Source organism: Sebastes fasciatus, chromosome 24, assembly GCF_043250625.1.
Source record: "Sebastes fasciatus isolate fSebFas1 chromosome 24, fSebFas1.pri, whole genome shotgun sequence".
Taxonomy (NCBI): Eukaryota; Metazoa; Chordata; class Actinopteri; order Perciformes; family Sebastidae; genus Sebastes; species Sebastes fasciatus.
The window spans coordinates 13,362,392-13,434,480 of NC_133818.1; the positions used below are offsets into that span (position 1 = coordinate 13,362,392).

At 42.8% G+C, this 72,089-nt stretch overlaps 3 protein-coding genes and 1 long non-coding RNA gene across 4 annotated transcripts in view; all 4 read left to right on the top strand.

The window, feature by feature from the left end:
* Positions 1-6,827: 6,827 nt before the first annotated feature.
* On the top strand, positions 6,828-48,834 carry klf7a (Kruppel like factor 7a). Its single transcript, XM_074627121.1, has 4 exons — positions 6,828-7,203; positions 31,632-32,253; positions 40,395-40,518; positions 45,880-48,834. Exons 1-4 carry the CDS (start codon positions 7,000-7,002, stop codon positions 45,929-45,931), a joined length of 1,002 nt encoding a protein of 333 aa, XP_074483222.1. The 5' UTR covers positions 6,828-6,999; the 3' UTR covers positions 45,932-48,834.
* Positions 48,835-61,586: 12,752 nt separating this feature from the next.
* LOC141763024 (putative methyltransferase DDB_G0268948) lies at positions 61,587-65,672 on the top strand. Its single transcript, XM_074627264.1, has 6 exons — positions 61,587-61,761; positions 62,005-62,165; positions 63,094-63,310; positions 63,436-63,539; positions 63,809-63,946; positions 64,415-65,672. The coding sequence occupies exons 1-6, from the start codon at positions 61,654-61,656 to the stop codon at positions 64,500-64,502; spliced, it is 816 nt and encodes a 271-aa protein (XP_074483365.1). The 5' UTR covers positions 61,587-61,653; the 3' UTR covers positions 64,503-65,672.
* A 376-nt stretch (positions 65,673-66,048) lies between these two features.
* On the top strand, positions 66,049-69,077 carry LOC141763028 (uncharacterized). The gene is made up of 2 exons (XR_012592968.1): positions 66,049-66,260; positions 69,029-69,077. It is a non-coding gene; the product is annotated as an uncharacterized LOC141763028 (long non-coding RNA).
* A 222-nt stretch (positions 69,078-69,299) lies between these two features.
* LOC141763337 (uncharacterized) overlaps positions 69,300-72,089 on the top strand; it is a 5,837-nt gene continuing 3,047 nt past the window's right edge. Inside the window, exons 1-2 of the mRNA XM_074627906.1 lie at positions 69,300-69,515; positions 71,958-72,089. The exon at positions 71,958-72,089 is cut by the window's right edge and continues 29 nt beyond it. Coding sequence (XP_074484007.1) covers positions 69,300-69,515; positions 71,958-72,089 — 348 coding nt within the window. The remainder of the gene's footprint in view (positions 69,516-71,957) is intronic.

Below are 72,089 nucleotides of genomic sequence, written 5' to 3' on the forward strand. Positions count from 1 at the left end.
AAAGCTTATCTATGACTGAAAACAAGTTCCAAAAAGAAAAACACATTTCAGCGGCTCCATTCGCTCATCCTACCTTATCATTTTCTGAGTGAATTCGCTCGCTAATTGGACGCTTGACACGGGGCATTGTCCTTTGGCATAATGTGACAAGCTCTTACAAAACACCCCTTTCAGTGGCCTTCAGAAGAGAGGGCCAGACGGAGACGGAACTAAATGGAACAGTTTTCAGCCGACACTGACGTTACCTAACAGGCGGGGTGGGGAGATAGAGGGTGCGACTCTGGCACAACTGACAGGGATTAGGCCCTATTTGTTTCACTTTTTGACTACTCCTCCCCGCCTGCTTGCGAAGGAGAGTGTGTGCAAATGGGTATTTCCGTCTCCCACTCATCGTCGCCTAATTGGCACTTAACAGCTGCCCCTCATGGCCTCCCTCGCTGGCTGCGTTTCCGCTCAGCTCTTCCCGGCGTAGGAAGCAGCAGCGCCGCATCAAACATCACCCAGCTGAGAGGGCACTTTCTCCTGCACCCTTCACCCCCCCCCCCCTACCCCTACCCCTCCTTCTCCATTCCCCTTCCCTTGCAGCTATCTCGCGCGGGGAAGCAGTTTGCACCCCAGACAGCCCCGAGCGCTCATTATCGCTTCTCTCAGTCGGCCTGTCGCTCTGAAATCCACCCCTCCTCGCCCCCACTCGTCGCCCACCTCCACCTCCATCTTCCCCCCCGGCTCTTCCCCCTATGGATGAAGAAGACGTCAGGATATTGAAGATGTTTCTGCATCCGGGCTCCGAGCCAAAAAGAGACGACGCATACGGCAGACATATGGCCACGTTTTCAAAATCTTATCTTTATTTAACCAGGCCCATCAATCACGAGCAAATTCCCCTTTTTCCTCGCTGATGGCAAAAAAGGCCCCGCTGGAGGACAGATGTTGGAGGAACACTTGTATATCCTTATTTCCTCCGAACATAAAGGTTATCATAAAGCAATTTGAACTGGAGGGGAAAATGTGCCATATTGGTGCAAAATGTTATGTTCAAACACATCAGAGCATGCGGATGTCATATTACGCCAAATGAGGCAAAATGAAGCAAAGCAAAGCAGCGACACTCAAGGTTCCCTCTGTTGCAGGAGACTAATGGGTAGAGGCTGCAAACATCAGGTGCTGCTTTCAATGCAAATTGACTTGTTTTGGGGGGGGTCTCTTTGAACAGATTCTGCATTCACATGTAGAATCTGTTATTCTGGTTTCTGTTTGTAGTATTGACCGATCACGTTTGGTTTAATGCAGGTAAACAGTCCGCGTGGAGAGCAAAAGAGGCGGATCGCATTGGCCGAAATGTAATCGTGGAACCCATTGGCTGTGGTCTTATGATGATTTCGCTTTTATTGGTTTGCAAGCTCGTAAACTGGCCACTAGTGAAACAACTCGGACTGTAAACGATGAGCAGCACATGGAAAAGGAAGTTTTGGCCCAGATATCCGCTGGAACCCCAGGATTATACCCGCTTGACCCCAGAGGCTTATACGTCCTCAGACCGATGGCTGATGGGTTCTGAGATTGGGTTTTTGGTTTGGAAACAGGTGAAATAGTCCCAGAATTTTCCATTTTTACGAAGAAAACCAAGGTTTTAAAACTTAAAGCTTCAGTAGGCAACAAGTTTTTGGCATCATTTCGCTAAAATTCCATAATAAACCTTTCAACATGTTGTAATTCAAGTGTTCTGAGAGACTTCTGCACCTCCTCATGGCTCTGTTTTCAGGCTTTAAACAATCACAGGTCATTTCAGAGAGAGAGAGCGTTCCTATTGGCTGTGCTCCGGCCATGTGGGCGGTGTTTGGTATTTCCTCAAGAGATCTCAGGTCACAAACTTTCACATTTTACAGCTAAACAGTGCACTACAAGATGATTCTGGAAACATTTGAGGCGAGAAATAGGCATTAACGTAACAGAATATTGATTCATATTTGATCAGCGCTGCCTAGTTTGACCGTTTGGTCGAAGTTCGCGAGTGATTGACAGCTGCTCAGAGACGGCAAGACTCCAGATCAGCTCTGATTGGCTGTTTTCCTCCGTTCTGTGAAATCTTGCAGATGACATTAGGAGCACCGGAAGACAGGGTTAGGGTTAGGCACATGATTTTTTTTTCAGATTACCTGTCTCATGCACTATACTGTCTTTTTTTTAATCATATTTGCTCCATTCCTCCCCACTGCTGCTTTAAAAGAAATTACATTTTTTGGCAGCAAAAAATGCTGAAAACCTCCCTTCATACGCAGCAGAAGTTCCAAAGGAAAAAATGCTACCGAAAGTTAAGCGAACGTTACAATAAAATGCCAATATGAAGTTTTAACCCCAGCCAATGTCAGCTATAGCCACATTAGCATTCCCACATGGGGTTTGGCTGTGAGTTGGAATAGAAATGGGCTGGTTCAGTAAGCAGGGGGAGTCCAGGTCCCATTCGTCTTGTCCTGTTTAAATACACTGGTTAACTCCTGCCAACAGGGAAGCCATTCAGCAAAAGGCCAAGGGCATCTGTCATGTGTTCAGCACATTGATATTGTCCCCTTCCATCTCCCTCTCTTGCCCTCTTTTTCCTCTATCATTTCCCCTCCCTTTGTTTATCTCTGCTTCTCACCGTCGCTCTCTCCATTTCCCCCCCTCCTGTCTTCCTCTCCCACTACCTCTCCTCCCCTTCTGATGAAAGGAGTGAATATGCAGGGAACTGACATGATTAGCAGCCTCATATCCCCATGATGGATGGCGCCTGCTCCATTATTAATATAGTAAAAGCACCAACTGCCAGGTAAGAGCAATGTCAGCATCCACAATATAACGCTGTGTGCCCACGGATAATGGTGAGCACTTATTTTTTATCTATGATATGCATGGGCTTCTGGCCGAGGAAGGGGAGGTTGGAGGAGGAGGAGTGGGTTGGTGGGGTGGTACACGGATGGGCACTAAGACGAGGCTTTCAGTTTGGCTAATTCCTGGTGATGGCAGCGGTGGCACACTGTAAAACAAACTAACTTCAAATAAGTGTGCATATAATAACATTTCTTCCGGTGCCGCTTCGTCTTTTAAGACGGGCTGATAAAATAAAAAGGACGGTCAATTTAAATAGGAAGATGAAAAAGTAAAGTACCCATAATGTCGCTACATAGGAACATATAAAGAGTCTTAAACTCTGAAATAAAGTTCATAGAGACCTTCATAATATTTAGTGGTGTATAGGCATACTTTATAGTTCATCTTTTATCTCTTACAGTATTATTCAGTTAGAACATGACATTGGGTGAAGGCGGGGTACACCCTGAACAGGTCTCCAGACTATCACAGTACTGACACATAGAGGCAGACAAGCATTCACGCTCACATTCACACCTATGGGACATTTAGAGTCAACAATTAACCTGCATGTCTTTGGACTGTGGGAGGAAACCTGAGCACCCGGAGCAAACCCATGCTAACACGGGGAGAAACATGCTCCACACACTGTCTTTTAGGACTCTGGAAGTAGAAAATGTGGACGGGCGGTGTGGTTGCACTGGGACACTTTGGACTCTTCACCTTAATATAATTAAAATCCTGGTTAGAAAACGAATTTTCCATCATTTTCCCTGTAGTTTGGATGTGCATTAAGTCACAGATTACAGCTTGAAGTACTGTTTTGGGTGTAAAGTACGCCAGCAGTGGTTCTCCATGAAGGTAAGATTGTCAACCCATTCTCAACTCGTCACACACTGCCGCTTCGTCACACCCCTTGGTGTAACTTTGTTTGGTTTAGGAAAAGAACTACATGGTTGGGCTTTAACGTAAAGTGAAAAATGAGAGTGAACGTTGTGAACATGGGACACGAACCGATAGCTGATTATAACGTGAAAGTGAAACTTAACGTAAGGGACTCGAACAGCCAACGCAGTCTCACGGCAGTTTGTGAAATAGTCACGAAATTTAGTTTATTTGATTCGTGTACATAGACTCTAATTTTTTTTTCGTGATGCTCAGCTCGACTTTCAACAACACGTGACACAAGTGTCAATTTCCGCTCTAGTCTTTTCAAAATATAACTACTTAGTTAGGATTAGGAAAAGATCGACTTGGTTAGGATTAGGCAACAAAACTACTCAGTTAGGCTTAGGAAAATGTTGCGTTTGGGTTCAAATAACACTGGAAGTGCCCTAACTTGAGTACAGAAGTTACGTGACAAAAGCTACTTAGTTAGCTTTAGTAAAGAATGTGGTTTGGGTTTCAATAACTCTGTAAGTGGCGTAATTTAAGTACGTTAAGTTACGTGACAAAAAAAATCAACTTTGACTTGTGGTTTCACACGTTTGTGACCCGGCAGCCACGTTGAGATCTGTTGAGGAAATACTAAGCACCGCCCACCACCCGGAGCACAGCCAATATGAACGCTCTCTCTCTCTGCAATGACCTGTGATTGGTTAAAGTCTAGATTTCTTTAAAGCCTGAAAACAGAGCCATGAGGAGGTGCAGAAGTCTAGTTTTCTCTCAGAACACTTCAATTACAATATGCTGAAAGGTTATTATGGGACTTTTGTCCAATGATGCCTAAAATATACTGCCACTTTAAGTTCAGTGCGTAAGTTAAATTGCTACGTCAAAAACAAACCCAATCAGGGAGAAATATATGTTTCCCTCGAAACTGAATTGACAGTGAAGTTTTGTTGTATGGGAATGTAAGAGACCAGCCACATAAACAATACATACAAATAATTTATCTGTTAAATATTTGACACTCTAGTCAGCCATGTGGAGACACAGCCAGTGCTAGATTGTTGTTGTCTTTGTCGTCAGCTGACCGACCTCTACCGCGCACATGGCAACCGTTGATGTTTGCATGTCTCTGTCATTTGTTTTCCCTCTGTCATACCTCTCTGTAGTCCATCCATCCCTGCTGAAAACACCGACAGCGAGTGTGGATTACAGGGAAGAAGCGAGGGATGGATGGAGATGGAGGGTGGCAGAAAGAGAGGAACGGTATCAGAGAGGAATAACAGACTTAAAGAGCAACAGGAAAAAAAAAAAAATAGAAAGACAGAGAGAGGCAGGGACGAGACGGTAAAGAGAGACAGAGTGAGTTGTGTCAAACGGATAAATGTCAGCGGGAGGCTTCATCGTCCGTCTGAGCTGAGCTCTCCCTCCCAAAATGCCATGTGTAAATCGCGTATAGCCGGGGCCCTCGGCCAGCCTTCCCCCTAGCACTGTAATGAGATTACAGACCTCTACAACACTCCGACACGGAGAACACTATTGAGCCTGCGTGGAGGAGGAAGTGTACAATTTGCGGTGGCTTACACGGGGCGGGCGAATAAGCGGCACGCCGACCAAACAAGACGTATCGAGGAAGATTTGGCCACTTATCTATCATTCACACACACACACACACACACACACACACACACACACACACGGTGGACTTTTATTCACCCCGCTTTTACTAACAGCATAAAAGAAGGCTTATTTTTATCCCGTCACACTATAAGATGAACATTTCATGACTTTTAACCTCAACTTCTGAGGAAGCCTCTGTTGGATTGTTGTAAAAATATAGAATAAATTACTCTCGTATTTTTATATTATTATGTTTTATTTTGTTTTTTGGGGGGTTTTTTTGTTTGTTTTGTTTTTTTAACTCTACTTTTTCCTTTTTGTCATTATTAATATTGTTATTTCTTTTCTTGGTTTTGTTTCGGTTTTGAATGTCGAGGTTGTTTTCTTTAGTGCACTTGATGGGTTGGTCTGTAAGCTCATCTACTTAACAGTTGGTTTATAGACTGTTTTAATTACAAACAGTGGATTGCATATATGAAAACAGCCTTGAAAAAAGGAAAAAATAAAGTATAATATATATATATATATATATATATATATATAGAGAGAGAGAGAGAGAGAGAATAAACACACTAAATCTTTATTATGGACACAATAGTCTCCACAGGAACACTGCAACAGCATTATATGAGATTAAAATATCATTAAGTTGACTATAAACTCATTATTAAAGGTCCCATATTGTAAAAAGTGAGATTTTCATGTCTTTTATATTATAAAGCAGGTTTAAGTGCTATATAAATACTGTTAAACTATCAAAACGCTCAATATACGGAGAAATACACACAGTCCGTATTCAGAAATTGTGCGTTTGATACAAGCTGTTAGGATTTCTGTCCATTTGTGGTGTCACAAATATACAATATTTACACCATTACACGGTTTTAAACATTCTAAATGTGTCCCAGTTGGTTTCCTGTTGCAGTATATGTGAATGTCATCAGCTGACAGGAAGTAAACATGGACCCAAGCTGTTGCCTATAGCAACGCAATTCTGTTGCAATTCCATTGAAATGCACTAAAAAACAGAGCGTTTCAGACAGAGGGTAAAGACAGGTATATTCAAACAGACAGTATGAGAAAAATAAAGTTGTTTTTTTACCATTACAGCATGTAAACATGTTCTAGTAGAAACACAAAATAGAAGTAAGAACCTGAAAATGAGCACGATATGGGACCTTTAAATGCCTCATCCTGCATCTCATTATGATTTAATATTTACAGCAATACTGTTTCCACTCCTGATTTGCGCGCACATGATGTTTACACCACGGCTTCTCCTCTCAGACTAGCCTTTCAGACCTTCTTCCAAATCTAATATACCCATCCATAAATAGCTCACCTATCGAGCCCACATTCGGCTTTGAGCGACGTGGCGCCGGAGCCAATCAACGCCCGAGCACTCCACCCAAATCCCGCCTCTCCGCGTTGATTGACAAACCAAAAACACCGCCCCTTCGTTTACCAAAGCCCCTCCCCTTCCTTTGGCTCCCTATCAGTGTCTAGTTTGGCACCACGGATGCGCATGGAGCCTCCATCAGTCTCTTTTTACGCACCGTGTCCGATAATGCGCGCAGGTACAGGGACTCCAAATCGCCCCATTTTCTGAGCACATTTTCACCTCTTCCACATGGACTAATATGGATGCGGAGGTGTGAGACAGCCGAGCAAAAGGAGGCGCGTTTTCTTGTGGATTCCTTCTTGTGTTTTTTCTCCCATCATCACCGAGGAGCAGTATATATCAGCATGGATGTCTTAGCGAACCACAGCATCTTTCAGGAACTTCAGCTCGTCCATGACACCGGCTACTTCTCCGCCATGCCTTCGCTGGAGGAGAACTGGCAGCAGGTAACTTTAACACCTTCATTCACAAGATGCAGGCGTCAACTTTCCTCCCTATCCATCCACCAAAAAAGCGCTCCTTTCCATCACTCATGTATGTGACAAATCTAGCCAGAGATGCGCAAAGTGGATAAGATGCTGGCTGCGTAATAAAGCTGTCAAATGCCATTCGGGAAGATGAATCCCATAATAGGGAGCGAATTGGTCGTGAATAATACATCTGCATCCCTCAGATTACTGAGTTGTAATGCACAAAAGTCCCCTCACTTATTCATAATAGATACCAGAACATGTCTGGCTTTGGAGCAGCTTGACATGCAGAAGAGAGGAAGAGAAAAGCTGTCACCTGCCCATTTCTACACTTCTTCCTCCATCACTGGATGGATGTGGAGAGATAAGCATGCTGGCCACATGGTGATGGATGCGTGTGTGGGAGGGTGGGGGGGCATTACTGCTCTTATATGCCTCACAGTGCAAAAAAAAAACCTCAGTGGAAAGACTTTTGTGCAATTTAACTGTTAAAAATGTGACTTATACTTGTAGAAAATGCTGTTTTTTACCTGTAAAATTGCATAAAATCTTCACTTTTTTAAAAAATAATCATAGTCTAATCTCCCATTTTTGCATTTTAGTTGCACCTTTCATGCATATTTTACTAAACTATCCTTCATTTTTCCATATCCAAGTCTATAAATAACCATATCCAAGTCTATAACCCACCTGCATTGCTGCTGCTGGTGATGATGCTTCCCATGCTGCTCTTATATTCCTCACAAATCTTAGTGGGAAGAGTTTTGTGCATGTGCTGTGGATTTTTCCAGACAATTTAACAGTTCAAAATGTGACTTATGCTGTCTTTTAATTGTAAAATTGCGTAAAACCTTCCCTTTTTAAAAAAAAATAGTCTAATCTCACCATTTCTAGTTGCACCTTTCATGCATGTTTTTACTAAAACAACCCTTCATTTTCCTAGTCTATAAATAAGCAGCCCACCTGCATTGCTGCTGCTGCTGCTGCTGGTGATCATGCTTTCCATTACTGCTCTTATATTCCTCACAACCCCCTTAGTGGAAAGAGTTTTGTGCAATTTAACTGTTAATAATGTGACTTATACTTGTAGAAAATGCTGTCTTTTAACTGTAAAATTGCATAAAATCTTCACTTTTAATAAAAAAAATAATCATAGTCTAACCTCACCATTTCTAGTTGCACCTTTAATGCATGTTTTTACTAAAACAACCCTTCATTTTCCATATATCTAAGTCTATAAATAAGCAGCCCACCTGCATTGCTGCTGCTGCTGGTGATGATGCTTTACCATGCTGCTCTTATATTCCTCGCAACCCCTTAGTGGAAAGAGTTTTGTGCGTGTGCTGTGGATTTTTCAGACAATTTAACTCATAAAAATGTGACTTATACTTGTAGAAAATGCTGTCTTTTAACTGTAGTCTAATCTCACCATTTCTAGTTGCACCTTTCATGCATGTTTTTACTGAACACCCCTTCATTTTCCTAGTCTATAAATAAGCAGCCCACCTGCACTGCTGCTGCTGCTGCTGCTGCTGGTGATGATGCTTTCCATGCTGCACTTGACTGACCGAGCAAAAAAAAAAAAAATCATTGCATGGAAATTTGATGCCGGTATTGTTCATGCAATAGGAGCTCCAGCTTTTTCCCCACTTCTCTGCTCCATGAGGAGGAGGGAGGAGGAGAGAGAGAGAGAAACCGGTGCGTGACCGTGGATCCATTCGTTGTGGCCAAGCAGCCTAATTGGCATCCTACTGTTAAGCCACCGACGCATCTTTTCATAACAAGCCTCCCAACTCTGCAGCTTCTCTGTCAGTGGATTTTTTTTTTTTTAAATTGCACGGGCCTGCGTGCACCATATGCATGTAGCCCATCTTCCCTGTTTCTCACCCCACAGCATGCATATCAAAATCGATACCCCAATGCAAATGGAAGGGAAGACAGCTGCCGTGTGTGTAGGCTGGGGAGACTGGAAATGTCTCTCACTGGGGATGTCTGCAGCTCATTCTCCCTGTGACAGAACGTCCATTTTGGAATTGAAGATCAAGTTTTGTACTTTCATTTCTTTTAACCAGCCTCTCATTCAACCTCTTTTATATCTTGCATGGGGAAAAAATGCCATTTATCTGATTTTAGAGATCTATTGAGCTCTGGCTTCGGTATACGGGATAAACTGTCAAAAATGAAATGTCACAGCTTTCCTTTTTCCTGATTGCAATCTGTAAATATGCATCACCTGAGACGTAAGCTGACACGCTTTCTTGCACCTTTTAGTCACTTTTGCTACTTAAAAAGTGCAGATTTTGTTTCATTTTTACAGCATAAAGATGTTTTTTTTTAATCATGATGCTGATTCCAAATAGGATCATAATTAAAGAAAAAAAAGGGGGTTTAAAAAACACTTTTTCTCCAATTTTCTGGTGTAAAAAATTATCGAAAATATTGCTAAATAATAACAAATAATGACCAAGTCAATACTTTATTTCATTTGTAAACAGATGCACCCTCACAGTGTATGTGCCCTGTTCAGATTGCATGAAAAAGTCAACTTTTTAAACTCAGATTTTATGCATATGGTGTTTTTTTCATTGACTGTTTTCCTAAAATTAGGTTAAAAAAATCGCAATAAATCGCCTTGTTTACAGTATCGCAATACATCGTGATATATTGAATCGTAAACCCCTGTATCGTGATTTGTATCGCCAGATTCCTGCCAACACACAGCCCAACAATTTCCAGGCTTTTTACTCAAAAGCATTCAGCGTCTCGTGTCCCCTAACGAATCCTCGGAGTACCCTTATTTGGGACAAGAAGGATTATGTCTCGCCCCACACTTTGAAAGCCCCCCTCTCCTCTCGCACAGCACAGAGATGTTCTTGGCACAGCCGTCCTCGCAGCTCATTGTAGCAACATGAAGACGCCTCCTGAATACATGAATTATGAGTCGTGGCTCGCCTTAAAAGCTCTTGCCTCCAGCCGCGGTTTGAGCAATCCCCCCTCTGTGTCCCGGGCACAATTTAGAATTTGATGCTTTTATGGGGGGCGCGATGGCGAGATAGGAGGCCGTTGTAGTCGGACCCTAAATGGCTCCCTGAGATGCCGTGGCAAGAATGATGACTGTGTCCCCTGTTGGTGTCTGTGAGGCATGATTCAGGCGCTTATAGGGGGGGTGGGGAGCAGAAAAGGAGGAGAGTGTTTTGGAGGTCTGCAGATGGCACATTCGAGGCTGCTATTTGTTCCATTATTGAACCAAATAGTGCCAAAGTGAACTGTGCTGTCTCGCTTCCAAATCCCAGTACAGTTGGTTGTTCAGAGTTGGAACAAACAGCAGGGCTGAGCTGGATTTGGAACAAGCATGGCTGGTCATAATTCACTCTTTTTATATGTGGAACACAGTATTTTCCCCTCCTCAAAAGCGCAAGCGTACACACGTGCATCTTTATTCTGACATAAATTGCCCGTTTATGTTGGCTGCAATTTTTTCCAGAGCTTGTTATGCTCTTTTTTGTAAACTGGCATTTTTCGCCTCGTTCCTGTCGTTTATCGGCATATTCTGGGAAGACAAAACATCTGGATTCGGGCTGATATGATGTGTCCTCATCCACACGGCACTTGACCCTGATGGATAGGACGTAACGGGACACTACAAATCTGTCATTGACCTCAGGACACACTCCATACCATCGTATATTATCCCTCAGGGGGCTCACACACACACACACACACACACACACACATGTAGACTGAGTGCCTGATGAAGCGAAACGTCTGTATGTTGCAGCATGGTGCATTCTGGGTGTTTCTTCTATATGTGGACACACATGGCTTCTAAATGCAAGCTCAGATGCATCCACTTACGACTCGATAACACGCACAGCAGCAGCAGCAGCAGCAGCAGCAGCAGCAGCAGCAGCACCGTCTGGGGGTGGGAGGAGGAGGGGTGGCGAGCGTACTGTAGAGGTGGAGGAAGTTGCAGAGCACGCACATTCTCCACCGCTGCAGGGTTTCGCATTTCACAGTCCGGTGGGCTCGAACCCCCCCCCCCACGAATAGATAGACAGTCGGAGAAGAAGAGGGCACTGATGAAGTAGGGGTGTTTGTATTTTTTGGGCGAGGCCTCTCAGGTACGCCGGCGTGGTTAACACGGCGACCCCTTGACCTCTAGATGGATCGCGATGAGGATAGAAAGAAGCGACAAAAAGATCCGCAAGATATGCATTAATACGCCGCCGTGTCCCGCGTATACACGCACGCCACATGTGTCTCGGTGTGTTATGTAATCCTCAGTAGGCCACAGCTGCTTTCTCACACACAGCATGCTGGGGGAGCGCAGCCAAACTGGCCCCCTCCTTCCTTCCTTCTTCTTCCATCCCTTGTTCCTCCATCCTTTCTTTTTACTCTCCTGCGTTCCTTCTTATAGAATTAGCATGGTATGGATTTTGCTGTTGTGTAAGCTCATGACACAGCGTCTGCCAGGTAACACTCGAGTTTTTAGACGTCTGATTTCCAGGTAAAACCAACAACACACCCCGTTTCCTCTTTCCTCCGTGACCTTTTTTTTTTACTCGCTGCTGTTTGATGTAATTTTATGCAAATTAAAATTAAATCAATCCTGTAACGGGCACAGTTCAGTATTCCGCGAGCAGGAGGGAGGAAGGACAAACTGGGACTTAATCTTATTTGTCTCAAAGGAGCTCCTGGTGGTGTCTTTCGTTCCGCGCCCGTGGCTTTTATTAAAATGTCACATCAGCTGCAAGATGTGGAATTTCCTGAAATCGAGTTTGGACGCTCTCCAAAAGAAACATGTAGTTAATTCGCTTTTAATTTCACTGACGTCCGGTCCGGTTTATGCAAAGCATTTAGAAATGTGATGGAAGGTAGACAATTGGCGTTGCAGCATCACCAAGATGGGAGTCTAGAGGGCTGTTCCGAAATACAATTTTTTGGGCTTCGAAGCTTCGGAACGACAAACAGCGATATCCGTTTGAGCAGGGCTGCACAATATATCGTTTTTCATCGCCATCGCGATGTCAAATTGTGATAAACATATCGTGAAAGACTGCAATATTACACTCTTTTGAGTTAGTTGAAAGAGAGTATCAGTGGAAAACGGCACTTTAAAATGTAACTTTCATTCTGTTCTTTATTGGCGCCTTTTGTGTTCAGTTAAATTTTTAATTAGTTTGACAAAAGAATGTTGGAAATAATTTCCTTTTATTTTTTATATTCAACAAGCCATTTTATGTATTTTAGCAGAATACTGAAAGCAGCAGAACTGCACTTTAATATCTGTTTATTAATTTCACGTAATATATCATATTCTCCTCATATCGTATAGCCCTATGTCTGAGAATAACTAATAATAATTCATGTTAAAATATGAAGAATGTGGGATTATTCCTCATTTCATGGGCTATTTGGGGATTTATACATTATTATTACATACTTAAATATAAAAAAACAAACAAACAAAGCATTCGAATGCTGATTTGGAGGTCGATTACCATGGCAACGGTCAAAGCATTCGGGTCAGCCCTATGGGAGTCATTCCTAATTCCTAGTCGTGTCTTATAGCTGCAGTTAAAGCTGCAATGGAGCAAATATGATTCAAAAAAGTAATTTTTTTAACATATATGAATCAATATTCTGTTACTGTAATGCCTATTTCTCTCCTCAAATGTTTTGCAGAATCATCTGTTTAGCTGTAGAATGAGAACATTTGTGGCCATGTTGAGATCAGTTGAAGACATACCAAGCACCGCCCACACAGCCGGAGCACAGCCAATAGGAACGCTCTCTCTCTCTCTGAAATGACCTGTGATTGGCCAAAGTCTCCCGTCACGGGCTAGATTTTCTAAAACCTGAAAACAGAGCCATGAGGAGGTGCAGAAGTCTCTCTCAGAACACTTGAATTATGCTGAACGGTTATTATGGAATTTTTGCCCAATGATGCCAAATATATCCTGCCTACTGCTGCTTTAATTCCCAGACATCCTTTGGAAGTAGTCAGACGAGGCCCGCGCCGCCTTGTGACGCTCGGAATACAAAATTGATTTCCCGCCGCGTTGTTTTGCTCGCCTCTAACCCGACAGCAGTCAGAAGATCTTGAAGACGGACGCCACGTAAGAATCTATTTGACGCGGCGGAGGCCTGTCGCCCCCGTGACGCACCGAGGCATGAAAGGAAGCCTTTGTGCAGCATCTTCTAAGTGCCACAAGGTTATTACTCAATGCATCGATTTGAGGAAAAGATGCTGTTTACTGGGAGGGAGGAGGAGGAGGAGGGGGAAAAGGAGACTGTAATAAAAGAGCTATGAGTTCATCTAATTAGTATAAACAGATAAATGAGCTGGAACAGCAAAAAAAAAACAATTTGGCTCCTGAGCAGCAGCAGTTGTGTTAACAAGACAGTGCTCGGAGCTGCAGACAGTATTTTGCTTTTGTGATTTTTTGAGTTTATTCTCTAGAGATTCCTGCATGCATGCATCCTCACATGCTTTGTTGTTACTCTCAGGATATTCTCTCGAGATCAGGACGTGTTTAGCGTGCACACACACCGCCGCATGCAGGTGTTCTGTGTATACGCTGTGTAATGAGATGTGCGAGCGACCCCCTGACCCAGTAACATCCATTCTGCCATAAGAGCGCTCGCTGAACTCTGCCACCTCCGTCTCATCACTCAGGCGGCTGAGAGGCGATTGCCGGCGATAGGTGCCTTCTACTGCTTTATGGGCGTTGATGAAAAGGTTGGGAGCGCTGATGAAAGAGCGGAGGAAGCATTCATTTGTCTGATGCTCTGGTGACTGGCCCGTCAGAGAGAGAGAGAGAGAGAGGTGGTGTAGAAGGGGGAGAGAAGAAGAAAAAGGCAGCGAAGGGGTGGAGAGGAGAGAGGGTGGTGAACAAGCACATCTTTATGTATGGCTTCCGTCTGCAAAACGCTCTGCCACCCCAGGTTTGATTAACAGTGGGAAGAGGAGACAGTCATTTTTTTCGCCTCACACCAGCACGCATGGCTTGGCAATGACTTTCACATCATTTGAGGCGAAATCGGGAAGCCGTTACAGCACCTTACAGTGATCCGACATGCTTCGCTGCCGCCATCCGGCTTGGCAACCGCGGGCGGAGGAAAAGAGAAAAGGAAGAGGAGTCTCAGGCACTCGTTTTATGCTTTTTGGAATCACCACCGACCCTCTCTTTTTCTTTATCTCATGACTCTCTCTGCTCTGTCTCGAATTCCAAGAAGTCACAGCATGCCTTGTTTGATTCGCCCTGCTCTGCTCTAACCCCCCCTTATTTAAAGTCAGTTTGCAAAAACTCCAGGAGAGTTATGCAATCAAAATTTGGCACAATGCTGAATAAAAAAGGCTCATTTGCATACAGAGTGTCACAAATAAACGGCACCAAGCTGCTCACAGCAAAAGCAAATTGTGAGCCCCTCGCGTTTTTTTGAGGAGAGCCACGCTATTAATATCAGCTGTGCGTTTGTGTGGCGGTGGACAGGAGAGAGACTCATTGTCAGAAGGCTGTGCCTGGATGAATCTGGACATTTGCAGTGTACAGCAGAAACAAGAAGCAGCAGTAAAAAAAAAAAAAAACTCAAGATACAACACAGTGCAAAAAGCAAAACAAAAGTTGACAGACATTTAAAATATGAGCAATTTAAAAAGAAGGAAATAAAAAAAAAGTACCAATATAAACAAGGGGGGTATTAAAAATTGGAACAATATATACAGTATTAACAATAAACAGACTATTAACACAATTGCACAGGTGGAAATATGATATTGCACAGTGATTGGAATGAGATTGCACCTGAAAGTATTGCAGTCGGTGTACAGTATAATGCAGTTATTGTCAGTTTTGTTGGTTTGTATGTGGTCTACTGGGAGCAGTGCTGGTTGTGGAGTCTGACAGCTGCAGGAAGAACTCATAATAATAATAATAAAATAGAACTAAGGATACAGCCATTATATTTCGCTGCGGGGAAATATAAAATATAATAAAATATAATGCCAAATAGGTGCTTTTGCTTTTTTTGCTTTGCATCGTCTTATCTGTCAACTCTCTCTCAATCTCCTGTGTGTGTGATATATATGACTCCTGCTACTCTGAGCTGAGACGTATGGAGCAGATGCATTCACTGTCAGTTTGTAGCATCCGTTGTCCGACTATGTATTGATAACACGCCGCTGATACGTGTTTGTGTTCACAAGCGTTAAGTTTCACTTTTGAAACAATCTTTCCCCCCCCAAACTTAACTAAGTGGTTTTGTTGCCTAAACCTAAACAAACGTTTCATGCAGTTTTATGATGTTAGAACGTGTTGAAGTTTTGCTTTCACTTTTTACAGCGTAGTAGGCGTAGTAGGCCCACTACTAGCCACATCTATGATGCTGATAACGACTGATAACGCACCTTTAATGGCCTGATAACAGTGGAATTAGGTGGTAAATGAGGACATGTGTTCTGATATTACCGTGAATACAGTATCTGACTGTGTTTTATTATGGGAATTATCGAAGAGCGCCGGCTGCAATAACAATAAGATGAATTATCAATGTCTCTAACGCTGTTGACACTGCTTGTTGTATCGGCTTAATGTCGTCAGAGTGACACTTCAGTGATATGTATTTCAAGTGAAATAATTGCCATGAATCACTGCCTCAAGTATTTAAAGGCTTCTTGTTGCCGTGGTTACTTCCTCCTTATCTTCCTACTTACACGACAATGTGTTTAATCTTCCAGCCTGCTCACATATTTGAACATCTTTGATAATGACACATCCACACCGTGTCCAGGCATTTTATAGCCATCACTGTCTGACTGTGACATACCGAGCGTTACATCCCATCTTACTGCCTACCTGTTGCTAGGCAGCCTTGGCAAGCAGGAGGACCAGCTTTGGCCTATTTGTTTGTTTAGCTGTCATTCTGGGAGGCTAATCCCACCCCGAGGGACTCGTAGCCATCCAGAAACCAGAGATCCAGCCATGTGGACCGGCTCCCTCCAAAGACCGAGTGAGCGAGAGGAAGAGACGGAAGGTGGAGAGAGAGACAAGGGCAATTTGCCCTGAGTAAACACCGCTGCTTGTTGTTGTCATCCGAAGCCAGTCATCAATCACGGCCCTAAGCTCTTGGTGGTGACAGCCGCAAGGACGCTGCACGCTCTGAAACCGGTCGGATAGTTTATGAAGCGAGACAGTCGTCGGTGGAGATCACAGCTGATGCCGGCCTTGTTGACTATTTCAGGATCGTCCGGCAAAGATGTAACAATGCCAGTTGTCGAGTTTGTCTTTGTTAGTGTCTGTGCGGTCACGTGCGTGCGCGCTTTGCATGCCGGACTCAACACTCAGCTGGGGTTGTCCAACATGCAAAGCCATGCTGGTGTTTTTTCACCTGCTATGGCTCGCCGCTCCAAAGCTCTCCGCCTGGTTGGCCAGTGTGTCAGTATCTCCCTCCATCCGTCTTTGTGGACTCCAGATTCCTCATCCTGCTTTTCTTCTTTCATCACTCCTTCCTCTGGCTCTCAGACACCATTCATAGCTATACTTGTGAAAAGGAATGCACTGTATTTTGTATGTATCCCACAAAATCGATTTGTATTAAGTATAAAGAGCAACAAACGGCACAGAGGCAGGAGTTCGGGGTGGATGGGTGGGTCAAAAAACACTACATTTTCAGCCAGGAGGCAGGTGTTCAGAAGTCAACATTGATTTATTTGTCAAGTAACTTCCGTACTTAAGTTACGTCACTTCCGGTGTTATTTATACCCAAACCACAATCTTTTCGTAAACTTGACAAAGTAGTTTTGTCACATAGCTTCCGTACTTAAGTTATGCTGCTCCTGTAGTTATTTAAACCCAAACCACAACCTTTTTCCTAAACCTAACCAAATAGTTTTTGTCACGTAACTTCCGTACTTCAATTACGTCACGTCCGGTGTTATTTTAATCCAAACTATGATCTTTTCCTAAACCTAACCAAGTTGTATCCTCTGAAGATGGAAGTTTATTTTGAAAAGACTGGAGCAGAAATTGACACATATTGCTGGACATTCGTAGGAAAACGCACAAAAAACAAGTTCATAAGATATCATACCAGCCGTTGTATGAGGATACGTTGCTTTCCTACATTCAATCTCTGAGTTTCTATTTCCTCCTATTCTTTTTTTTTTTTTTAGCTTTAATCTTGATCTCATAGTGCATGTGTTTGTAACCAGGGGTCAGGACTCAAATAAAGGATAAAGGATGTTTTCCATTGTCAGCAGCTGATGCTAAATTCACTGGAAGATTAAACTGGGTCCCAAATTACCCTAAAGACGCCGGTATCTCCAGCCAACTGGGTACATCATGTAGTTTCAGTCATTCCAAACCCCCGCGGGGGCTGAGTTGTCTGAATAAGATACGACTTGTATCCTCCAAACCAGGCAGATTCAGCTTGAATTGGGATTAGCCTATATGTCAAAGCCTGAAAGCACAATTTTTCACCAAGAAAAATATTATTTTGACGTGCAGCCTTGGAGGAAAAAAAAGGCTGTATAAGTGTCAAAGTAGACAGACAGAGAGGGCGAGACGATTTTGCACCCTGCTTAACTCCTCGAACGGCCGGGGAAGTGCCCTTCTGTGATTTAATGAGACCTGCAGGAAGAGCCATTCATCAGCATGACAGCGTACCTCTGTTTCCCATTGTTCTGTTCTGGTATGTGAGGGGAGCAGTGTGTGTTTTAGCCTTAATGATGGGCTGGCAACCCTTTGATTAGATGGATCTCCTGGTGCTAATTAAGATTTGGGCTGCCAAAAGACATCTGTGTTTAAGCCTTCCTCCCTCTATCTCCGCCTGTATGTACAGTTCACGGGATGTGTTTTACACTGTTGGTGTTTTTTTGGTCTAAACTGGTGGAATCTGTGGGCTGACATAAGTGCAGGGCCTTGAAAAAAAGGCGATTGGTCATTTCAAAGAATTCTGGATGTTTGTTTTGCCTCCGCGCCGGTTACAGCCGTGGTTTTTGTTGGGTTGTCAGTCCGTCCAGACCATTCTTGTGTTGAAACCTGGAGGAAATTTCTTCAAATTTGGTACAAACGTCCACTTGGACTCAAGGATGAACTGATGAGAATTTGGTGGTCAAAGGTCACTGTGATCTCACTTCCGTCCCATTTTCGTGAACGCGATATCTCAGGAAAACCTGGAGCAAATTTTCTTCAAATTTGGCACAAACACTTGGACTCGAACTTGAACTGATGAGAATTTGGTGGTCAAAGGTCACATGTTTATGGCCATAACACAAATAAACGTCTTATGGTATAAAATGATGAAGTGATGACATTTTGGACAGACATTGATGTAAACTGCCACTTGACTGGTTGGCGGCGGCATTCAGCCGCAAGGCAGTAATTCAAATTTTTGTCCCTGTAAAGTGGATTTTCTGGAGATAAAAGATGCAATAAAATCTTCTCATCATGTCTTTTTCAATCTAAGAAATTAGTTCATAAAACAAGTGCCATATAGATCAGTTTGTTTGACCGGTTGCTACACTAAAATCAAGAAAATTTTAACTTGACTCTTAGAAGATACCTGAAACAAGCATTTGTTTTGGAAAATAATAGTAAAATATTCCCTTTAAAATTTAGACTTTAAGGACACATTGAAAGACACAAACGACTTCATAGTCAAATTTTTGTATTTGGCGTATGACTGCAGAGTAGGGCTGTCTAACGAATCGATTAGTTGATTTAATCGACAGATTAAAGAGTTTCTCCACAAAGAATCTTTAAATCTGGTGTTTACTAGAGATATGCTAATGAGTTTCTTGGAAACAAGTCATTCAGACACTGCATCATGTTAAAGCAGAGTCCTTAATAAATGATATTATTCAATGCTAAATCAATAAACTATCCATATGGGGGAGCCGTGATACAAACACCAGTTTATGACTGGAACACATTTAAGAGCCCCTGCTGTAGATGTTTTCCCATCTCTTAACTAAACTGATGGTGTCACATAAATGTTTCACTACCCTTATTCCCCCTTGCGTAGTTTCAGGGAATTTGATAACTTATGATAACAAGGAAAGGCAGTCCCCCGTCCTCCCGTCCTCCCCTTCCTCAACATCGCTCCCCGCTCGTCCTCCGCGTGGCTAGACGGCACATCCTCCCCCGTGCTCTCTCCGGTTTTACTGCTATTCAGTCTTTTGCCCCAGATATTATTTCATTGTAAAATGATGCCAATTAGTAAAGCCAGTCGCCGGTGGCTGTGGTCTGGCTCCGTCTTCGTTCCGGCGGGGAAAGTTATTTGGGTCGGCAGCTATTTTCAGCCTGTGATGTTGCCAGGAATACTTCAGGGAGCAGCCACTGTTTTATAAGAGAGCACATCAATAATTTTCATTGGTGTGTGTGTGTGTGTGTGTGTGTGAGAGAGCGAGACAGAGAGAGAGAGAGCTTCAGACACAGTTTATTGGGTTTATGTGTGTGTGTTTATACCTGTGTGTGCATCAGAAAGTGATATGAATATTCAGCCCGAGCAGCTGCTGTGTATACTGTTGCAAACTGTAACTGTCACGACCTCCTATTAATTTGAGACGCGTTTAATTCGCCAGCCTTTTAAACTTTAACCTCAAATCTTAACGCAGCATTTCTTCTTTAGCCCGGATGCTCTACTTGGACAAGCACACACACACACACACATGGAGCGAAAAGGCCAAAGTCAATGAGTTCCTAACACCTTCCGTAGTGCGTCTAACTGCCCTCCTCCCGTCTCCGCTGAGCCGCCGCGCATTGTCGGGATGAAATTGAGGTGAAAAGTCCTCGCGCTCTCCCGCTGAAAAGCCAGCCGCTCAGGCACAGGGTGGGTGAGCAGGTTCAGCCTCCGCCCATGCTCGTCCAAACTAAACTCTCTCTCTCTCCTCTATCTCTTGGAGGAGAGCCCGCGGTGGCGGTGGCGGCGGCGGCGGCGGTGGCGAGGAGACGTCTTTCAATATTTTAAGCGGCTTGGGCTAATCTTTGTCGCTCAGGTTTGTTTTGAAGGCGTCGCCGTGGGAATAAAGACGGTGAAAGACAGCGCCCCACCTCCTGTTTTGCACGACTCGGATGCACACGCTCTTGCGTAACAAAAAAAAACACACACTCTCTCTCCGGCGGCGGCGACCCTGAGCTAATCCACCTTGGCCTTTTCACGAGACTGTGCCACTGACCTGCTTTTGCTGCTTGTTTCCTTTTGCACACTAACCCTTAAGGTTCAGTGCTGTAATGAGTGACAAAATGTTACACAACAACAAAAAAACAAACAGAGGTGGCTTCCTATTCAGCTGTAGAAAAAGCATGTAACTGTTTTGGGCCGTTATCAGTGCGGGCACGGCGCCACAGTTTGTGGACGTGATCGGGGTACCGAGCGGGCCCCGCCACTGTATGAGGAGGAAGCGGAGTTTTTCCGCTTCACTGTTCCCTTTATCTCTCCCCCCCCTCTCTGTTATTCTCCTCCCCTCTTTCTCTTTTTCGCTGCTCGCCGCTCTTTTGTTTCTCCGTTTGCCTTTTTCCAGCCAAGGCCCCATTCTCTTGCCCCGTCATTGTGTGCGGTAATGAAGATTAGCCAGCCCGCCGCACACAATGGGGTCCCCGCATCCGGAGCGCAGACTCCCCAAATCCTGCTGCAAGCTGCTAACCTCGCTGTAAAACCACTGTTGTCGCCGACCCCCTCCATCACCCCCCCTCCGTCACCCACACATATACATATTCTGTCACGCAAACATGTCCACTCTGCACTCTCTCCGCGTTGAAAGCAAATGATTAGATTAGGATGGTTTTGACAGCTGAGAGGGAGCGCTTTGGCGACTCATACGCCGATAAACAGCAGCTCACCCAAATCCAGTTAAAGAGAGACAGAGTTCCCCTCCCCGGCGAGTGCAACACGGCTCCACTCGTCGGGATTATACCCCCACCCTCCTCTTCCTCCCGTCCTCCATGCCCCTGCTATTCTCCTCTCCCCTCCAATCTCATCCTCCCCTTCTCCATCGTTCATCTTCTTCAGTCTCAAGATGCTTCTTCTGTTCTCCCTTCTTTTCTCCCCCCCTCTATCCCATTTCACCCTCACCTTCTCCGATCCTCGACTTAATACCAGAACAAAGGCGTTTTTCCACACTTTGTCACAAGCTGTTTAGATGGAGCAGCAGAGGTCTTTATAGCGCACTTGTTGTATCCTGAGCCTCTTAATAACGCCCGTATCGCGCTCAAGGTCGGCAGATCTTCGCAACTTCAATCTGTTTTTGCTTGTCAAGCTACTTTGCCGCATGTTGTCCGCGTGGAAAGATGAATTATTCAGCAGTTTTTTTTTTATGTAAATTGAAAGTATTTCTTTAACCCTTTAGGGGGAGATAGCAGGTCAACAGTAGATGTCACATAGACGTGGTGTATGTCATCTGAAAGCTGGGAACATGGAGATTCATTTGAGATGGGTTAGGGTTAGGGTCAGAAATAAACATGAATTAATTAATTAAAATGAATTGTCAAAGTGTATAAAGGTTTAGAACATTATGATAGAAGTATATGATGTCCATCCCCATGCTCTGTCATGTCTCATAAGTTGTTGCAGTAATTTTAGGGTTGATACCATTTGTTACACAGATTTGGTGCTTAATTTAACCATTTTTTACCACTCAAGAATTAATAAAAATTATTAATAATCCCTCTAGAATACCACATTAAGACACCAAGACCTTGAGGAATACCATAGAAAAAGCCATGCTGTGTTTTGGGATCGAAAACTTTTGACATTTGGAGATTTCTGCAAGAATTGCATTTTTCAGCGATTGGATGGCGAGCGCTTCTGTTGTGTAAACTGCTCAGAAACCCCCCATATGGTTAATCTACCATCCTCTGAATGCTCTATGTCTCTAGTTTGTGGCTGTAAAGTTTCATGAGGCTGTGATTATCTTAAAGGTCACCACAGGTCATTTATACAGGGAGGCCGAATTTAAAAAAAATGGTCTCACTACAATTAAATGACTACTATGGGAACTAACATCATCACACATGAATACAGTTGGGTTCATTGGATCCACAAGAGTCTCAACTTTACAGTGATACCCAATGTATGTAATTCCAAGACTGTTTAGGGACCCCAGTATGCAGAAATATTCAAATACAGCATTTTAGAATAGGCGAAAATAACACATTTATACTGCATGAAAAAACTGCATGTGATTATCATAAAGTAGGCATGTCTGTAAAGGGGAGACTCGTGGGTACCCATAGAACCCATTTTCATTCACATATCTTGAGGTCAGAGGTCAAGGGACCCCTTTGAAAATAGCCATGCCAGTTTTCCCTTCACTCTAGCTCTAAAACTGAACCTACTAGAGCCTCTGAAAGACAGTAAAGTCAGTCGGGATCGAGTCTCAGAGTGTTGGATCTCATATTACAGAGGGGAGGGTGAGGGGGGGGGTTCTTCATATTGGCGTCCATGCTGTGTTATGGGAAGACAGAGGGGAGGTCCCTCATGCCCGGGATGATGCGGATGCGTGGTTTCTGTTGTGTCTGCTCCGAGAGGAAGCAATGGGAAATGTCTTTCTGCTCCATTAAGCAGAGGTCACAGGTTTGCGCTCCATCATTGTGGCTTTCCCGCTAGATGAAAGGTGCTTTGAAGATCACACACAAACACACAGACACGTGTCGCGTAAACCGGCTTAGCGGGGGGAGATGTCTTACCTCGAAATGAGCAAAACCGATCCGGCAAAAGAAAAGGCTCAAATCCCATGTCCGAGAGCAATAAAAAAAAAAACGGCATCTTGAATCATCAGCTTAAATGTAAATCTAAGCCCAACAAAACGAAACTGAAATTGCAGCCCCTTAAGTGTCTATTAGCGCATCCATCCAAACAAAAATTGACTGTGTGCGAAGGAGGTGTCAGGTTTACAACCATATGTGCATTATTCCCTCAAACTCCGTCAGCAAATTGTGATTTAACAACTGCCAGTGTGTGTTATCAGCCCGCAGCCCGGCGCTGTGTAAAAACCGCCTCGAGGCGCTGCGTTGCCAGGCTTTGACGGAGAGGCTGACGGCGGCCCCTGATTATTACTGCGAGGCTAATGTCGTCTGATAAGGCCGCGTGTGTAATTAAGCTGTTTCCGTGGCGTGTTATCTGGAGCTAGGTAAGGCTCGGCTGCCTGGAGAGATGGAGCCGTTAGTCAGCGAGGAGGACTCATATCTTCCCCTCTCTTCCTCTTCCCCCCCCTCTAATCTGCTATTATTTTGCTTATGCACCTGTAGGTGGGAAGATGCTGACCCCTCACACTCTCTTCAAACTCCTCATCTGCGGCCTGTTTCTTCATCTTCCACCTGTTTTCCAAATCTTTTTTTATTGTTTGTTTTTTTTGCAGATATGGCAAAGGGCATCTTATCAAATGTAGAACATAACTCAGTGTCCATGACATGAAATAATAACAGAAAAAGGACCACCCCATGTTGGTCTTGGTCTCACAAAAGGGAAAGAAAATTAATTAATTTATTAATTAATTAAAATTTAAATACAAATTAAATAAAAAAAATAGTAGAAAAATAAAATAATAAAAGAGTGAAAAAAAAATGCTATGAAGTCAAATAATGGATTAAGCTTAAAAAGAAGAAAAAAACGGAAATAAAGAGGGTCGTAGGAAAGGAGTAGTGAGGATCCACCCGATTCGACTGTTATCAGGCCATTAAATAGGCGTTATCAGTCGCTATAAGCACCATAGATGTGGGTCAGTAAGGGCCTACTACGCCTACTATGTCGTGAAAGTGAAACTTAAAAGCAACACGTTCTAACATGTAAAATGTTTTGAACACAAGCAAATGGCTACTTTAGGTTTAGGCAATAAGACTACAACTTCTTCAGGTTAAGCGGTCGCTAGAGGTCGCTGTCGTGTTCCTTTAAACCTTCTTTCAGTCATCAACCATGTGAATAGATGATAAAACCTACTAGTGGGTGTAGTAGGCCCCTACTGACCCACATCTATGGGGCTGATAGCAACTGAAAATGCCTATTTAATAGCCTGACAACAGTGTAATCGTCTGGATGATCCCTCTCTCCTCTCTCTCCCTGCCTCGCAAGCTCCGCTCAGGAAACACAGTCAGTATCAGGAGTAATAGTAAGGTCGTTGATAAAAACTAGATTCTTCATCATCTTCCACCTGTCTGTCTCGCAGATAAATTAGCTCTCCCCTCCAGCTCTTTCTCTTTGTGTCTCCGTCTTCCCTTTGCTTCGTGGCTCCGGAGCCCCGTCAGGAGCTCCAACATCCCCCCGGCCAAACACAGCACCCCCTGCCGCTCCCTCCGTTGAGAATAGGGTGAAGCGAGGGCGCTCCCTTATTCAGATCAGTGTCGAGGAAAATGAAGCGTTATCTCCCCCCCAAACCGCTCCCCTCCTCCTGGCCCCGTAGGCAGGTTCCACCGCTACGCCGATGACGCCACGCTGCTCTCCAAGGAAATCTGGGGGCCGGTAGTGAGTGCACGGGAAGGAGCTAAAAAACCCTAAAGGGCAGCTCAGAGGGGAGCCTTTTTGAGGTTTTGTGCGTGGGGGGGGTGGAGTGTAAGTATTGCTCAGTGAAGCTATAGATTACCGTCCCTGTCAGCTGCGACTGCCACCGCTGATGAGCTCCCGCGCGGTATCATTTCGTATCGATTAGGCACTGCGACGCAAACACACAAAGGCTGTTGGCGAGATGGCCGGTGCCTCGGGCTACTGGTCATTTAGCTGTCACCTCAAAGTGATGGCTCGGCCCCGGCTCACCAGATCAATGGGAGACACAGGCCCTATAACACACACATGTGCACACTCGCATAGACACACTCTGTGGAAGACTGCGCTCTGAATTAAGTGCCTGCCCAAACTTTTCCCTTCGATAAAAGTGCCAAGTGTGGTGCTGAATTACAAATAGCAATAACAAAGACGGCTGTAAACAGAGTCGGTAAAGTTAAACAGCGAGTCGTAAAAATGAAATCAAAAGAATAAAATGAAAAGGGTAAGACCATTTGGTTACCTGGTTCATTGCAGGCCAGATAAAACTGATTAATCTCTCAGAAGGATTTTTATCAGATGTGGAATCAATGCCCTCTTATTTTCTGTGACGATTTCAACAAAAGCATGCAACAAGCAAGAAACAGTGAATCAGTTTGAATGTGAGACAACAAAAGACGCTGCAGCAGAGAAGCCGGCGTTAATTCATCCATGACGTGAGCGTTACTCACTTTTAAAATTAATAATCAAACCCCCGCTAGATACAAAACATGGCCGAACCAAGCAATCAAAATGTCACGTCGGTGTTGAAGAGGAATCTTTTTCCAATTTGTGAAAAAATGACAATCAAAAACTCATTCTGTGCAAAAAACACAGTGTGGTGAAAGCAATCGAAAGTCAACAGCACAAATGAATTCAGACGAATAAACGACGTGAAAATGCAAAAATAATCGCCTGCGAATATTATATGTCTAGGGCCTTTATTGTGAAAGGGAAGAACGGTAGAAGGGGATCTGGTCTGCGCTGCGTTTGTCAAGGTTAAATGATAAATGGGATTGCATTAATTAGTATGCATTAAGTAATTGGTTAAGTATCTTGCCCAAGGACACTTCGGAACTGGAGGAGGCGGGGATCGAACCACTGACCTTCCGATTGGTGGGCCACCCAAGGTTGAAAGGAGTAATATAGTTTGCCGTCTTGTTTCAGAATACGAAACCTCTGTGTTGTTGTTTCATAAATAAAGGCGCAACTCAGCCTGTTCCGCACAACGTGATTGGTCGATGACTTTATCCGCGTTGCGAAAAGCTCCGAAAAAACGACCTCCAAAAAAAATTATGCCACTTTTTTTTATATTTTTAAGCGCAAATAAATTACATGAAAAAATGCCAAAAATTTAAGCCGGAACCTGCAGCCGGTTAGCTTAGCTTAGCATAAAGAGAGGAAACAGGGGGAAACACCTAGCCTGGCTCTATAATATCGTACTGTCAGATAATCCTGCATGATGCAGCCCTGCAAGGAAGGGTGCTGCAGGGAATCATGGGTCATCTTTGAAAAGATGTGACAGCCACCCCCCCGTCCCCTCCCACACAATAGGCCCCCCCCCAGCTCAGGACCCCCTTATAGTGCTGCCCTTTTCAACCCTGCCAGCATCAGCGCTGGATATTATTCATAGCACCTTGTCTCTATCACGGCATCTGTAAAAACTGAACACGATTATCCTAAAATTAATGAGCCGTATCCACCCCATTACATTTATCTGTTTAGTGGTGTTTTGGGCCTTCCTTTGGGGCATTATGCATGCTCTTCTGTTCATATTTATAACCCAGGCTTTTTATTAGCGACGTAGCGGGGCGCTAACAGTCGGGAGGCAGCCGGCGCTTTGATGGTGATGGCAGGCGGCTCGCGAGCGGGCCAAATGTGAAGGGAGGAGAGGGGATCAGCTGCCAGGCCAAGGGCCCTGTGGAAGAGGAGGGGAAGACGAGACGGAGGGGAGGAGAAGAGACTTAAAAGTCAGAGAAAGTTAGTGAATCACTCGTTCGCAGCTCTCAGCCCGCTTGAGAAGCGTGATCAGCGAATATTTGTCACACCTGGTGTATTTTAAGCCTCAGAGGTGTGTTCCGCATGTGCGATCCGGGGTGTTTTCTGCAAATACAAAAGTGCATTTGTCGATGGGTCTTCCTATTTATTGGCTTTTTTTCAGTTTAAATAAAACTCGGGGGAAAAAAAGTTTGGAAATTTGTGTTTGGTATTGTATTTTACATGGGTTGGAAAGCCTGTTTATTTACCTTCACAATGATGTCCAACTTTTTCCCCAGTTTTATATATTTAGAGGACAAGAACTGTGCCGTGACCTGACCCTAACCCCAACCCCTAACTCTATGTTCTTCCTGTTTGAGTGAAAACACTTCTTTGGCTGCTGAGTCTTGTGTTTTTTACATTGATTCTTCCACAAATATGTTTATTTATGAGTAGAGAAATAGAGGAAAAAAGTCCTGTTCCCATGCACAATCTGTACTAAACGCTGCTGAACTGTGCACTTTCTAAATGTTTTCATGGCAAATGGAAGTAAAAGCAGACCTTCATTTCCACTTATATGCTTCTGACTGACAACTTCATTCCCTATAATTGTCCTAATAAAAGTGCAGCCATCCGGTACATTCATATAATATAGAATATTTAAAAAAACGACACAAAAAGCATGTATTTTTTGAACATTCTTGAAGCTTGACAGTGACTGAAGCCACAGCTGAAACCTGTGAAGCTAATTAGCCGTGCAATTAAGCGTTGCTGCTTGGAAATGACTCCGGGAATGGGCAGGAAAACTAGAAGAAAAGTCAATGTAAGTCAAGTAATCATTTAATTTATTATAGAAAAAGCTTTTTCTTTTTTTTTTACTTTTGGTCAAACCAGTCAAGCAATGTGGAGATCATTACTTGGAGCCCTGTAGTGACAATACATTCTGATGCAAGCTAAAACACTAATCTTAGGCCTTGTCTACACTTATATCTTTAAATGTAGCTTTCTCTATGTGTCTTCTTTCTTTCGTCCACACCCAAACGGCGTTTTAGGTCACTGAAAACTGAGCTTTTGTGAAACTGAGTTGATGTGCGGACTGGGAAAACAGAGATTCGGGCTTGTAACGTGTATACGCGGCGTTATCTCCTTTGTGAGGCGTCACTAATGAGGCGACATGAACGGGCGGACGTGGCCAAATCCATATTTACACATAAATGTACAGGTACTATTGAGCACTCCTGATGTTGGTGATGGCTGTCTTGTTCCAACGAGATGCTTGACATGCGACCACCCTGCCGCCACCAAAGCCATTTGGAGGTGGAAGTGGAGGTGACGCTGCTGGAACAGCCGTTGGATTGTCTCAGCTAATCCTGGCTCGCGTGAAGGAATCATCCCCGAAGCTTTTTTCAGGAAACCTGGCTTTATGCAGAGCCAGTTGATGTTGGCTCTCCAGATCGGCGTTTGTCCAAACGGAGCCGCGGCGGCGGCTGCTGCCCGTGAGCGCTCCTTTATCCTGTGCGATGCTTTTTGGCTCCTGATTCCTTGCCTACACACAAGTTGCACTTTCAGGCCACGTTTATGCATGTGCGTAGGTGTTCGCACAAACACACACAAGAGCCGCATAATTACGCACAGAGTAGCATAATTATGCTGCTCACACATACCTCGTGCATACACACACACAAACTAGCATAATTACATGCATTAAGTGCGTACACCCACACTGCTTCCACGCCACACACACTCGCAGAGGAGCCGCTGATCAACTGCATGACCTTCTCCCTTACAATGTTAATGTCACCACCTGGGGGAGGAGTGTGGAGGAAGGGAGGGAGGTTGAGGTGGGGAAGGCATGATGGAGTGATGGGAGAGGGGGAAAGACAGATGGAAAGAAAGCTGCACCCCCCCCCCCTCTCTCACCTGCAGCCTCTTTCATCCCTCTTACCTTGTCAAACATGTGCACACACTTATAAGTACAGTATGCATCCTTGCACATCACCGTGGGTCGCAACCTAACATTCAGCGTGCATGAACCCCTTTTCTGCGTGCGAGGCCTGTGGCTTGCCCGCTGACTGGATCCTGTTATGCCAAATGTCACACTTCCAAAAAGGATTCACCCCCCACGGAGAAAACGAAGTCAACACCTTCCCCTTCGCTCTCTCTCCTCCTCTCCTCTCCTCTCCTGCCTCCTTCACCTCGTCCCTCCATCACTCCCGTCTTCACCTTCCACTCAGCCCCCCCCCGTCTCTCACTTTATCCGTTTCTATCCTCTTTTCCGCTCCCTTGAACTATCTCTACCACGCACACGCTCACCTTGGTTTGCCGTCCTCAGCGTTTTTTTGCTGAATAAAGTCCCCTTTAACCGGCTGGTTTTAGCGGATAATTAGTCCTCACCTTGGGAGAGGAGGACGACAATGAGAAGAAAAGGAAGGAGAAAAGGGCGATTTGGGGGAATCGATAGGGGGGTGATGGCGACGGCGAGAATGAGTGAGAAGGGGAGCGATGTGGGCAGGTGGAGGGGGTGAAAGATTTCGCTTTTTTATGCACCAGCGGTTCCCAACCTAGGGTCTGGTTGTCAAAATTAGATTTGCTCATGTATAACTAAAATCATAGTAACACACTTACTGGCTAATTTATACAAAAGTCTGCATATAAAACTATTTAAAAAGATTTTTTTTGCTAAAATCTAACAAAGTATTCAGCTTCAATCCATATTTGTTGGCGTTTAGCCTATCAAAAACAACATTTGCTCTACATCTATTAACCACAATAATATAAAAACATCATTTTGGCTCTAACGCTATTACAGTAAATTAATTAAGTGAAAAAAAAATATTATGTATCTGCATTCACTTTACATCGATATTTGTTGGCGCTTAGCCTATCAAAAACAACATTTGCTCTACATGTATTAACCACAATAATATAAAAAATGTACTTTGGCTCTAACGCTATTACAGTAAATTAATTAAGTGAAAAAAAATCATATTATGTATCTGCATTCACTTTACATCGATATTTGTTGGCGTTTAGCCTATCAAAAACAACATTTGCTCTACATGTATTAACCACAATAATATAAAAAATGTACTTTGGCTCTAACGCTATTACAGTAAATTAATTAAGTGAAAAAAAATCATATTATGTATCTGCATTCACTTTACATCGATATTTGTTGGCGCTTAGCCTATCAAAAACAACATTTGCTCTACATCTATTAACAGCAATAATATAAAAACATTATTTTGGCTCTAACGCTATTACAGCAAATGAATTAAGTGAAAAAAAAGATCATATTATGTATCTGCATTCACTTCACATCCATATTTGTTGGCGTTTAGTCTTTCAAACATTTTCACTGTGGTCAAATACCTATTTTCTCTATATCTATTAACCACAATAAAATAAAAAATCTATTTTGGCTCTAATGCTATTGCAGTAAATTAATTAAGTGGGAAAATCATATTATGTATCTGCATTCACTTGGCGAATCCGTCTAGACGTCATCACTCTATTGTTGTTGATGAAAGTGACGCGTTATATTCATTAAAGAAAGCTGATTTAATAAACTCATTTAATACACTGACTCACTTTATTCAAATTGAAGATAATGTTGGAGGATTTGTAATTTGATTTAGGGTGATGATGTCGGGGCGGATGGCACCACCTCGCGAGTCGGCGCGTGCCGTTCCCTTCATGATGTCTCGACGCCTTCGATATCTAATTGAAAGAAAGTGAAAGTGAGACCTCTCACAAAGCGCATGAAAGATTTTTTTAAAGCCATCACAGGAAAAGAAAAAATTAAAACATGTAGGCGTGCAGCGGAGCGAGGAGGCGCATTCTCTTCACCGTAGATGTGGTCTCGAGCAGCTTTTTAATTTGATGTCAGTATGCAAATACTGTAAACAGTCAAACTCCAAAATCCCTTTTTGTTCCTGGAAGACTTAGAGGAGAAATTACACTCCCTTAGCAACAGACACCCCCCCCCTCCAAAAGGAAAAAAAAAAGTTTTATTTTTAGAAGGTGCAAACAAGGAAAGGGTGGGAGGGAAGGGGTGTAAGATTGTAAATGTCTCTGATGTGTTCAGTCTGTACAACCTTATTCCTGATAATGGAACTAGCTACTCTGTCTGTCAGTGCCTATTTACACACAAATGAAGTGGCGAGGAGCGCGGCGCCCAGTGGAGCTGCTAGCCTCCATCTCAGCTGTCAAAACGGGTTAACGGCTACAAGCGCAACACGGGATCAAACTGGCGCCGTCCATTCACACGTAATAGCTCCATCCTTGGACGTGGAGCGTCTCTTCTCCCCCCCCCCTTTCAGAACCTCGCCAGCTCGCTGTAAAGTAATAGACTTCTCGGGATGCCAGTTCACACAAATCGGGGATGTAGCCTTTTATTTGCCCTCCGAGGAGAGAGGTGTTTGGAGTAATAGGGATGAAGCAGACCATAACTACAGCTGAATAAATCTTCCTATCTTGGCTCAGTGGAAAGCCCGGTGCACACATGGCTTGTCAAAGCTCCATAAAATGTTGTTTGATAGGAGTTCTGTTCACTTTAGGACTTCTCCTCCCCGCCATCCACTCGGCTCCGCTTCCGTTCCGCGCCGCAGCGGTTGCAATCAATCAGTGTGTAATCAGCCGTCGGAGCCGAAGCTGCCAGGTAATCCGGGGCTGTCTTGGGTGGCTATCTGTGCATGTGCGCATGTGACAGCTGGCAGAGCTGCTAAGTTGCCTGTCTGGGTGAGTGGATGGCACCATGCAGATTTTCTCCCCCCGCGGTGTGTGAAGGCGTATCGCCATCGGATGATCTGATGGCTGTTGAAATTGTCAAGAGGGATTTGAGAGGTTGGATGGGTATTTTTAGTGCCCAAATGTGTGAACTCACCTGGAGTCTCCCTCTTTCTCTCTTATAGACCTGCCTAGAATTGGAGCGCTATCTGCAGACGGAGCCCAAGCGTCTGTCAGAGCTCTTCGACCAAGACCTGGATGGCCTCCTAACTCCGGCCTACCTTAAAGAGGACGGCGAGGAAGAGCTGACAGACGCCCTGCACCCAAACCTGCCCGTCCTCCCGGAGCCCACGAGCCCACCGCCCGTCATCCTCTGCCCGACGCGGAAGAATTTCCCCTCCACCGGCGCGATGAAAAGAGACCTCAAACTCAAGGGGCTGGAAAACGTAGAAGGCGCGGAAGGCGTCCACCAGGCGCAGCTGAGCGCCGTCACCTCCCTGACGCCGCCGTCGTCGCCGGAGCTGGGCCGGCACCTCGTCAAATCCAACCAGACACTGACGGCGTCGGCCGACGGGACGCTCACCCTGAAGCTGGTGGCCAGGAAGGTGGGGCTCAGCGCGGCGCGGCTGGTGGCGGCGCACGCGCTCCCCGTACGCATGAAGGACGAAGAGGAGGGGGCGGCGTGCGTCATCGGCGTCGGGGAGCTACCGGAGAACAAGAAGAGGATCCACCGTTGTCAATTCAACGGCTGCAGGAAGGTGTACACCAAGAGCTCCCACCTAAAGGCCCATCAGAGGACACACACAGGTGAGATAGATTATTTGTTTAGATGTAGTTGTAGAAAAAGCAGCAGGAGATGGAATATTGTGCAGCTGTTTTGGGTTTGCAATCACAATAAGAGTTTGTCCATCAAATCAATCAATCATTTGAATTAGTGCTGTCAAAGTTAACGCGATAATAATGAGTTAACGCAAACTCATTTTTTCTCAAGTCATAGTCAAGTCAGCACACTGACACACTGACAGCTGTTGTTGCCTGTTGGGCTGCAGTTTGTTACGATTTGGGCACATTTTTTATGCTAAATGCAGTACCTGTGAGGGTTTCTGGACAATATTTGTCATTGTTTTGTGTTGTTAATTGATTTCCAATAATACATTTATACATACATTTGCATAAAGCAGCATATTTGCTCACTCCCATGTTGATAAGAATATTAAATACTTGACAAATCTGCCTTTAAGGTACATTTTGAACAGATAAAAAAAAAAAAACTTGCGATTAATCACGATTAACTATGGACAATCATGTGATTAATCAGAATTCCATTTTGTAATCGACTGACAGCCCTATTTTTAATGTTTCAGTTTTGCACAAGGGAGTAAAATGCACAGGCTTTTTTCAGTGTGCGTTTAGCTTCAAGATTGGTTGTGCAGAAGCACACAAGGTTACATAATCTGTGTATGAGCATATTACTTGGTGCACTTTCCAGGTATAATGCCAGTAAGTGACCCTGTGAGACTTTGAGCCAGGCAGCTCCGCGGACGCCTCTGTTACCAGAGGTAGCCACTTGACACCACCTGCAGGTGATAAAAACTGATTGACACTCATTGTTGGTGACAGGCTAAAAAGAGTCAATCCTGCAGCTAAATGGCTGTTGCACACCGAAAGGAGACGCAGGCAGAATGTCGAGCACTGAACACAGAAACTCAAACCCGCTTTCCATCAATTTGGGCGTGCAGTTGTTTCCACGAAATCTCAGCCACTCAATCACACGTGCATATTATTGGTGCTTCTTTGAGGGGAGATAAACTGTTTGCACTTTTCTACGAGAGACATAACATGAGGGCGATGCATTTACATCTATCTATCATCTGCATTCATTAAGGGGTGTAAGAAAATATTGTTAAGTTTTGTGATATCAATTCTCAAAAACACAGAATTGATTTTAAATGAACAGTTTACACGCAAAGATGAACTCAGTCAATACTTTATTTGATTTGCAAAGAGATGCACCCTCTGAAAGTAGTGCTATGATGTTGAATGTTACAGGGACTGTGATAAATGCAGATCTCACTGATCTGATTGCATGAAAAAGTCAACTTTATGCATATGATGGGTTGTTCTTTATGACAGTTTTCTTAAAATTAGATTTTAAAAAATCGCGATATATATTGAATCGTAACCCCCGTACCGCGATACGTATCACATCGCCAGATTCTTGCCAACACACAGACCTAACATTTATTCATGCTTCCGACCAGCCAGCCAGCTTTTCTGAATTCCTAGATAACCCTGACTTGAAATAATTGAGGAAAATCCCCCTTGCTTCACATTCTTGGAACAAGTACAAAAATCCGCATAAGGTGATAAGAAAGTAAAGAAAAAGAAAACGCAACGTAATCACAGAACAGGCTTAAACCCTGGTCCCCCCTTGTTGCTTTATAAAAATATCACCATATGAGATAAAAAAAAAAAAAAAGTGATGATTTAAAGAAACTTCTCTTATCCTGCTCGAAGCACTTACTGAGCCAAACCAGGACAGGTCCTCCTTGTCAAGGTTCTTCTCAAGAAGGAAAAGGGGGTGGGGGTTCAGGAGCTATAACTCTAACGCTCTTCCATCTCAATCCCAAACCACTCAGACCCCTGTCGCGGAGCTGTCCTCCGTCTGAGTAACTGCACAGTGATGGATGGATTGACCTGGATAGGCTGCCATTTCCCCGGTTTATTTCAGGCCCTGCCGTCCTCTATGCGTTCTGTACTGTAAGTCTAGGTCAGTGGTTTCTCCACCTGAGGTTGGAGGGGGGATCCTTTTAAGACCAGGAAAATATGTCTCAAATATTCTAATCTTCAGATACCATCTGTGTGCTTAATCCAATAATGAAAGGAGATGGAAAATTGTTTTTGGCGTCAGCCGTCATTAATTAGCAGGGTCGGAGGTACCCTTTTTTAGCCTTCAGGTCTCGTTCACACCAAACACATCAGGAGTGTTTATTTGAACTCTCGAGTGTTTTGTTTGGGGAAGGTGAGAACAATGTGTTTCCAATTCTGGTGGAAATAATTGGGCTGAAAATGGAGGTCTCACCCCTCCCTTTAAGAGAGGCGTTCAGGGGCATAATGAGATGAATGTGACATCTGGATTCATGCCAGTATATAGCTGTTTCTTTACATGTTTTAACCCTTAAAGCAAAGAGCGTCCATGCTAAATGAAGTTACTCTAATTAAATCTGCGCCATCTAAATCCCTAAAGGTTGACGGATCACCAATCCAGAAGCCAACTTGTTTTACAAGCCCCGGCTCGCTTTGTGTGTTTCTGGGGGTGTGAATATAAATAAACTCGACTATGTGTTGAGTATGAAGAAAAAACACGCTTGCATGTGTGATCACACCACCACAGGTTTAGTCATCAGCCCGACTGGAACAAAGGGCACAGACACGCGATCATTGATTTCCCCAGTGTGGTGTGTTTACAGCCCCTTGTGCTTCAACACCATGCCAACTGGGCCAGCAATGGGAGACCAGTGCCACTGATGCTGTCCAGTTACAATATCCATACAAGCTAAGGGATGGACAAGAAAGGCTGAACAAATGAATCAGAGATTTGGAGATCAACTCAAGTGGCCCATATTTGGATAAGTCCTCATATTGCATATTTAGTCTGAGCAACAGCTTAAAAGACTTGATATAAAACAAATGATTTGAAATTGATACACTTTCTCTGTTCCTCAGTTTTAAACACATGGTTAACATTGTAAATTGAAATAAAACAAAAAAAATGCAACAAGCTACTTGGTTAGGTTTAATAAAAAACATCATGGTTTGGCTTAAAATTACTTCATTTGTTACGTTATCAAGCTACGGCTGTACATTTAAATAAGTGAACTTTTAGTTTCACGCAGGACACAAACAGCAGTCTCCTGGGTGAGAGTCATACGCGGACATCCGCAGACTATCATTACAAACGTTTTTTGTGATACGTTAAAAACATCAAAATATGTCCCCATTGAAACGTAATTCACAATGCAGTTTCGTTGCATGGGAATGTAATTTTTAGTAGAAAGGGTTGGGTATTTGGGTCCCGTGTGAAACCGAAAATCTTGTTGACTTATTTTAATGTACGTCAGTGACGCTTGTGACGTGGTTTCCGTATATATGTAACGTTGTTTACGTACGTATTTCACATAGCTTATGTACTTATTTTAAGCCAAACAATGAGTTTCTTTCTAACAGTAACCAAGTAGTTGTGTTGCCTAAACATAACCACAAACACTTCACAATATTGTTGTCTAAACATAACCGTGACTGTTTCACAACATTATCTGCAGTTTTGTTGCCTAAACATAACCGAGACTGGTTTTTTTACAAGTTATTTGTAGTTTTGTTGCCTAAACATAACCCAGAATGCTTCACAACATTATCCATAGTTTTGATGCTTAAACATAACCACGACTGTTTCACAACATTATCCGTAGTTTAGTTTCCTAAACATAACCACAAACACTTCACAACTTTATCTGTAGTTGTGTTGCCTAAACATAACCGCGACATTTTCACATTTACACTGTTAAATGACGCAAAAAGCTTAAAATGTGAATCATGACTCGTGGAAAGCCCTTAAAAGTGGCGTGCTATTTCTATGCCTTCCCACAAGATTCCGTTGGTACATCCCAGTACACTGGCCTACCTGCAACAACTGAAGAAGATCCTTGTAGGATCAAAATGTCACCTTTTAAAACGTGTAGTTGTAAGCTGATGTGGCATCTTTCTTTCTTAATCCATTAAATTGTTTAAAAATTGATATGATTATTATTTAATGACACACATGTAGCACCATAAAGGGCTCAGTTTCTCGAGGAAGCCATCCCCCCTCTGAGCTTATCCTTGTCACTTCAGGTGCTTTGGATAAAAGCACCTCTGTCTTGTTATTCAAACCAGGGAAGCAGAATGATAAAGGGGGGAAAATGTCGACATAAGATGACACAAAGAAAGCACAAAAGCCAAAGAAGAGCAGATAGTGACGTGGAGTGAAACAAAGAGTAGATGAAGACAGAAGACAGGAACGGGAGGAGGTACAGTAGAGCGACCCTCTTCAGAAAGAGACAGCGGTGCCACAGGCTCCCCCATTCACTGAGCCATTATCCTGACAAGTTTAAAGATGTCATTACTCAAATCCTCTTTTTCTTAGTTGTTATTTCCATAAATTACCGACGGAGAAAAGGCTACGATTTAATCTGGAATTAGACGGGCTGAGTTGAAATGACAGTGCCCTGTAGAGCTTTTTGTGAATAGGCTTATGGCAGATAAGGAATGGTACAATTAGATTTTGGGAAGGGTGAGGGAGCGGGTAAAACACGAGGACTGTTGGGTTATTCTGCCTTCTCTCTCTCGCTCTCTCTAGTTCTCTCCTTATATCAGCCTTCTTCTTTTGCTCTTTTGCCACTCTCTCTCTCTTTTAGCACTGAGGCCAATGATTTGAGGAAAATATCTAACTGCATATGTTGTTCAGGTGTCCATATACTTAAGGACATGTAGTGTATGTTGCTTCTATCTAACTATAAAGGGGTATGTGGGTGTGTCCTTCACATATCTCCAGGACCGTTCATTCGATCTACTTCACACTTGGTGGATGTATTGCTCGGGACCCCAGGGAGTGCAGTGCCGAATTTGGTGCAATTTGGCCAGATGGTGGCGCTATAATAATTGACATGGACAATGTTTTGTCCAGATTTATTTTTCGCCATTTATAATTCTGTCCAAGTCAGATTTTTTGCTGCTGCCCCTACAAATTTTGAGCAATCGTCACCAAATTTGGTGCAGAAGATCTCTGGACCAAGCCGGAAAAGGTTTCTTTTTGGGATTGTTGATGTTTCATACAATTTTGCTAAAGCTGGCCCTCAACGTTAGCTCAAATGCTGTGGGCAGGGCCTATATTGCAAAAAATGTCATGTCACCTGGACGCTTTGTGCTATTGCAACCACATTTGGTGGAAATGTGTAGATATGATACTTGAGTGATCATAACCAATTTGGTGCTATTTGGCCAACAGGTGGCGCTGTAGCAGCAACATCTAACTATCAAGGAATTATTCTCTGTCTGTCCATCTGTGTATGTATGTATGACTGTCCTTCGTGTATCTCAAGGTCATTCATCCAATCAGCTTCACGCTTGGCGGGTACAAGCAGCCATACCGCGGTTCTCGACAACGCTGCGAGCAGAACTTCTTGGAGCCAAGCAATAGGCTCATTTCAAACGGGCACTGCAAAAGATAATGCCAGATACTGTAAATGCTCGTTCACATCAAGTACACTTGGCTGGTTTGCTATACAAAAATTAGCCCACATTTATAAAGATACTGTATTCTATTAGTGGGAGATATTACTCAGTCTTACTCACATTTAATCATGACATTCATGAATGCAATTATTGATACATAGTTGATGGTAATAATGATAAACTAACAGCGTTCATCTTCCAGCTCTAGTTCTCCATCAACCTCATGCCTCTCTCTAACATACTTTATTCCTCCATCAGTCTTCCCATCTCGTAACCTGTTTCTCTCCTCCTCTCCCTTTCGCTCACGTCCAATCCGGCGGCGCTAGTTGTGGGCAGGAGCCTGTAAAAGCGTTCTCCGAGAGCCCCTCTAATGACCTCTGAGACCCGGATGCCCTGCTTCGGCTCCAGCTAATGGAGGGAATGCAATTAACTTCAACACTGGCACCTGAGAGGCTGGAGCGGGTGTGTGCATGTGTGAGAGCATTCGGAAGTAACGGATTACACATAATGGGATTACAGTGACTCAGGAAACACCCAGTTATCAGATTACGGATGAGAAATATGTGATTACTTTAAAAAGAAAAAGCATTTTTAAAGGGAAAAAGCATTTTGATTGCACATCCTTTTTTTGCCTGAATGGTGTCAGCTAATGGGGGTTTTATTAAATAACGCAGAATAAATAATAACAGCGCTGTCCACAATCCTGATTCTTTAAATCAGAAGAAGTAATCCACTTACAGCTTCATAATCTACATTATATGTTTTACAGGCAAAGTAATCCAAAAGTAACAGAGCATAATCAGATTATGTCGGAGCTAATCCGGGTGGATTAGGTTACTGATTGCCATTTTAAACTGCCAATCAGTCCGACTGTGTTGTATTCAAAAAAGTAACCAGTTTGTGCGTGAACGTGTATTTGAGCAGCGTGCACCTGCTCTAGTTGCCTGTTTGTACGAGGGCATCTTGAGGGAGAGGAGAGACGAAACGGGGATGGGTGGGGGCTCTGTTGCTAGGCGACGGGGGGCAGCGTATCGTTGGAGGAGTCGGTAGCTGAGTGGTTATGTACTGCTGCAGGCTCTGGTCTCTTAGTGCCCCCCCTCCTTCCCTCTCCTCCTCCTGCACCACCACTACAACCACCACCACCACCACCACCACCTCCCCCATCTTGCCCTGTACAGCTCTACGGTTACCGTCGCTAGGCAACTGCCTCCGTGCTCTGCCAGCGTGCTCGGTAATTGGCCGGTGGCATGGCGGCGTGCCGTTGCCAGATCCAGCCAGCTGCACTGACTACTGCCTCCTCATGTTTCAGCGTAGACCCCCCCACCCCCACCCCCATCCCCGTCTCACACACACATACACCCCGCCCCCTCGCTCCCGTTGCTAGGCAACACATTCAGGCATCCTTGCCTCTCGGGAATTTCATTGGCCAGAGCGGGATGGCCCAGACCTGCTGCTCCGGGTGTTTCTGGGAAGTGAGGCAGCATGATGGACGGATAGCATGGGGATGTGGCTAATTCCTGGGTGTTCACCTGCCATAAATATTATTTTGTCTGAAATAAATTAGTTTCATATATCATATTAGAGTTTTTTAGTGTCAAATTGATGCTAAAATTATGTGGGGGGAAGTGTTTGTTATCAATTTGTATTCATTAGTGGTGTTTTTTTGCATGGAGGTTATTCTTTTCTCACTTGTTCATTCATCACCTCATCACGGCTGTAACCTAATGCACCTCTGTTTCCCACCATCAAAGCGTACATGATTCCTATTAACGGGACGCTCTGCAACACAGCTGCTCGCTGTGGAAAGTGCTTGAGCAGGTCATATGTTCAGCTTTTGCGTACAACTTTGCCATGAAATTGCAGTTCATGTTAGTGACATTTAACACACAAATATACCTTTAATTGGAACTGTGTAAATTATTGATTTTTCACCTTCTGCCCCCGTGAACAAATCTGAAATCCTGCAACAGCTGGCACCCAAAATCTCAATCCTGACTGTCTTCACAAAAGCACTTGATCCATCGATTGTGTCCCCTTCTGATAATCGCATTCAATGAATTAAGCCCGTTTTTGTGCCGGAGTCACTCGAGCGGAGCTGGTCAGTGTGTCTGCATTCAACCGCGAGCCCACCGGTCCAGATGGGATGTGACTGATGCAGGTGACATCTTCGGAGCTGGACGCAGCTGGCAGATTGTGGGTTCCTTACCATTATGCCGTGTGACTGGCCTAATTATCACCACCCCCCCTCCTCCTCCTCTCTCCTGCCGGCATATCTGCAGCCCTTAATCCACTTCTCTCCTACTCCACTTTCCCCTCTCCTGGTCTCTTCTCACTCTCTCATCCACCTTGCCTCTAATCCCTCTCCACTTCTTCTTCTCTCGCTCCACTTCTCTTCTGCTGTGTTCAGCAAGATTGGAGACCAGTGGGAGCTTCTCCGTCTCCCTGTTAAACATCGCAGCCGCCCTAAAAGAGGGGGAAAAAGTGAACAGAATCTCTTTACGTAGACTTTAAATTTGCAAAATATATCACCTTGAAGGCATCTAATATTTGGATTCATGCTTTCCACACCGGCACCGCAGAGGGGTTTTTGCATGAGAAGAGTGCACACAAATAAGCGTGTGATAGGCCGCTGAGCGATGAAACAGGTGCTTATGCGTGTTTTTTCTTCCCTACCCCAGGTGAGAAGCCGTACAAGTGCTCGTGGGAGGGCTGCGAGTGGCGATTCGCCCGGAGCGACGAGCTGACGAGGCACTACCGCAAACACACCGGCGCCAAGCCTTTTAAGTGCAACCACTGTGACAGGTCTGTCAAAACACAACTCTCCTTCCTCTCCTCTCCCTTGTATGTCTTCTTTTTTTTTTTCCCTCCCGTGTTATTTGATGTGCTTCCACTAGCACAGCGGGCCACGTCTCCCCATTGTGTTTTGTACACAGTTTGGTTTAGTAAAGAAGCGCGACAAGATGCTGGTAACACACCCCAAAACGTGTTTGGTACTGACCCAGTTTCAAAGTGTGCTGGCAGGATTACTAATGTGCGCTCCTCTGCTACACATGCGAGACCCAACCCGCTCGGTGTTTCAATGGGAATCCAAAAGGTTGCTTATTCTGCTCCATAGCCACATTAGGCCCCGTGCAGCATATTAATAGTGCATCTCCTCACATGGCGTTACGTGGCCTTGATTTGGAGGCTGCTTTCACACTGGGACCGAGGTGTAAAATGGCTGTAGAACCCATTATCACACATCACTGGTGCAGAATATTAATTTAAACAAGAGTTTTTTTGCGGTTATGTTGATGCTTTATATCTGCCATTATTCTGGACTTTTTTTTGGGTTGACAGGTTGTGAAAAATTCATCGGTGACCAATAATGATTTATAAACCACTAACAGAGTCATTAGTCACAGCTTATAAACCACTCCTTGTTCGAAAACGGCACCAGTTTTTTGGTGTGTTGGACACTTACTATTTTTCCGAAGCCACCGTGAGCCAAAATACAGGTGTGTGTGCTACTGTAAATAAAGCCTCAGGCTGGCCCAGTGATGGGAGAGACTATCCTGTAAACCGGATGAGTCCCGGTCTGATCCCTGTGACCCGAGTGTCCTTGAGCAGAGCCACAAACGCATGAAAATCATAGTCGATGGTTAGAGTTGTTCCGATACCAATGCCGGAAATGTGTCCGATACTGCCCAAAATTCGGGATTGGGTATCGGCAAGTACGCCTTTCTGTGCACCGATCCGATAGCATAATTTAGTAACCCACAAAAAACTTGTTTAACCAGAAATCAATTCTTCTTCGCCGCTCCAAAACAGTAGCTTTCACTGTACAAGTTTAGGTATCAGAATCGGGAAGGTAAAGATGGTATCGGAACATCTCTAGTGACGGTTTCATGTCTTTAAAGGGCTTTCAGAAATGGATGTCGTGTCTAGAAGGTAACCCATGAATTGGGAAACTCGCGCGAGATGGTTTAAGGATTTCACAATTTGTGGGTTACCTTCTAGACACGACTCTATCTCTAACTCACAAACTGTCTCGTGCCACTTCCTGTTTACAGTCTCACAACGGAGAAAAAATATCCTCCTAATCTTTCACAGAGGTGTAGAGGGTTCACGGCTTCTGTCTGCGACTCTTAATTAGTCGCCCTGGCTCCTGTTTAATTATGAACCACGGCAAAATGTTAATGCGCCGGGGCTCCGGTGGCAAAAAAAAAAAAAAATCATCAAACATTCAGTGGCCATTATGAAACAGATCAGGTCGACTCAGACACAAAAATCTTTACTCTTATTCTAATTACGCTCGTCTGTCTGGGATCCGGCCCTCGCTGACACCTCTGGGGCCGATGTCCTCTACGGGGGGTCGCCACAGTGTTTAAGGCAAGGGACCCTGGGTAAAAATGCGCAAAAAATATACTTTTATGAAATGTTTGTTTCGTTTACGTTCGTGTTCATGCTGCAGTTTTACTAAATAAAACACTGTAGTGGCCACATTCTCAAGAACAAACCAATACTACCACACTATTTAGTATGTCCCAATACATAGTATATCAAATGCAGTATGCCAAAAATACCAGGATGTCCTACTACATCCGTTTGCATTGTGCAGTATGCACACAGTGGATATATGAGCAAGAAGGTCAAAGTTCAAGGCGCAATGTAATGACAAAGTATGTCCCAAGTGTATGCATTATACATGCAACAGTACGTACTTTGTGAGGGCAGCTGCAGTACGTATTAAAAGTAAAAAAGTATGCGATTTGGAAGGTAGCCATAGTATATGTGTGGAAAAACATTTTCTTAAAACTTGGGTGTAGATACTGTATAGACACCTAACTCAAAAAACCTCATCATTTTAAGGCTTTTTTTGGTAGCTTTTCCTATTTTGTGTCCTTTACATTTTTAATTTTTTTTTATTATTTATTTATTTATTTATTCAATATTTTTTATTTTATTTGTGTTTTTGCCACATAAATACTGTCTTTTTTAATATTAAAAAAAGTCAAATTTATCTGTAAATTAAATATAAATTAAAAACAGTATTCATTCACGAAGCTGAAAATGAACAGATATACCATCCACTGTTAAAAAACAACATTATAAGCAACATACTGTATATATATATATATGTATATATGTGTGTGCAGCCTCTTTGTGACAGCTTGAGAATATTGAACATGTGACCTCTTAAATCATGCATAGGTTCATTATGAGAGGACAAAAAAGAAGCTCTCCTCACCTGGGGTACTTTGCCTTAATGCGTGTGAAAGAGTGTGTGTCGTGGTCATCCGTGCATGTGTGTGTGTGTGTGTGTGTGTGTGTGTGTGTGTGTGCGTGAGAGAGAGCAGAGGGCCGGGCGGTGTCAACTTAATCAGGTCTCAGCTGGACAGACTGTAAATACAGTATCCCTCCCTCCTCATCCCTGATCCCCCTGCAGGCACATCCCTAATTCGGGCCCACCTCTGTCATGTGTCACAAGGCGCCCAACCCCTCCAGCCCACCACACACACACACACACACACACACACATACACCCTGCTGAGATGAAGAAAGAGGGGAAACAGGGGAGACAGAAGAGAAGACGGGGTGGAAGATTGAGGATGAGGGGGGTAGTGGTGAGGAGGAGGAGACAGACCCACGGTGTGCCAGCTGGTGTCGTGCCCCCGAGTCGTGACTCATACTTTACCATCTGTCTCACACACACACTCTCGCGGCGACACACACGAACCCGCGTCTCCCGAGCCGCTCATTAATCTCACACGTGTTTGTTAGCGTGCACGCGCTCTGCTAGGAGACAGCGACACACACACACACACACACACACACATGCAGGTGTGACAGTAAGACAGATGACTGGTGGCTCATCACAGTGTAACTCCCCCCTCTTGGCCAAACACTGATTCATCTCGACATCTTAGACAGTCGCCTCTGTCTCCAGTGGAAAGAGACCAACAAAAAAAAGAAAGGATCAACAGTTGCAGGGCTGTGAAAGGAGTCTGACTCCCAAACTGGGGCTTCAGATTTACTTTTTAGTGGATTTTTACTCATTTTAGATGCTATTTTATTTGAGGAATGATTATCAAATTAAATGTAAGGAGTGTTAACCAATGTCCATTTAAAAAAAAGCTAATTTAAGACGAATTCTGTGATTTAGTTGGCCTGTAGTGGATTTTCATTTCAACGTAGACATGCACAAAATATTCAGAAAAAGACAATATTCATTCTAAATTGTTTACATGGCTGTTGAAAATTAATATTCCCGTTTGATTAACCGGTGGCTTATTTGTTCCTCCCCTCTTTTATTCCTTCAACCACCTTCTTGAAAAGGTCGGCGTTGCAATATTTGCGCATTTCCAAAACCCTGTTGATATCCATGTCTTTTAATAATGTTTAAAAGTAGGTGTATTTCTCCTTCCCACCAGAAATGTGGGCTTTTTGTTTTGGGCATGCATCTCGGCTAGTTGGTTTTGTGCACAACGCAAAGAGCTGGTCGTCAACAGGCAAGAGGCCGTGTGTCGCAACACTGCCGTTAAAAAAACCCAACTGTATATTCATATACATGTCCAAAGAATGAGGCCTTATTGCGAATGGAATATTTTCCGATTAAGACATGAAGGATATGCTGATATTATTCAGGTTTTAGGAGCATTCTTTGGACGCGTATACAGCACATTCAGAATGTGCATCTCAATTGGAGGGTTTTTACGGCAGTTTGCGATTTTCAAAGGGGTCCCTTGACCTCTGACCTCCAGATATGTGAATGAAAATGGGTTCTATGGGTACCCACGAGTCTCCCCTTTACAGACATGCCCACTTTATGATAAGTCAGCACACTGACACACTGACAGCTGTTGTTGCCTGTTGGGCTGCAGTTTGCCATGTTATGATTTGAGCATATTTTTTATGCTAAATGCAGTACCTGTGAGGGTTTCTGGACAATATTTGTCATTGTTTTGTGTTGTTGATATTTTAAATACTTGTATATACTTGACAAATCTCTCTTGAGGTACATTTTGAACAAATCAATAATTAATTTGCGATTAATCGCAATTAACTGTGGACAATCATGCGAGGAATCGCGAATCAATGAATCAGTTGACAGCCCAATTAACATAACATAACATTATATATAACAGGCTTTGGGATAAGAGCAAATATCGCTGACCTTTTCAAAAAAGTGGAATGAAATACGGAGGAACAAGTCTGCCACTGTTAATCGGAGTATGCACGGCTGCATGTAAACGGGAATATTAGTGGAATATTCATTTTCATTAGCCATGTAAACAGCTTAGTGGGAATATTGTTGATTTTTCAAAATAAGGGCATGAACCGGAATATTTTGTCCATGTAAACACAGTCACTGATATGTTTTGCACTTAGTTCCAACACATTTCCTGCAGCCTTTTATCAGGAATTACATTCAGAAAATGTCGCAATTTAGGAGCAATTTTGTTGTGTCTTTTTCTCCCCCCCTAAAAAACATTATTAAACTGAACCACTTTAGTAAACTCTGAAAACAAACTCTCCATCTCAAATATTTCTCAACGCGCTAATCACCCGAACACGCAGCTCCCAATTACCTAAAAGAAAAGCAGCACTTCTGAAAAGCACTCCTCCGGGGAGCCGAGCTGTAGTAACTGTTCAGCGAGCGTTCAACGGAAAAACACTAGCGATGAAAAAGTAGGTCTGAATCTTTATGGGAGCATGCGTGGAATAAACAACCAGCTGAACAGCATACATTATGTCAATTTGTGGCAATCGGGGTTGAGGTAATCAAACAATTTTGGGAGAAAAATAGGCTGGTGCACTTCATTTTTCACCGTGCAGCTCTGCCTTGATTTCAGATGAGAGGCAGAAGCCAATTCATGTAATTTAGCGAACGTTTTGCAGCACATGTTCTTCCTCCCCTCCCTCTGCACTGTTCCAACAGATCCATCTGCGGGGCTCTCTAGTTATTCATGGCGCAGCTGAAGTCATTAGGAGTGCTGCTGAAAATGCTGATTATGAATTAGTTACACCTATACTAATTGCGTGTGCATTAGTGGCTCGGCGCTCACCAGCTAACAGCAACATTTAGCCCGATCGACAAAACAAACTCCTTTTTCCCCTTGCACTGGTAACAAGCTTTTCTCTGTTTCCCCTCCCCCCCTCCCACTCTCTCTTTGGTTGCAGGTGTTTCTCGCGGTCGGATCACTTGGCGCTACACATGAAGAGGCACATCTGAGGAATTCGAGAGAGGTCAGCGGGAGTGGAAGGGGATGGAGGCGGAGTGGAAGGAGGAGAGGGAGCGGAGAGATAACACCACGGATGTTGGCGAGAAAACACCCGATTCTGGACTGGAGGGAGATTCAGCACACAGGGACGCTGACTACAGACAGAAACACAGACAGACACACGGATCCTGTCAATCTGCGCTCGACCAGTTGGTCCATGATTCCGCGGTGACGCGTCGTCACCTCAGAAATGTCTCCCGGTGTTGTCGCGCGGACGATACAGACGCTCCATCCCACCCTTCGTATGTGTCTGAACGGTGGACCACGTGCCTGTAGTTGGCAGCTCTTTGTTGTAGTCGTCCCTCGGTACAACGCTTCCAGCCCACCAAACGCCACGCCGGACCAGTTGTACAGTAATTCCCGCTAACAGCTACAACTGCTGTTTGTATATTTCTTCTTCTTAGAACGAATTTTTCCAACAGTAGCTAAATCATCTCACAGGGTAAGCGAAGCTCCCCTCAAACCTGCCGCAGCCTTTACAAATCGCCAAAGGGTTTTATTATCTCATATATAAGGACGGATAATAATTTGTCAATTTCTCTACCTGACCTCTGTCACATCTGCCAACTGGATCCATTTATAAAATCCTTCTGGTTCGATGGCGTCGGAGCACTTGTTTGAACGGAGATTGGATTCCTCAAAGACTCGAGGACCGGGGAGCGCGTTTGCTGATACTGATGTGCTGTGAAGACTGATTGAGGTCATCCGGAGGACTGCCTCGCTTTATGAACATCATCCATTGAGGGGTTACCGCTGGATGAGGCTAACTAATCTACTCTGGGAAAAGGCCGTTCATCTCCTAGAATGTCATCGGGAAACGTCTCAAGAGTGCTTTTCCTCTCCGAGTTGTTGTCAGGAGCTGTTGCACAATTGACTCTTTGCGAACCTTTTTTTGTAAAAAAAAAAAAAAAAAACGCCTCTCCCCCCCCACCCCCACCACCGTCTTGAACTTTGGGACTCGCCAAACGCTGGCTTCCACATGCCGTCGGAAGCGCGGACAGCCACATGCACAAGTCGAAGCAGCTAGCCGACTGCAATGGCACGCCCAAAAACAAGATCGCCGTGTATGATAGAAAGGCTATATTGTTTCTAAGAAAAAGATTTGTCCAAAACAGACAAAAAGTGTGAAGAACACATTGGAAAAATGGATGCAGCCAAAAAGAAAGTAGATGCCTGAAATGATCTCTTTGGCCTTTGAGAGTGATTGGCACCTAACTAGGGTTGAGGAAGGGGTTTTTGTCCCGTTCACACCATTGCAGAACTCTTCCAATTTAGCATTTCAGAGAAAAAGCAGCTCTCCTAATCGGGCCCCTATGCATATCCAAGAACATTCCTGCTGACTTCCTGACCATACTTGTATGTCTGATCACTGGACACGGAAGGACTTTTGTAGGAAGACTCAATCAATTGGGTGGCTCTTCACAGAGCGAATCAATGTGAATGTATCTGTTGTACATGACTTTGAGTGTGGTTGGTAAGATCATACCAGACCCCATTTGTAGTTTCTCTTTCTCACATTAGAAAATGAATGGTTGGACTCGGAATAGCTAGCAAGTCACGGCTGGTGGCGTTTTGACATTTTACCGGACCAGCGGGGAGGTCACGAATGCAGCTTTCCAGTGGGTGGCTGAAATGGGTTAGTGGAGGAGCAGTGTGCTCCGTCAGCAAATGATAACTGCCCCATCAGCTCATGAAACTGCAGCGGAGTGAAACCCACACACGAGACACATACATACACTACACTAGAAAAATTTGTCCTTGGTGATCTGACTCTTGTCCGACAGAACAAAAGACGCACCGAACCTAGATTTTTTTGTCTCGTCTTTAATCCGCGAATGATATTCGGACGATCATCGACCCAACTCGAGCGCACATAAAACAAAACAGGCAGCGTGGACAAAGATTGTCAGGATTCTGATTGGGATTGTTTATTCTTTATTTTACTTTTTTAATACTCACAGCGAGGCACGCAGCAGTCTGCTTTTTTGACAATAGAGAGGCAGCAAATTGATTTCACTCTGTATACCAGAGGCGCATTTCAATTTGGGGTATGAATGCAGCCTGGCTCAATCATATCTAGACATGATCGGTCTGCGGCTCTGGAAGTAGGAGCTCCCGCTTTGCATAAAATATTGAACTCTCTCTGTCTAAACGTGCAAATAAGCCAGGCTCCCCTTTTTATGTTGAACATGTAGGTGACAGGCCTCCACTTGCAGAGACAGGAGAGAGGAAACCAACTGGTACAAGTCTGAACTACTGGAGACCAAATTCAAAAATCCTCACTGGCCATCCAGGTTACAACACCATCAGTGCTACCATTCTTTTAACCCATTTGTGCCCAAAAATGCCACGTTTGTTCTGATTGGTCAAAAGTCTTGAAATTTGGTATTGGCATACTTTTAGAAAGTATCTAACAGAACAATTTAGAAATTTTAATCACATGAAAAAAACACTTTTATTAATAATCAAAGTCAGGATTTTTTTTTTTTAAGAATTTTAAACATTTAATAATTTATTAATATGAAACATTTGTGTACACTGCATATGTCTTCATATCTTTAACTTATTATCAGCCGATTAGACTGTTGTCAGGCTATTAAATAAGTGTTATCAGTCGCTATAAGCCCCATAGACGTGGGTCAATAGGGGCATACTACACCCACTAGTTGGTTTTATCATCCATTCGCATGGTAGATCACCGAAAGAAGGTATAAAAGAACATGACAGCGACCTTTAGCGACCGTAGTGATTATGACAGGAGCAGAAGCGGAAGTCAATGTATAGTTGTCTTTGCGTTTGTAGTTATTTCAACCCAAAACACAATGTTTTTTGCTAAACTTAACTCTTTTTTTTTTTTTAAACCTAAAAAAAACGCTAAAGAAGCCTTTTTGTAAACCTAAACCTAGAGAAGCCTTTTTGTTTGTATTCAAAACGTAAAACATTCAGTTTTACAACGTGTTAAAATGTGTTGCTTTTAAGTTTCACTTTCACTTTTACAATGTAGTACGCGTAGTAGGCCCCTACTGACCCACATTTATGGTGCTTATGCGACTGATAACGCTTTTTTAATCGCTCCTTGTAGTTTCTTAAATACAGCCATTTCTTATCATACTGTATCTAGTATTTGGGCACATGGGATTACTGTTTTTTCCTAAAATATAATGGAGTCTATTGCAAAAACAGTAGTACTATCATGTTCCCAGATGCTAGATATATAATATGATAAGAAAAACTCACTTTTCGGCCAAACGGTTTGACTGATTTTGAAAATGTCTTCACATTGGTGCTTATAGGCAAGTCCAGAGAACACTTCCAATTCCAAAATTCAGTTGCGGGCACAGATGGGTTAGTAAAAGTCGTAGGAACTGACAAACATTTGGTTTATAGAAGATGTAAAAATATCCAGTTCAGATGGGATTGTCAGAGCAGGTTAGTGGTTTTTCCTGCTAACCACCACGTGGAAGATAAAAATGAAGAATAGCAGTTTAACCAATGGGTTAAAATTGTATCATCAATGGCAGCTATTCTTGTGTGTTTCAGCATTCCAACGGGACACTGTCCCGTTTGGAGCTGAACGGTTGCGAATGTGTGGCAATGTGCAGCTCTGGAGTGTTTGTTTTTTGTTCACTGTTGTGTGTACCAATCATAGAGGACTGAAACACTGAATGTGTTGTCTTCATGTTCATTGAGACTTTTAAAAGGAGCCAAGACGTGGAAAAAAAAATATTCAAATTACGGGGGGACAATTTCAAAAAAATTCTCAAAGATTTCAAATGTGAATGTGTTTTTTCTGGAAGGTCGTTTCATGTCGTCTCGGAGGGATGCGGTTCAGTTTCTGTGTCATCTTTAATGAATGATTGTCAATTCTGCCGTGCCTGTGTGTGTTCTTCGTCTGTTTGTATTTGCACTCTGAACTTTTTGGGGAAAAATCACTTGCATATCTGATGTTTTTTCTGTCCCGCTTGTACACACACTTCACACGGCGACCCCTGGGTGATGAAACACTGGTCACAAAAGTCTGTATAGTAGCTGTTTTTTTAGCACAAATGTATACATACACGCTACATGGATTCACACACACCTACTGGACACAATGCATGCAGACACTCCCTGAACACATACATGCACAAGCACATCCTGCACAAATACACACTCTCTCTCTCTCTCTCTCTCTCTCTCTCTCTCTCTCTCTCTCTCTCTCCGTTCTCCTTGTGTGCTTTTCACCGTTTTTCATGCCACCTTGTGAGAGTCAGATCCAGACTGCAGCTCTTGCTCTCAGCAGAGGAGGGGGGGGAACACGCATTACTATGTGTGGCACCACCTCTGTTTCCACCAGGTCTGAATTTCAAATCAAACGAACCCCCTTTTTCTACCAGCATCTCCCCCCTTCCTCCTCCTCGTCCTCCTCCTCCTCCCTCTTCCATTTTCTCAGATATGATCCCTTTCAACTCCTCTTCCTCTGTCCGACTCCCCCCTTCCCCTCCCTTTCCCCTTCCACCTTTTTCCTCCGTTGTCTTTCTCCTTTTCTTTCGCTGTACAAAGTGTTTCAAATTTATCATTTGTATATTATGATGTATGGGTACGATAATGTTCTTTATTATGGAAAAATGAGAAAGATTTATTTTTGTTACCGGTTTGTTTCATAATTCCTTTTTTAAATTGGTATTGTAATATCTCTATGCAAGGAAACTGTTCGGTGAATCGTTTTTATTTAAGAATGTAATTACGTGTAATAAATGGTAGAAGCAGTTTGGCATGGAGGATTCGCGGTTCTTGGCTGGTCTGTTAATGGCGGTTTTTCATCCGACGACAATGTGCACCTGATCGTACGTCTTCTCACTGAATATTTTCTGATTTCTTATCAAGTCTCAATCACAGGGCCATTCAGTTTGCTAACAATGAGCGCTCAGAGTACATTCACACACCTTTTTGCTTTTATTCCCGCTGACCAGACGGCGTTAAAGGGGCGAACTGCATTTTCAGAGTTAAAGAGGACCTATTATGCTAATTTTCAGGTGCATACTTGTATTAGGGGCTTCTACCAGAACATATTTACATGCTTTAATGTTCAAAAAACACTTTATTTTTCTCATAGCGGCTGTGCTGCAGCACCTCTTTTCACCCTCTGTCTGAAACGCTCTGTTTGAGCCCCTCACCCTCACTTCCGAAAAGCCCAGTCTGCTCTGATTGGTCAGCTGGCCCACTCTGTTGTGATTGGTCAACCGAACCAAACTCTCCGTACTCCACTCCAGCTCCACTCTAACTAGCTTTGTTTGAGAGCGTACCAATAGCCGCTAGGCAAATTGTGTTACTTGGTGACATCACCACTTTACGAGAAAAAAAAGGCGGGACTTCAAGCGAGACGTTTCAGGCAGTTCAGGAGCGGTGTTTCTCCCTTTGGCGTGGACTTTGGGCTTCGTAATTATGCAGACCTTTTACAAAAAACTATACAACACACTAAAGGAAAGGGAAAAGGCACAAAAGCATAATAGGTCCTGTTTAAATCTGCAAACCGACCGGGTTAAAGTGGGCAGGAAAATTCATTTACACCATCCTTTTCCTGCTATTTGCAGCACCCCACCCCTGGGTGAAAAAAAAAAGCCTCTGATTTATCGTTCCTTTTGATCAAATGCAGGAAATGGGCCAGAATGCCTTCACTTTGCTTGAATGCACCTCCTCTGAGGGAGCTACGGCATGTTAATTACATCTGTTACCAACCAAGGTGATGACTTATCCGCTATTCCTGCCTTTTGACCATGACTAGCTGATAAAAGGGTAATCGAATAACTAATGGCTAATTAGGGAGTAATTACTCCCTGGTAAATGGCCCTATGCAGTGTATTAATTCTCCTTGGGTCTGGCAGTGAGAAACTCCCATAAGGTTTTTTGTTTCATTTAATGCTCCCTAATTGAAATGGGCACCCTCATCAAGAAGCTTACATGTATCTGTCGAACTTAATGTCCTTTTATCTGTAATTACAGACAGCCCCACATTATCTACCTAACTGCACCTACTACGTCAATCTCACAGACACATTATGAAATTAGAAACGATGGAGTCATTTTTCAATAAAGGTCGCACGTCCCATGAGCGCTTTCCGATCGTCATTCCCGTCCCGTGTGATGGAAATGAGGTTGTATGTGAGTTCACAGCAGAACTAAATGGCCTTAATGTGTTTCACATTCACACAGCAACACATACTGATAAAGGTGAACCCACAGATTCACAAATGCGCCAAGTATGTCTGCAGGCAATAAAGCCCCGTTTCCACCAAGAATCTCCTGGTAATTTCGGTTCTGGGAGTAATTTTCAAGGAACTTAAAGGTTCCTTCAGCCCATTGTTGTCTGTGTTTCCACAGCGGTCTAAAGGCCAGGTTCTAAAGAACGTCATCTAGACCCTGGTCGAAATGCAATCAGTTCCTCAAAAGGTTCCTACTTTCGTGGGAAGTTCCTGCGGTGGAGACAGGACTTAATACTGCGTTGACAGGTCACCCAGGTTGTCCGGTTTCGTCTTAAAACATTAACCCTTTCACAGTGTGTTTTCACTTCATGAAGGTTAATCGAGACATTCTCGGTTGCCTAAAAAATTCTTATGCAGCACTCCATTGTACTTAGCGCCACCCTCTCGTGTCACTTCTGGTTGCAAAAAACCAAGATGGCGACTGCCAAAATGCCGAACTTGAGGCTTCAAAACAGCAGTTCATAAACCAATGGCTGACGTCACGGTGACTACGTCCACTTCTTATATACATTGTATGCTGACAACATAACGTAATATATCCCTAAACCAACTCGGACCACTCAGCTACTGTAGGATTGAAAAATAAAATGTAGACACACATTTTTCCTTTTTAACTAATAGCACTTGACTTGACAGCTGGTGGATATGATCGAATCAAAGCAGACACACTGCGGAAAGTGTTGGATTTGTTATCCGGCTAATTACACCGGGGATCCCGAGCAGAATAATCTGAATAATAGAAAAGCCGAGTTGATAAACACGGCTGTTGAACGCTTGGTTACATGTGCTCAGTCACCCTCTGTTGTTTCCATTCGTCTGTATCAAATGATAGCATCTACTGTATGTAAATCTTGTCGAACAATAGGATTAAAACACCCCGTGATGTTATCTTGTTATGTCACTCTAAACATGCATGTGTAGCATTCAGATTTCGGCTTTTATTCAGAGCACTTGATGCATGAGTGACAGCACTATTTATGCACAGGGATGCTCTTATTTTTTAGGAATTAAAGAATATTTTGCAGCAATTTAAAAGCATCAAATGAAGTAATGGAAATTAAACTTTTAAAAGCAAAATTGAACATTTAATGGTGACAAAAATTAAGACCACATAGGACTATTTTTTCCCTCTGACTTTTCAAATATACTGCCTCATTGTTCGCTATCCCGCAGGCTTATCAGCTCGCCCTTGAATCGTCTACCGTCTCTGCTCCGCTCTCCACCGCCGCAACACCTGAGCACATCTCAGAAGTGTTGTCTTTGTTTCGTATACAATGATTCAGCCGTAGCTAACGCCGCTGAAGGAGGGTATAAATGGTGTGACGGCGCTGAATCGAAGCGACTGTAATGAAAGAAAGGACGATTCTTCAGGCGAGGCAGTGATTCACTTAACCGGGGCCTTCTTTTTTCTTTTTTTTTTCATGTGGTTGTGCAACAGAAGATTTCACCGAGGGAGCTGCCAATGCCTGTGGGTGTCTTGTAGGCGTTTGGCAGCCATATAGGGATGTTATTGTCACATCTGGCAATGTGGGGATGCCAGCATACTGGGAAGCAGAGCTACAAGTTTAAAGCCTCCCTCACAGTATCTTCTTCCAGCGCACTCTGTCACTAACTCGGGTGATAACTCCGTTTCTACGATTACTACTTAGCGACTAATCTGCATAAAGACAAGCTTCAATCTGAATCTCCTGCTGAGACGGAGGCCCGTCCTGCGAAAGGGTTGCAAATTCTTTGGTTTTCGTGCCACGAGCGGCCAAGTGCTTAGGTATTTCCAATTATAGGGAATATGTCGAGGTGGCCCTCGGTAATTAAAGCCTAATCATGCTGGTGGATTCAGAGAAGCATCCTCATCAAGCTTTCATTAGTCTCCCTCTTTGTGATGCCCAGCAGCAACACAACCCCCTTCAGGAATGCTCAAATGTTCCCAAACCAAATCCAGTTATTTAGAGATGTAAGAGTACTCTATTAAAAGTTATTTTCCAAATTCAACTGCAAAAATAAATCCCTAAATGCTCATTTCAACATAAGAAGGAAGAATATGGCACTAAAATAAAAGACAACAAGACATTTAGGACTCAATAATGAACAGACTTTTACTCTATTATTTTACGAGAGAAGAATAGAATAGCACACAATAGCTAAATTTGGATCCAACTCAATTCATGAGTTTGCCACTCAATGTTGCCTCAGATCCTACAGAACAAAAAGTGGTTCCCCCGTTCCAACTGGGGCGATGTATCTCTTTTTGTTTCCCCCTCCAGCACCTGAAAGCTCTCACACTTCAGAGGTGGATTTGACTGAAACTACAGTGCTCGGGGAGAGAGCGAGCAGCTGGATAGGCTGGTGGTCTCGGAGAAAGATCAACCGGAGCGCCGTGTGAGAGCACCTGGTTCTCCTATATGCTGCCTGTTTGACAGACAGCACAGACACCTGGAAGCCCAGTGAGAGAGCAGCAGTGTAAAAGCCACCGCTGCTCTACAGGGCCATGCATTATGCACGAATCTCTCTCTCTCTCTCTCTCTCTCTCTCTCTCTCTCCCTCTCTCTTTCTCTCTCTGCGGTAAAAATAGATCAACAGACCTGAGCGTTCAGCTCTTTTTTTTTTATGCTTCTCACTTTCACTTGGATCTCACCAGGTGCAGCGGCTGTTGGCTCCCGGCTCGCATTTCTTCGCCGGGATGTTTGTGTACTTGCGTACGAGTTTATGCACGCACGTGTTTGCACACACAAACACACTTTTCGAGAGCGTGTGTGCACGTCAACCAGGGTTATAGACTGTTTTATCGGTGCTTGGATTTTAATAAATATGGGATATTAGTCTTGCAGTGCCTGTTATTAATGGGAAAGAGGTTATGGGGTCATTGTGGGCATAACATTTTTAAAACCTGGGGAAAAAAAACTACACTAGAGGGCCAAAAGTATGTGGACACACCTAACACATTCTCATCCCAACTTGTTCTCATACCAGCACTAAAGGGCGACTTGCACGACGGTATCGAACAGCAACGTGAAGGTGGAAGAACTTTCCAGGCCTGCCCGGAGCCCTGACCTTGCACCGTTATGATGAACTGGAACGCTGATGGCGAGCCAGATCTCCTCGCCTAACGTCCCAGCCCCGACCTCATCGATGCTCTTGTGGCTGAATGGGAGCAAATCCCTGCAGCCATGTTGCAATAAATCATGTGTAAAATCCTCACAAAAGTGTGGAGGCTGTTATTGAAGCTGTTATAGAAGCATATTAATGCCAATAAGAAGTTAAAAAACATTATTTTTTACTGTATTTTACCCCATATTGCACCTGCTTTGTTTAAATATCCACAAAAAAATCCACCAAATCCAAAATGTGTTGCAAATTTAAAGCAGTAAATTACATGTGTATGTATGCATGAGCATTCTGCATGCACATACGTGCAAAGGTCCCCTGTTGCTGAGTGCGAAAAGGCTCCCTGAAGACCATTGATCCGTGTCTATGACCAACAGAGGTCTCCGGTCTCCTCCCTGATTGCCATTCCACTGCTAATTAAACAGTCCTGCTTAACGAGTTCACGTTGGTAACAAGGTTGGAAGGAAAGGTCACCCCCATCACGCTCACTCCAACTGGACACTGTCAATAAGGGCCGTGCCTGGGAGGGCAGGTACACACACACACATACACACAGATAATCACCCAAAAGAAAGCCTCGAAGCTTGTGTATTGAGAAAGACAGAAAGTGCTGGTCGGTCTTACATCATCGATCTGTTTGAAGCTGTTTGGGAGAGCAATAGTGTGCTATTCAGCTGTCTTTTTTTCTATCTTAACACTAAAATTCTTCACTTAAACTCAGAATAATGGAATTTATTTAGTGCATTAGCAGCACCTCATTGGTACTGGTGGTTTTGCATGTTTCAGCCAAGATCATGCATATATAAACCTGGTAGTTGTAGAGCTATTCTTGATTTATTTTGGGTATGTCTGTCTAGACGAACCACACCTTCCAGCACCCATAGGGCTTAAGAGGTTAAGAAAACGTGGACATAAAGGCAAAGGAAGGTGAATAACAACAAGAAGGATTTCAAATGTTGAACAATTTCTGTAATGCTAATTGAATAAGTGGACACAATACAGACCTTATGTGTGATATGGAGGAACCGACCAGGGCCTTAGGTGAAATTCGGTTTTGGAAATAAATAAATACCATATTATAAATGACAACTGGTCCTTGATATTGTTGGTTTAAAAGTGATCCGTTAGTTTCCCTACAATTTATAAAACTGTGAGAAAGAGAGTTACAGGGGTGAAAAATGTATTTATTTATTTATTTATTTATTTATTTATTTTATTTTATTTATTTTATTTATTTTATTTATTTTTTTATTTTATTTTTTTAGAGGGCAACCAGCGCCCCTCCCCAGAAGGTGGCACCCTATAGGCGACCGCCTATATGGCCTATGCCTGAAGCCGGCCCTGGAACCAACAGCTACTGACACAGGAGGGTTTTGTCAGCCTGTCAACAGGAGCAAATAAGGAGCGTGCATTATAATTGTTTTAGGCGATGATGACAGAGAAGAAGGACTGCCTTTCCTGACGTTTAATAACGCTAAATGTAGTGAGTTGAAAGCATGGATCGGATATCAAATTACTGTTTTTCTACGACTTATCAAGACAGTAATATAGAAAGTCATGGCTTGTCCTGGGAATAGTCTTCAGTGCCGTCGTCCTTATAGCCTGGGCGTAGTAATATTGCCATCACTAGCGTCAGTTTTAAGTTTCCCACAAGCACCTGAATGTAGCAAAGAATGCTGAAATCAGCTCTTTAATAACAATACTGGCCAAACAGACAGCGTTAAGTGTTCTTTCTTCTCGGCAGAAAGGATACGGGACAATCCAGAAATAAATAGCAGAATCACATGTTTCATTCTCCGATACGTCTACAAGAAGAAAGCGCTTCTGCTGTATTTTTCAAGCCGGCCTGTAAATGTCCACAGACACACCAACACACGACCTATATATACTATCTGGCCTTCTCATCATTTATCTTACAGCGGCAGAATCAGGATAGATTGGTTCAATTAGACTGGCCTTTAATGTAATCTGTTTAATCCATTTCTATCATCAAAGCCAATACCTAGCTCTCTCCTTGGAGAGCGGGATTAGCCCTCCGAGTGTATCTCCGAGCGAGCATCTCGGCTGTAAAAGAAACGCAGCCTCGGAGTCACTCAGATCTCCCCGATATTTGTTCTTTACTGTGGAGGAAACAGAGTGTCTCAAGTGAAGTTTTAATGGGCCGAGATTTAAGATCTTCATATCCTACCAGAGATTGCAAACGCTGCTTGGCACAATGCACAGTGCCACAATAAAAAGACAGGGAGGATACGCCTCTCCCTTTTCCCTTTCTCTTCAAAGATGGTTTCATTACGGAAAAACGCCAGGATCGGGTTGCACCAGCTTGCAATTCCTTCACTAATTTTGTGTGAACAGTTTAAGTGTCCATCCATCCATATAAAAGGTCACATCTCCTTTTATTTTTCATTTAAAGGGCACGTACATATGCGTTCTTTACCTTTTTTTTTCAAATGGAAACGGCCACTCAGCCGTTAGCAAAATGTGACGTAGGTTACCAAAGTAACCTTATCAATAAGGTTATGAATAATGTGAACGCTAGCACTAGCTAGTTTGGATACAACTGAAAGGGTTAGTTCGGATTTTTTGAAGTGAGGTTGTATGTATACTCCCGTGTTCTGCGAGGTAAAATTACTGTTTTTGTGAATGGAGTCTGGTGGCTTTGCTGCCAGATTGTGTCTGTGCTCATGCCTAAGCTTTACAGCGTTTCCTTGTTAGCCTGTCTTGGATCTTGTTCTAGTTTTTTTCCCCAGTTTTGAGATTTTGCCTTAGCCTGACTGCTTTGTACTTTGTAACTGATTTTTTTTCCTTGAAACTGTTGTTTTTCCGAGTAGACTTTAACTTTGCATCAGCCACCTGAGTCATGCTCTTGGGTTCTTTTTTCATCTTTGAATTGTGACATATTTTAGCCACCCAAAATAAAAAATAAAGTTGAAGTTGAAGTGTACGCTATATTTAGAATATCTTCACCGCTTTGCCTCGCCATCAGACAGCCCTTTCTGACAGGGAACTGAAGCCGTTGCGTCACTCTCTTCAAAGCCACCAGACTCCATTCACAAAAACAGTCATTTTCCCTCGCAGAACACGGGAGTTGCTGATCTACCGCTGCATCGGAATCCAAACTAACGTGACGTCCACAACAATACATCGCTTGGCTTCCATGCCGATACTCCTGTCTGCTTCTCCAAATTGGGAGCGTGCCGACCGCCATCTAAGTTACTGTATTAATACACTGACTATAAGGATACTGTACATGTAGCAGCGTCATCAAAACCTACGTCAGGTCACGTGGGAAAACCTTTTTTAAGAAGGGCTTGGGGAAATAGCATTTTGACGCTACCTAAATTTGAATGTTCGGATTTGAACACATAAGGAACACCACTGGAAAGCTATATAGAATGATATAAAAACCTCAAAAAACCCTAAAATAATGGATCCATCCTTTAAAGTTTTTTTCGTGCTATCTCATTAAAAAGTGTGTTTAAGGACCCAGGAGGCCTGTGAAACCCATTCATGACAAATTCCCCCCCCCCCCCCAAAAAATAATGCATAGCTCTCAATGCGGCAACAAGGCTGTTTTTCTAAATTTGTGGATTTCATCCAACTGCTGCAATCTGCTTTTTACCTGCTGAGATTTCCGCGGGGAAGTGGGATCTTCTTCTCAATACCCATCTATCCATCCCCCTACCCTGCGTGCCTCTGCACTCACACTGTCAGAGGATAAAAAAGAAATGATGCACAGGTATTTACGACTGCGTGACTATTTTAGGCTGAAATGCATCTTTAAGATTTATCACGTTTTATTCCCTTTTTTCCACAAATTCATCTTCGACCACTTTGGAAACCCCCAAAATCCAGATTTTTTTCCCCTGCACCCAGTTTAAATATTCCTCTTAGTGTGGATTACCTGCTGTGTGATTGCCTTTCAGGAGAATTCCCTGTGCAGCATTAGCAACACTGCTGGTCACAGTCGATGGAAACGCTCCCATAGCTCTTTTTTCTGTGCCTGCAGATATTAAAGCAATACACGAGGCTGCTTGTCTGAGTCCATTGACTTTGTGTTTTTAATGTCTTCTGTGGATATAAGACCTGGTGGTAAAGATAAAACGGTTGCATCCGGGTTTGTCCTCCGAAGCGTGTCTTTCAGTGGACGGCGGTGTGACTTGAGTGCAGCTGACAGGTTTGATCAAAGCTGATTGATTGGACGACACAAGGCAGGGCTGCACAGAGCAGCATGGTGGGGGTAAGGGTTGGGGCTCCTGAGGTGTCTGACGACCCCCACCCAACCCCCCGTTTGTTAACACAAGCCCTGCTGCAAACCATATCTGACAACGGATATTGATCAGGTGAACGGGAAGGATCAATGCTTGTTGATTGAGCAGAAAATACAGCAACAACACCGGCTGTTTAGGGGGATTCCAACTTCAATCATTTCTACTTGAAACCAAAGTGTTTCGCTTTATCAAAGCTAACAAACAGACACGTTTGGTCCGATTTTTAGCCACCATTTCTCTACATACTATTATGTGATAATTTAGCCCATATCTAATATATCAGTATGCTATGGGAGATTAAATAAGGGAATGTATTGATGATCTCAGTGCTAATATCTATTGATGAGAAATAACAACTACCATGTGGCTCCCAAGCATTCCCACACTCACCTCCTGAGCATCATATATATATGCATTTACTGCCACCTGCTGCTATTTGCAAGCAAGTGCATCTACATTTGAAAAAAAAATCACAGCATTTCCTTTTGGTAATATTTGGAAGAACGTGTCATTTTTCACAGCACTTCATGTGCTATTTTTTCCTAAAGTGACTCTTTATGTGGAAGTCATTGGCTCTACATGTGGTCACCTAAGCTTTTTATGAAGTTGCACACTGGTTTCATTGTATACCAATTAGATCTTGGCATGCTTATCTCTATGTTAAAGCAACTGTTATCAACCTTTCTCCTCACACCATAGTCAGATAAGCCACAGAAAGTTGCAAACCTCCACCTCCACAGCAGCGTACCCTTACCAAAAGGACGTTTATTCAAATGTGCTATTAGTATTTAAACTTTAAATGAGAGAGTATGCTTTCAATTATCAGACATATACTTAATAAAATTATACTTAAGTATACCTGGCTTATGCCGACAAGTATACAGAAAAGTCTAATGGGTTTATACTGACAAGTATACAGAAAAGTCTAAGTATACTTGACTTTATACTTACAAGTATACAGAAAAGTCTAAGTATACTTGACTTTATACTTACAAGCATACAGAAAAGTCTAAGTATACTTGACTTTATACTTACAAGCATACAGAAAAGTCTAAGTATACTTGACTTTATACTTACAAGCATACAGAAAAGTCTAAGTATACTTGGTTAAAACTGACAAGTATACCAAGAAGTCTAAGTATACTTGGCTTATGTTTACTTTTTGATAGAGTAACCTATTAGAGGGTTTGAGAGTTTGTAAACTTATGTTTGATATGAATTTACGTCAATTCATCAAGAATTTACAACGTTTTCGATTCGAATTACAAGTATAGTTGCGGTAAAAAACTATTAAACAAGTAGTTTATTGAGAGTACTTTAAAGTGTACTTTCTTAAAACTAAAAAGTGGCCTATAAGTATATAACTAGTAAACTAACAGTATAAGTTTACTTGTAGTATAGTTGCTTTACAAAATACAACTTAGATGTAAACTCATTGTGTACTCAAAGATTAATATTCTTACACTTAAAGTACACTTAAAAGTGGGCCAATTTAGTCCCAAGAAGTATTGAAGTAGTAGTGCATTGATATTAGTATACTTACTACATAAAGTATACTAGGGAAATACACTTTACTTAAGTTTACTTCATAAATAAACTTTAAGTATACTACTTTTTCGTTATATGTATACATATAGATATGTATATTCATGTGACACATTTAAACTCATAAAGTGTGGCCAAGGAAAAAATATTAAAGGAAACCATGAGAAAAAAATGACGACTCTTAATGTATCAGTACTTTTGCACGATATTATGAATGGAATTTATTATTTAGATTTTCTAAAATATAGATGACTTATTATGTCAACATATTTCTATTTTGTCAATATTAGGGGACAAGACAATGCCTTTGACAAATAAGGTATTGAAATGTCCATACATTCTAATGTGGAACAGAAGCAAGTGTGAAGTCCATGTTTTGTTTTTTTCAGGAGGGTGGGGCACTCTTAAATGTGGGAGTTAATGCTTAACTCGGTGGTTAAATAAGGACAAGCGCAGTGCAGAATCGTAGTATCAGAAGCAGTTTTGACAGTCAGGAGGACTTTGAACAGAAACATGGCTGTGCGTCTCTTTGAGACTAAACATCATGCATCTGCTTACCTGCAATACAGAGTGGCACCTGTTGAATTAGTCAACAGGATTGTGAGCTTCATGGAGAAAAAGGTAAGTGTGTGTTCAACTTTTCATGCTGCGACATGCATATATGTGCTTTGGTGCTGATTTATGTTGCATATAATACCTGTAATTAGGGTTAAATACTTAATCTCTTAAAAAAAATCTAACTTACAACACAACTAACACACCTGTGGCATTGTTTAAACTAAGGTGGAAGCTAATTTACTAGAGAGACTTGCACAGTATAATCACCACCGTCATTTGTGGGTGTGACGGAATTCCTTTTTTTAGACACCAAACCGGTTTGACCTTGCAGTGGATGTGGGCTGCGGTTCGGGGCAAGGGACGATACTATTGGCTCCGCACTTCACCAAGGTTGTTGGTACAGACGTCAGTCCCGCCCAGCTGGAGGTGGCTCTGGCCAATGGCAGCCCTCCAAATGTATCATACAGGTGAGGCGGAAAGAAGGTGGAGGCTGGTCGCTGTATGAAAACAACCAATCAGAGCCAAGCAGTCCCTTAAAGCAGCTGTCAATCACTGAAGCTCGTGAACTCCGATCAACCCGAGGCAGCGCTATCAGAAGCGGGTTTTCTTTGCACAGAATTCCTTCATTTGTTAACACAAGGCTTTTATTCTGAAATATGTGCCGGACAGTGATGTGGAACAAGCAGTGACTTGGAAAGCATCATAAATGAATACAGTACTGAGTTTTAATTGTGGATTATTACTATTATTTACTAATTACCCCACGTTTCTGAACCTTTCTCTGTCTAAAATAAATATAAATTATATTTATCATGAAGTTAAATGGCCATTAAAAGGCAAACTCTATGCAGAAAGAAAGGGCTGACAGCAGCAGAAGAAACACAGCTGACAGGTAGCAGACACGCTCCCGACAGGCAGCTAACTCGCATCTAGTGTGAACACCCTAGGGGTGCATCACGCAGCCACGACGCGACGCTGCCGTTAGGCGAGCCTCATGCGGGCAGTGTGCCCACGGCTTGATGCGGGCAGTGTGCCCACGGCTAAAGGTTACCGGCAGCAGTCTTTACAACACAACTCCAACCTTTTGAAGATACTACATGTCACACATTTTCTTTAAAACAAGCTGTGAGTCGTGTTTGTGCACTTTTTTTATGACATGTACACAGTGTCCTTGGAGCTTTGAAAGGTACATTTAATTGATGGTGTTATATACAGTATTTCCTTTATGAAATGTTCTGAATCCAAAGGGGCAAACTGCCTTATCATTTTCACGGCTTCAATGCAAGGTTGAGGGACATTTTTCCACTGGAAACTTCCACATATGCTTCAAATGTCAGAACCTAGTTGTCAGAAGACAATGACATAGCAAATGTGACCTCCACTTCTGACCCCCAGGGAGTGTCCTGCAGAAGATCTACCGTTTGCTTCCGGTGAGGTGGACCTTGTGACGGCCATGACGGCGGCTCACTGGTTCGACCGCGAGAGGTTCCTCCTGGAAGCTGACCGGGTACAGAGGCCTGGAGGCTGCCTGGCTCTCCTGAGCTACACCCTGGACATGGAGCTGGAGTATGCGGGCGTCTCCAACAACACACTCAATGACATCTGTAAAGAGGTTCGCCAAAAATCGAAAACTGTTTCTCTTATTGTGTTGCAACCTTGTTATTATATGAGCTATCTTTCAAATTGCATTCACCTACGCCAAGTTGGTGATGATTTTCTTCTTTTTTTTTTGGTTAGTTTTACGCTGCCCTGCTTCCGTTCCGAGATCCCTACATAGGAACGAGCTCTCTGAAGATCTACTCCGACATGTTTGACTCCTGCTCATACCCGGACAAAGAGTGGTGAGTGATTTCAGACTTTACTTACATCCAGTTCTAAAAAGTAGTCCTTGTAAAACTCGGAAAATGCTATGAATGCATTCATATTTACAGCTATAATGGAGTCCGACATGTATACACTCTGACGTCTGGGAGTTAACTGGCACAGAGCAGCTTAAACTTGAGCAGTTGAGGGGTCAAGTGTCTTGCTCTGAGGCGTCTCAGTGTATCGTCAAGGGGTGGAGGAGAGTGTTTTATGATTCATTACACAGCTTTGCTTCTTTTGTGTCCAGGAATGACTGTCTGAGGGTCAAAAGGATTTTGCCACTGAGTGGATACCTCGGCATGGTGGAGACCTTCTCCAGCTACCAGAAACTGTTGAAAAAGGAGCCCGCCGAGGCTGAACGTCTTTCTAATGACATCATGAACAAGTGAGATATTAACCTCCGCCTCGTCCACAGGTCTAATCGTTCACCTAGCCGCTGAACGTTGATCTCTTAATCTCCACCTAAGTTCATTCGTCATTATCAAGAACTGCTGAAATTGGTCTTTGAATGCTGTCACAGTCTTGGGCATTAATCAGAAAAAGCCAAACATTGCTTGACTAAGCTTAACTGCTGAAGGCTTTTACTGCTTTGATAATACAGCCACCATTAATTCCCCTGCCACTGACAGGACAGAATAGGCCAGCAAGCAAAATATATGGAGGGGAGTGCTGATCCATAACTTTTACATGGATAAAAGAAAGTATGACATTGTATTTAATTACTACACACAGTCTCGTTTTGACATTTGAGGTTTTACTTTATATTTTTCTCAACTATTTTCAACTAGTTTCAGTCTTGATGTCGCCATTAGTCCATGAATTAATTCATGTCTCTTCTTGTCCTCCATCCCAGATTGATGTCTGCCATGAAGGTGTCTTCTCCTGACACAGAAGTTACGGTCGTCGTGAAGTATTTCTATTGGCTGGCGCGCAAACTTTGATCACTCCGACTGGCTGAATCCTGTAACAGCATATCCCGACTGTCTTTGTTGGAAACCACAGTTGTAGTTTTCATCAGAAATTGACTCAAACCAGGAAAGCCAGGTGTCTACAAATTGACCTCTGTGAATGCGGAGCCTTCCAGAGTGAACACTAGATGGAGCCCTGTCATACCATGACTCATTGAAGTCTACTCTGAGTCTGTACTTTTTTTTAATTAACTTTCTATTTCACGACCAGGCTGAGACAAAATCCACCTGCTTCCTGAATGTCCATATCTTTAATTATTTAATATTAATATATTTTGTTGTTTTTTAATTAAGCAGGACATTTGGTGTGTTCAAACCTAAACTTAAAAGCACATTTTCTGCTCTCCTTTCCTCTCTTTCTTCACCTCTCTTCCAAATTTATAGCAATAATTTGAGTCTTCTCCTCTCTATTTTATATTTATGTGCTCACAGATTGTTTAGGGCCGTGAGAACAGATGGTAATTAACATGCACGGCCTCCAAGTCTCCTACACTTTGTCACTTTCCCCTGCCAAATTTTGACACTCCCCTATTGGTGATATTATCTATTTTCTGTTTCTTTGCAGGAGTGCTGTAGGGCGGTGCTCTTTTTCTGTGAGTTATAGAATCAGTCAGCGTTTTGTCACTCGAGGAGCACTTTGCACAGGAATATGGCCGTACTTGCCTTTGAGGGTAAAGATCATGCAGCTGCTTACCTGAAGTACAGAGTAGCACCTGTTGAATTAGTCAACAGGATTATGAGCTACATGGAGAAAAAGGTAAGTGTGTGTTCAAGTTTTCAGGCTGCTTAAAATTTGTGTTTTGGTGCTGTTTAATGGAGCATATGATACCTTTAATTAGGGTTAAATACTCACTAAAAAAATCTATCTTGCATCTTCTTCAGCATGTAAAATCTTGGGTAAAGAACACACCTGTGGCGTTGTATGAACTAAGGTGGAAGCTTATATATTGGCTCTTTTGGAGAGACAGGACTTGCACAGTATAATGGTCCACTCAGGATCATTTTCCATTTAAAGTGCGGGTCCATTATTTATTTTTTCGGCCGATGTGCGAGCAGGGAGCCAACGCCGATATGCCTCTGATCTGGGGCTTTTTTCGGGGAGTGGAAAATCAGAGCTTAAATCGTGTAGTGTGAACGAGGCATTATGCATTCAATGTATTGTTCAGCATCACCGAAAGTTGGCTCATCATCATCTGTCATCTATTCAGAAGCAAACAAACAGGTCTATAAGGTCCTTTTTAGATGCCAAACCAGTTTGGTCTTGCAGTGGATGTGGGCTGCTCGGGCCGGGTTATCCGGTTCCCCCAGAGAGGTGACATTCCACATCCCTAGAGCCGGTCTGCAATGCCAGTGTCAACACACCTAGGTCCCCGTTTTTGCCTGCTGCCCAGCTCATAATGCACCCAACCCCAATGCCTATCTCTTAGAGTGCTGTACCCACAGGGTGGCGGTAAGGTTTCTTACGTATCTTTTCCCATGGCCAGAGTCCCAACATTTCCCCGCACCAATCAACTGTATACAATGAAATGGTGTTTCCTGACCATGTTTAAGTGCTTATTTGTGCAGTGTGTATTCACCTTGGTAATGTTCATTAATTGTGATTTTTCCTTCCCTTTAGTAGTGTCATTGTGGTCAATCTGGGCTGACTATTTAAGAGTGGGGGAGCATAATAATTCATCCTATAGGAGGGAAGAGTTTATTAATAATTGCTCACCCTTGAAATAGTTGTATGTTATAATGTTTGTCACTGTTTCAGGTTTTAAAACAGTGTAAGCTTCCCCTTTCTGGTTTTTCGTAACCCCCGTGCGGTGATTCAGTCCAATAGGGCGGGGCTAGGAGGGGGTATATAAAGCCATGCAGGCATTAACGGTGGGAGTGTTGGGGATAGCGTGTAGGGAGGTTGTGGTGTTTCAGTTATTTTTCAACTTATTTGCTCTTGGTTAAGTTTCCTGTTTTTTTTTTTGTTCTTTTCCTTTGTTCATTGTGGGTTTTGGTAGATAAAACCACCGCCTTTTATGCACCAACTGGAGCCTTTCCTCAATCCAATTTCTTTTCTACTCACCTCCTGTGCCAGACAGCCACACAAAAATCCCTTTTTATGTAGAATTACTCCCAGTAATAAGGAGGATGGAACCTGCCAAAATCCAAATGATCTAAATAAATGATTTGATAATGGAGCTGGACAATGAAGACTGGAGTTGATAAGCAGAAGCTGAAACCGTTAGCTAGTGAGCATATGGTCATGCACCCTGACCCCATGATGACACATGTTGAGTGACAGCCCCCTCATTTCATGCATAAGCAAAATGTGTGAAGAAATGTATAAAGAAAAGAATACAGAAATAAATACGTTTGGGGAAATAAAGAAGGGGAGAAATCGTTCAGAAATAAATCAATATATACATTTAAAAATGAAAATAAAATAATGCAAAATAAATAAATAAAACATAGATGTGAAAAATAAATTTAAAATGTAATAAAAATAAATACATAAATAATTAAATGGAAAATTAAACAGAAGAGTAAATAAATAAGAGAATTAATACCAAGATAAATAAGTAAAGGAGAAAATTAAAACAGAAAAAAACAATTTTAGTCACATTTTATCAATTAATTAATGGCTACATTTATTTGTAACATTATTTTTGCTATATTAAATATTTATTTATCGAGTCATTTATTGATTTATTCTTTATTTTTGATTTTGGCAGGTTCCCTCCTCCATACAGTAATGCTACAACAAACATATTTTATGTTTCTTTTTAAATAAAGATATTTGATTTTTAAATATGACACAATCATGTAAAGAACCTGCTGTTGAATCAAGTACTTTCATTGAATGTACTTCTTATTTCATGACCAGGTTCAGAGAAATCAACTTGCTCCCAGAATGTCCATATCTATAAAAATTAACAATATTAAGAAAATGCGTGTGATTGCTGTATCTGCTGCTGTTAGTCCACAAAGTCCGTGACGGTTTAAGGCTGTCCAACTGTCAAATCTTCAGGTCCTTGAAGGCTTTCTCGCAAATATTTTTAGCCCTTTAGGAACACCTTCTGTAAATACGCCTTTCTGCAGACTTTGCCTGAGGGAATTACATTTAACACAAGGTTTCCACGGTTACCAGTGGAGGCCCGGAGGCATAAAAAGAAAAGGTAAACAAAGAGGACAACACATTCAATGAAACAATTTATTTTTAAATTTAAGGATTTAAGATGATACATAAAAACACAAGAAATCAGAGGAATGCAAGCATTAGACTATACCTGGTTTATTCATCAACCAGTTGATTTTTTAATTTTGCTTAATGAAGTTTGACAAAAACAAGTATCGTAAGGCAAGAGCCTGGAAGATGTTCAAATAGGCAGTAAAACAAAATAATTAAAACCCACAATTGGCGTCGTCAAGGTAACGTGATATGACGCGGCAAAGTGCTGTCCCATTCATATTTATGGTGCCTTCAAATAAAACTTGTGTTTAAAACATTGGAAGTCATGTACATGATATGCTTGGCGTTCAAGTGTCGTGAGAACACCGCTGCTAAGCAACGGCAATATTAACGTTACTGTCGGCATGTAGAAGCCACAGAGGCTAACAATTTAGCAAGCTAGCAAGCGGGTAACATGATGCAGGAAATGCAAAGGCATGACAGAGGAGAAAGATGAGGCCATTGGGAATATCAACATTTTCCTCATATTATAATATTACAAAGAAAAACAATATACGACTAAAGGTGTTCCCTTATTATGCACCGATAAATTAGCTTCCAAGGCCTCCACCATTTCTGACGTCAACAAACAGGTCACAACTCGTGAACTCTGAGCTTTCAGAAACTTTCCACTTACGAGGTTGTGTTTTATTAATGGCCACAAGGTGGAGCTATTGTTGTCATTCTTCAATATGTCGTGCACATGCTTATGGAGAAGCTGCGTACCAAGTTTCTTATTAAAGATAACTGAAATGTAGATGTATTATGTTACATTGTTACTGCAGCGCCCCCTGTAGGTTGAATTGTATGAGATGTTACACACTTGTGCATTGTGGCTGTATGTACAACAATCCCAAATTTGGTTGCAATCCAATTTAGCATTGAAGAGCTATAAGTGGCATCAAGCCACCTTTAAAAGTTTGGTAACCAATCATAAACAGTAAGTCATATTCAAAAACAAACTCAGATTAGATGACATATGTGCCAAAAGACGTTCCTTAACCAGCACATATTTTTGACTTGGTCACACGACTAATAGATGTTGTATTTTAATTAATCAGCGCATTTGGTGTATTCAAACTTAAATTTAATTGCTAATTAAAGTAAAATAAAATAAATTAAATTTTTCTGAGGAAAAACAGATTAAAAAAAGTTAAAAATGGATGAAATAAGATAAAATAGAACTTTATCCATCCCGATTGTTGTGCAGCAGTTGCAGTACAAAGTAGGAAGACTGTAAATCCCAAATATACACAATGCCAAGTTAAGGATCATAGATATGTATGAGAAGTGGAATATATCTCTGTATGTACAGTAATCAATCTGAAGTTTATGGTTAATCCAGAATGATTGTATCCATGATATTCCACATCATGTCCCATAAATCAGAGAGTTGCAATGATTGTAATCCACGGAGAGACAGTAATCCAGAGAGAAAGAGATTGATTAAACAAACAGAGCTGAAATGGAGGCAGGAGCCAACACAGCAATCCCATGTCTCTGCTGTCCATCGCTCCACATGAGATGGACGAGTTGTAAAGTTTGATTGTGAAAGGATTTTCATGCATCGACATCGTGGTGGTATCACTCTGCTGCTGAAGGTGCTCCTCATCGTCCTCATTGATGCTCTGCAGTTGTGCATCTTCCTCCTCCTCCTTTCTGACACCACCGCCAAAGGACCAAGCTCCACCCTCAGGACAGAGCCAGCCTTCCTGATGAGCTTGTTGATTCTACTGGCGTCGACCGCCAGTTTATCCTGCTGCCCAAGCACACAGCAAGTAGCGTGTGAGCTCCCAAGTGTTTTAAAAGTACATTTTATGTTGGCCTTTCTCCTCTTTCATCACCTCTCTTCCAAATTTATAGGAATAATTTATCTCTCTGAGTGTCCTCCACTCTACTTATATTTATGTGCTCACAGATTGTTAGGGCCGTGAGAACAGATGGTAATTAACATGCACGGCCTCCAAATCCCCCTAACACTTTGTTACTTTCCCCTGCCAAACTTTGACACTCTCATATCGGTGATGTTATCCACTAAAAATGACTGCACAGATACAATGTAATGTTAACAAATAGAGCATTTATTACATTTTATTACATTGAGGGTTAAGAAATTACAACTAACATATGACTCCCAAGCTTCATATATGTGCATTTACTGCCATCTGTTGCAATTCGCAAGCAAGTGCATGTGCACAAATCTAGATTTTGAAAAAATAACAGCGTTTCCTTTGGTAATATTTGGAAGAAACATGTCATTTTTCAAGCATTTCATGTGCTATTTATGTTAAAGGTCCCATATCATGCTCATTTTCAGGTTCATACTTGTATTTTGTGTTTCTACTAGAACATGTTTACATGTTGTAATGTTCAAAAAAACTTTATTTTCCTCATACTGTCTGCCTGAATATACCTGTATTTACCCTCTGTCTGAAACGCTCTGTTTTAGTGCATTTCAACGGAATTGTAATGGAATTGCAATGGAATTGCGTTGCTAGGCAACAATGTGGGTCCATGTTTACTTCCTGTCAGCTGATGTTATTTACACTGCAACCAGTAAATAAACTGGGACACATTTAGAATGTTTATGTTTAAAACCACGTAATGGTCTAAATATTGTATATTTGTGACATCACAAATGGACAGAAATCCTAATGGCTTGTTTCAAATGCAGAGTTTCTGAATACGGGCTGTGTGTGTTTTCCTCCATATATTGAGCGTTTTGATAGTTTAACAGTATTTTTATAGCACTTAAACCTGCTTTATAATATAAAAGATCTGAAAATCTCACTTTTTACAATATGGGACCTTTAAGTGATTCTTTATGTGGAAGTCACAACTCTATATTTGGTCTCCTAAACGTCTAATGAAGTTGCACACATGGTTTCATTGTATACCATTTAGATCTTGGCACTCGTATCTCTATGTAAAATCAATTGTTATCAACTTTTCTCCTCATGCCATAGTCAGAAATGCCACAGAAAGTTGTAGAATCATCAAAGACCTGTTTTTTTTAAACACTGCAAGCTGCTCCTGCTTTGCTCATGGTATGTTGTATGTCGAAAAACTCATAAGTAGTAGAGCAATAAATCGTGAAATCCACTGATGCTTTTAATTGCATGTAGACATGTTTTTTTGCAGTGCAGGAGGGTGGGACAAATTTGGTGGCATTGTCGATACGTAATGTAATTTGGAGTTTATTCCAAAGAAGTTTTCGTTTTGTTGCCTAAACCTAAACAAGCTGTTTTGTTTGTGTTCAAAACATAATGTTTCATTCAGTTTTATAATGTGTTAGAACGGGTTGTTTTTAAAGGTCCAGCATGTAGGACCCCGCCCAGCTGGAGATGGCTCTAGCCAATGAAAACCCTCCGTATGTATCATACAGGTGAGCTGGAGGGAAAGTGGGGACCCCGACGGGAGGCAATGTATCGCCCTGAAGGGGTTTATTTCACAATAATGACGCTTGTCAATATTGATACACAGTTTGTACTGAGGACAATGCAAAGAGTAGAGCAAACAGGCCTTAAAAGACAGGCCAGAGGGTCACATTTAAATAAGGAAGTCATAGATCCACCAGATCCCAATCCCCAGGTTGGAAACCACAGCCGTAGGCTTCATCAGAAAGTGACACAAACCTTGAAAGCCAGGTGTCCAGAGTGAACACTAAATGGAGTCATACAGTGATGCACGAGTGTCTAATTGAAGTCCACTTTGAGCCTCATGCACTGTCTTCAAATTGTACTTTTCTTAAAGGAACCTTTTTTAACGACCATTCTTGTCAATATTGACACACTATCTGTGTTGGGAATAGTTTGTAAATAGCTGCCAGGTTATTAGGAGGAAGAATTTGCAAGAGAAGTGCAAACAGGCACACTATTTTATAAAAGGACGAGCGCACAGCGTATTCTGTGAAATAATTATTAGACGTGTTTATGAAACAAAGCTTTGTTCAACAGGAGATGAATGCATACAAACTTGTCAAACTACAATCCAAATGCTTCAAAATGCGTTGACATTTGTGTGATCTTTGGTTTTCCATCCCCCCAAAAAGGGGCGTGGCTTTGACATATTGCAAAGTGTCATGATCGGAGAGTTAACTGAGCTGCAGGGCCATTGTTTCCCAGTGCTGCAGGTTGAGTCATCAACAACCATGCCGTCTGTATATTCAGAAGCGAACAAACAGGTTTATAATCATATGGTGTGACTGAATTCATTTTCAGACACTAAACCAGTTCGACCTCGCAGTGGATGTGGGCTGCGGTTCGGGACAAGGGACGATACCATTGGCTCCATACTTCACCAAGGTTGTTGGTACAGACGTTAGCCCCGCCCAGTTGGAGATGGCTGTGGTC

Bases quoted from the DNA above. Each gene is read 5' to 3' on its own strand.
- klf7a (XM_074627121.1), top strand. From the start codon at position 7,000: ATGCGGAGGTGTGAGACAGCCGAGCAAAAGGAGGCGCGTTTTCTTGTG. The intron at 7,204-31,631 runs GTAACTTTAACA...TCTCTCTTATAG, and splicing joins TGGAGGAGAACTGGCAGCAG to ACCTGCCTAGAATTGGAGCG. The intron at 32,254-40,394 runs GTGAGATAGATT...TCCCTACCCCAG, and splicing joins CCATCAGAGGACACACACAG to GTGAGAAGCCGTACAAGTGC.
- LOC141763024 (XM_074627264.1), top strand. From the start codon at position 61,654: ATGGCTGTGCGTCTCTTTGAGACTAAACATCATGCATCTGCTTACCTG. The intron at 62,166-63,093 runs GTGAGGCGGAAA...TCTGACCCCCAG, and splicing joins CCTCCAAATGTATCATACAG to GGAGTGTCCTGCAGAAGATC. The intron at 63,311-63,435 runs GTTCGCCAAAAA...TTTTTTGGTTAG, and splicing joins TCAATGACATCTGTAAAGAG to TTTTACGCTGCCCTGCTTCC.